At 33.4% G+C, this 51,378-nt stretch overlaps 3 protein-coding genes, 1 long non-coding RNA gene and 1 pseudogene across 4 annotated transcripts; 1 reads left to right on the top strand and 4 right to left on the bottom strand.

Moving 5' to 3' along the window:
* Positions 16,545-21,425, top strand: LOC102663018 (ATP-dependent DNA helicase pif1; annotated as a pseudogene).
* On the bottom strand, positions 25,963-28,522 carry LOC100789870 (CASP-like protein 4A2). The gene is made up of 3 exons (XM_003523027.5): positions 27,764-28,522; positions 27,388-27,523; positions 25,963-26,325 (listed from the first exon to the last, which is right to left on the bottom strand). The coding sequence occupies exons 1-3, from the start codon at positions 28,237-28,239 to the stop codon at positions 26,131-26,133; spliced, it is 807 nt and encodes a 268-aa protein (XP_003523075.1). The 5' UTR covers positions 28,240-28,522; the 3' UTR covers positions 25,963-26,130.
* A 2,129-nt stretch (positions 28,523-30,651) lies between these two features.
* On the bottom strand, positions 30,652-36,383 carry LOC100786321 (protein EXECUTER 2, chloroplastic). Its single transcript, XM_003522325.5, has 11 exons — positions 36,003-36,383; positions 35,277-35,393; positions 35,100-35,165; positions 34,098-34,204; positions 33,941-34,022; positions 32,879-33,565; positions 32,653-32,779; positions 32,394-32,563; positions 32,219-32,293; positions 31,304-31,396; positions 30,652-31,169 (listed from the first exon to the last, which is right to left on the bottom strand). Exons 1-11 carry the CDS (start codon positions 36,273-36,275, stop codon positions 31,068-31,070), a joined length of 1,899 nt encoding a protein of 632 aa, XP_003522373.1. The 5' UTR covers positions 36,276-36,383; the 3' UTR covers positions 30,652-31,067.
* Positions 36,384-38,816: 2,433 nt separating this feature from the next.
* On the bottom strand, positions 38,817-43,581 carry LOC100786854 (E3 ubiquitin-protein ligase SIS3). The gene is made up of 10 exons (XM_041014917.1): positions 43,182-43,581; positions 43,045-43,083; positions 42,816-42,882; positions 42,614-42,687; positions 41,787-41,925; positions 41,610-41,702; positions 41,335-41,400; positions 40,147-40,263; positions 39,707-39,820; positions 38,817-39,464 (listed from the first exon to the last, which is right to left on the bottom strand). The coding sequence occupies exons 1-10, from the start codon at positions 43,208-43,210 to the stop codon at positions 39,066-39,068; spliced, it is 1,137 nt and encodes a 378-aa protein (XP_040870851.1). The 5' UTR covers positions 43,211-43,581; the 3' UTR covers positions 38,817-39,065.
* Positions 43,582-44,263: 682 nt separating this feature from the next.
* Positions 44,264-47,275, bottom strand: LOC113001456 (uncharacterized). Its single transcript, XR_003266826.2, has 3 exons — positions 46,486-47,275; positions 44,857-46,349; positions 44,264-44,760 (listed from the first exon to the last, which is right to left on the bottom strand). It is a non-coding gene; the product is annotated as an uncharacterized lncRNA (long non-coding RNA).
* Between the last annotated feature and the right edge of the window lie 4,103 nt (positions 47,276-51,378).

Below are 51,378 nucleotides of genomic sequence, written 5' to 3' on the forward strand. Positions count from 1 at the left end.
TTATTTTCGCCACTTTCATTTCTTCGTGTGGTTCTTTTATTATTTCTTGTTGATAATTAATGTTGATATCAAACTTGTTTCATTTTTTTATTTATTTTCAAGTTTTTTTTTGTTTTTTTTTATAATAGTAATAATTAATAAAAAAATCTACCGTTGTAATAAAGGAACTAATTTAAGAGTGAAAATTTCTTAATCTTGTGTGAGTTGTAATAGTTTAATGATTCTAAATTTTGACATTACATATGTTTTAAAATAAAATAAAATTTTAAATAAAAAATAATTTAGACATGACATCCTATTGATCCTACATTTTAAGACACTTTTGGGACAGTTTGATGATCTATCAAATCAAAATTAAATTTTCATGTTTTTTCATTGCTAATATTTTTTAATTCTTATTCTATTATTCTTTTAAGGAATTAAATAAATACATTTAAACTTATTATAAATTTACATAGTTAGCTTCAGATGATCCTCTTTTTAAATGAATGTATAAAGTATTAATACATTGCTTACTCATAATAAAATTTTGAATTTAAATCTTTTTAGAGAACCATTTTTCTTAATATAAAGGTTTTTCTATAACATTTTAAAATTAAATAAAATTTTACGTTATTTGTAATTTTTACTTTTTTTAAAAAATATTCACCACCTTTTAGTCGTCATCTCAGTTGCGATTGTTGTCTAATATTGCATGTGGATTGGCCTACATATGAGGGGACAAAACCCCACAATTTTCCAGCTATATATAAACTGGCAAAGCAAGAACATCGTGTTTTTGTTAGATTGAGACATTAACACTCAACATCAAAGTTCGCCAAACATGTTCATTCTTAATGTCTGAGTTGATCATATAACTTCTGAATTTATGTAACAAAACTTAGAAGAGTAAAAAATAACCAAATTAAAACCATTTCTTCGTTTTTATTATTTTGTTTGAGGTAATTGCAACAATTATTGAATAACTTCAAAAAATAAAACAAAAACTAAATATTAAGGACATGTTTGGGATGCAGAATAAAAAGAAGAACGCAAAAGAATAAAGAAATGGTGATTCTGAAATGAAACAATTATATATTAAAGGCCCTTCATGGAACAACGAGTAGATGGAAACACTACGATCTTTTTGAAAGTAGGAGTAGAACACTTATCATCTGGGAGCGTCCAGATGCTAATGCTTTCCTCTATCATCAAAACATCAAGATGGTTGAAACAATATTTGGTTTTCGTTCTCTGTTACGGTTCAAAAATTGTTTCAAGATAATATTTTGAGTCACTCTAAATTATTGTTTATAATAATAGACCTTTTATTATGGATCAACCTGAATTCTCTTGCTCTCTGTTTTTCTTAGGTCTTTTCACTTCATGCTTTCGAAACTAATCAATAACTTGTTTTGTGTTTTACAAGAAAAATAATAGTTTCTTAAGTTGACGATATGTTTAGAATTTTTAAATATGATAAATAGATATTTAAAAAAAAAAAACTATTTTAGTAGTATTTTTGTTAAAAGTCAAGAGTAATTTCTAAGAAATTATATCATCACAATATTTTTTTTCAAATTTATTAAACACACCCTAAAATCCTAAATAAAGTTAGTAATACCGTTTAGCTCATAAAATAGGAAGAAAAAAAATCAGTATGTTTCCCACCATTGATCTCACCAAGTAACTTGAATATACTATCATAACAATAATGATCATAAACGGTTTCTCTTGTTTGATCGGCATGTTCCTCCTACATGGTGAATTAATATTGTTTACAGTTTGTTGTGTTTGGTTGAGAGAGTGAAAATAAAAAAGATAAAAAAAAAATAAGAGAAGAAAATATTTAAATTAAAATAAAGTGTAAAAAATGTGAAACCCATGAAACCCACACAATTTATTTTCTATTTCTCTTCCCCTCCCCTCAATCTAACACAGCATTCATTAGAGTTTCTTCTTTTAAAAATTTTATATCCAAAACCCTAAGAAAAATAATAAGTTAGAAAATTTGAGTTTCCCTATGTAATTCAATCCCAAGGTATTTGCCAAAAACAAAAATCTCAAGGCCCAAAAGAACATAATCAACGGGTGGAAGTTGCTATGTGCACTCAACAATATTGATGGGGCACCCAGCAAATAGTGAATGGGCGAAACTGCCCTTTCGTGAAGACTGTTTTCGGAAGAACCTTCTTCTGAAACCATTCCGAAAGACACTTTTTCTGTAAAATTTTCGGAAGAACCTTCTTCTGGAAATTCTGGAAAAAGATGGTGTGATTCCGGAATATGTTCCGGAAGAACGTGTTCCGAAAGAAGGGTCTTCTGAAAGATAATATTCTTCTTCCGGAAGAAGGTTCTTCTGGAAATTGGTTTTTTTTTTAAATGTTGTTTTCTCTAATTATTTAATTTTAATAAATAAATTACGTTATAAAATAAATAATATTATTATACTTAAATAATTAGTGAACATAATTATGACTAATATTTGTAATTCCTTTTTTACGCGCATGTAAATGTAAATAATAATTTGTGTCACAATTTAGTGTAATTTAAATCATAAAAATTAATTAATTTATATATTTTATAAAAAATATAAAATATTTATTATGATAACATTTAATTTGTATTACAAAAGTTAATATATAATAAAAAAATAATTATAATTTTATAACAACGTCAAGTAAAAATAAATTTCATTTTATAATAATAAGTAAAAATAAAATAATATTTAATGCATATATAATGACGATTTTGCCCCTGTGTAGTTTTCTTTAAATTTACTGCGCTTCCTTTTTTATTTACACCCTTCCATTCCTTCCATTTCACCTGCACCCTTTCTTTTTCATGTTCTTGCTGTTGCTATCCTTCCGTAAAAAGCTTTGAAGATTTGGTGGTCCCGTGAAGCAAGTGTTTCGTATTTGAAGTTTTGTTAGTTGTTGGTCTTCCTATTTCGTCGGAGGTACGCATTTATGAGTGTTTTTTGCGTTTTCTGGGTATTTTTTGAGAAGATAAATAGTAAAAAGCTATTTCCGGAAGAAATTTTAACTAGAGGAAGAAGTAGTTCCGGAATGAGAATGTTGGATTTCCGGAAGTACTTCTTCCAGAATGTTACATTATTAACAAATTTTTTTAATTCTGTTTTAAAATTTATATATATATATATATATATATATATATATATATATATATATATATATATATATATATATTCAATTGTGGATAATTGGTTTAATTAGGTATAATGATTTGGTATAATATTAAATGATTTAGGTAACATAATTGTATTTTGTTGTAGTAGAAAAATGTTTTATTAGTTGTTTATTATAGTGTTAAGTTTAGTTTAAGTAAATAATGTAGTTATAAATTTAGAATGTATTTGTATTAGTTGTTAATATGTTTGTTAGTTAATTTGTAGTGAATTTGTGGATGTGGTTACATGATAATTTGAATATAGTTCTGTATGATGTATATGTCCTGTTAATATGTTTGTTAGTTAATATGTACTAAATTTTTGGATGTGGTTATATGATAATTTGTATGTACTTATGTATGATGCATATGTTCTTAAGATGAACGAAGATCAATGAACGTATGATTGTGCGATGTCACAAGAAGTTGATATGGATTATGATTATGATAATGAAGAAGAATGTGGTGTGAATGAACCACATGTTGATTGTTCAAATGCTTTTAATACGTCTCAGGTAATGATGTTGATTAGTTTGAGTCATTTGGTTGAATTGATGTTTTGTATAAAAATTAATATGTTGGGGTTGCGCTGTAGGTATTTGGTACTCGAGATGATGTTTTGCAGTGGGCTCGAACAGTTGCCCATGAAAATGGATTTGTTGCAGTGATTATGAGGTCTGACACAGATACTGGTAGCAGAGGAAGAAGTTCATTTGTCTTAATTGGGTGTGAAAGGAGTGGTACGTATAAGTCTAGGAATAAAGAATTCGTTAGAAAAGACACTGGGAGTAGGAAATGTGGTTGTCCCTTCAGACTTCGTGGGAAACCAGTGCATGGAGGGGAAGGTTGGATGGTGAAGTTGATCTGTGGGATTCACAATCATGAATTGGCCAAGTCCTTAGTTGGACATCCATACGCTGGGCGATTGAGTAAGGATGAAAAGAAAATTATTGCTGATGTGACAAAGTTGATGGTAAAACCAAAAAACATCTTGCTAACGTTGAAAGAACACAATGCCAACAGTTGCACCACGATAAAGCAAATTTACAATGCAAGAAGTGCATATCGTTCTTCAATAAGAGGAGCTGACACCGAAATGCAACATCTAATGAAGTTTCTCGAACGTGATCAATACATTCATTAGCATAGATTGAAGGATGAAGTTGTGGTGCGTGATCTATTTTGGTGTCACCCAGATGCAGTAAAGTTATGCAATGCATGTCATCTGGTGTTTTTTATAGACAGTACCTACAAAACAAATAGGTAAAGACTCCCATTACTTGACTTTGTTGGGGTGACACCAATGGCGATGACATTCTCTGCTGGGTTTGCATATCTGGAGGCTGAGCGTGTTAATAATATTGTATGGGCTTTGGAACGATTTCGAGGCCTATTTTTAAGAAATGATCGTCTCCCTATTGTTATTGTCACTGACAGGGACCTAACACTTATGAATGCAGTTAAAAATGTGTTCCCGGAGTATACAAATTTGTTGTGCAGGTTTCATATCGATAAGAATGTGAAGGCGAAGTGCAAATCTTTAATTGGTGAAAAAAATGCCTAGGACTATGTAACGGACAACTGGGGTACTTTGGTTGATTGTCCGTCCGAACAGCAGTTCCATGAGTCACTTCAGAAGTTTCAAGTTGCTTGTTCATCTTGGCCGATGTTCATTGACTATGTTAACGACACATGGATTATCCCCCACAAGGAAAAATTTATTACAACATGGACGAATAAGGTCATGCACCTAGGCAACACAACAACAAACAGGTATTAAGAACTTATTTTATTTGTTAGGATGTGGATTATTAATAAATGGTATTTAATTGTTGTATATTTTTCATGTTTGTTGTGTATTTTAAATGTAGGGTTGAATCAGCTCATTGGGCTCTAAAAAGACTACTACAAAATAGCCTTGGAGACCTATGTAGTGTTTGGGATGCCATGAAAAACATGATCACACTGCAACACGTTGAAATTAAAGCATCCTTTGAAAGCAATACGCATGTGGTTGGCCATCTATTTAAAAAAACCTTATACAAGAGGCTTCTTGGGATGGTTTCAAGGGACGCTTTAAATCAGATTGCTTCTGAGGTTGACCGTCTACGTTATCTCGGCAACAATCCCTCTTCTCGTGGTTGTGTGATGAGAAGCACGCACGGTCTTCCTTGTGCATGTGAGTTTTCTAGGTATACTGCTGGCAGCATCCCAGTGGAGTCAATCCATATTTTCTGGAGGAGACTTTGCTTATCAGACCAAGGGTTATGTGAGGCTGAAGTCAGCATCAAAGAAGAGATTAAGACCATATCTAAAAGGTTTGACGAACTTGATGTGTCTGGCAAAGTAAACATGAAGAGTAAACTTCGAGAAATTGCATACCCTGATCACAACTCTATATGCCCTCCTCCGTCAAAGGTCAACACTAAAGGTGCACCGAAGAAACCGATGAAAAGAAGTCAAAGATCCACAAAGCGTGATCCGTCTTACTGGTAGTATGTTGATGCTTTTCATTCTGTTCAAAGCAGTAACTCTCCAGTCAAATGTAGTGCATCATGTTCTGAACCGCCTCAGCCAACAAGGATCATCCCGATGTTGGATCAATTTGTGTCATTCATTCAAGGTTTCATTCGTGACGTTGTGGATGTGAAAGCGGACGGTAACTGTGGATATCGGTCCATTGCCGCTTTATTAGGTATGGGGGAAGATTCGTGACTGTTAGTGCGTAATGAATTGATTAAAGAACTTGGCAGGTGGTCGCATGAGTACATGAACCTCTTCTGTGACACAGAGAGATTTGAACAATTAAAGTTGTCTCTGCTTGTTGATGGGTTTTCGAAGGTATGTTTTTAGGTTAATTTTTTCAATAACAAACTTTAATAAACTTACATGTGTATGTTTGGTTGATTCAGGTTAGTGTGGACAAGTGGATGGATATAACAGAGATGGGATATGTGATTGCATCACGGTATAACGTAATCCTTGTATCGTTGTCTCGACAACAAAGCATGACATTTTTTTCCTCTTAGAAGTCAACCACCACTTGATTCTTCTGGGCACCGCATGATATGTGTGAGTCACGTGTTTGGAAATCATTTTGTTCAGGTACATTGAATATAGTTAGTATAACAATTATGCAATGACTTCGCTGGTTCATTTGACTCGGTCACCGCATGATATAATCTTTGTTCATGTACAACAGATTTATTTGAAAGACCATTGTCCCTTACCGCCTCCAGCATTGTTGTGGTCAAACAATTGTTATTCTTTGACAAAACAGTGGGCAACTCCATATATTAGTAGAATGCAGCAATACACAAGCTTGATGTCATTCAAAAGACACTATGTCGACCTAAATGAAGACTGAACATGCATTGTTTTACGCCATTGTATTTGTTATGCGATATAATTTGTTGTAAGCCATTAATAACCAATTAATATTATTAAGTACTCGTTTCGTTAAGCAAAAAAATTGTTGGTCCAACAAAAATCATTTACGCGTGTAGCATACATCATTGTCATAATTGACAACACATAATGACATGCATGCGTATTAAAGTTTGAGCGCGACAACACATTGACTGACTTGACTACACATTCTGAAGGAACCATAAACACGAAACATGTTCACGCGTGTCTATTTTTTTGTAAACAAAGTGAAGCAATCGCTCGATCACAACCATCTATATATATAACAGACACGGCTAATAAAGGACACATTATCTTGCTTTCACATAGTCTCCCAATTGATACACAAAGTATGTCATTTTTAGGAGAAACTAGCAATCAGACGATTGTCAACTCAAGGTTGGCTTTCATTTTTCCAAATGGATCGATTATTCACAATGATACTGGCGTTTACTTCCAAACTTCAACTCCGGTGCCCATTCGAGTACCAAACAGCTGTGATTTTGCAAGCCTAAAAACCAGAATACACAATACCCTTCAGCTATCCGACAAACAATTTTTGGATGAAATTCACTACCGGAAGCCATTCACCGATACAGGTAACCAAATTCGCTTTCAGTGTATGAAATTGATAGATGATGACGATGTCAACACAGTGTTAATGTGTAATGATCAATTTTCTTGTGTTGGTCCGATTGAGTTATTATGCACCGTTGAAAGAACACCAGATGAAATAATAAACTTACTTCAACGCATTATGCCTCATACTCATGACGCGATCCTGTATTACAACGGGAAATGGAACATGCTACCGCAGAACAAATTTGTTGGATGCGCGTTCACAGGAAAAAATCCTAAGAAATTTCAAATTCCTTCAACATGTACCATCGATGAACTGAAGAATTTAATAAAACAAGTTGCATCTAAAGGGATTTCCCCTCTTGGAATTCACGAATCACAAACAGTAAGACGATTGTTTTTCCGCCAACCAGGTCGCTTTGAGTATTCAGATACGCTTATAAAATATGAAATAAATGAGCTGAAGACCAACGAAGAAAAACTGAAGGTGTTAGTATAATCAACTACTGGAAAAAAATATGGATCAATAGAAATTTTAGCTGTCTTTACTAAATATGTTGTGAAAATCGAAGACGAGGTGACTGCGACATCTCTAAACAACTGAATGCAATGTTTATTTTTTTGCTTTTTCGTTGATGTAACCTTTATCTATTTACGGCGTGTTTAAATCCCATAATAAAGTTCAATGTGTTGTTTCAATGGTCCAAAGATAATTTATTTTTATTGTTTGACCTTAAAACCTTACGTATACTTAGAAGGGTCAGATTCCTATTTTTTTGGATTTTCTGGCTCTGTTTTTAGGTGTTATTTGATGGAACCGGGGAACGAGAATAATTTTTTTGGGTTCTTTGACGTCCAAACATGATAAATAGTGGCCCTCCATTGTCTTACGCCACTCGCACACCCACGGAAAAAAACCTCAAACATGGGTACTTGAACATGAAAAAGGGTCTCATTTCTATTTTTTTGGATTTTCTGGCTTTGTTTTTAAGTGTTATTTGACGGAACCAGGGAACGAGAATAATTTTTTTGGGTTCTTTGACGTCCAAGCATGAGAAATAGCGGCCCTCCATTGTCTTACGCCACTCGCACACCCACGGAAAAAAACCCCAAACATGGGTACTTGAACATGAAAAAGGGTCTCATTCCTATTTTTTTGGATTTTTTGGCTCTGTTTTTAGGTGTTATTTGATGGAACCGGGAAACGGAAATAATGCGGATAGAAGTCCAGGATCGCCAGTAACAACTGAATAATCGATCAGTGGACTTAATCCTGTGGCACCAACCAGTCATTCAATCTCAGGCGCTGACCTCCCAATCAATGTCACCTTCCTCCCATGTGACACCAACTTCAAATCAGGACGTTCCTGATTTGAAGTACAAATTATACAATTATTAAAAAAATTAATGACAAACAAATCAAAAATGATAAATAATTAACAAATTAAAATACTTGTCCACTCCAAACAGCGTGTGCAACATGGTCCGCAAATGATGTCAGCACTGACGGGTCACGTGGCCCACCAGGGAATCCCTCAGCATCATCAACATTTGACCCCTCAGCACCGTCAGTACCCTGTACGTCCGTAGTCATCTCAGGTGCCTCCTCAGCCAGATCAGGGACATCCTCAATCATGTCAGCAACATCCTCAGCCATATCACGTGCATCCGCAGTCATCTGATGAACCCATTGCCTACGGGCTGAGGCAGTAGGCCTATGCCTCTAGGGAACATCAGTTGCATCATGGTCATCATGTCTATCTCTGCCTATAAGTCTACTTATAGCACGACCTAAACCTCGTGTTCTAGCCATGATCTGCAAATCATGTGGAACACGTATTTTTTTCGGTCAAAATATACACAAATTTCTTTATAAAAATAAAACAAGTTTATTTATAAACAAATAAGACTAATTTAAATCAAATTATTTGAAAACATACACAACATAATTTTTTTAAAAAAATAAACAACTTCATTTATAAAAAAAATACAACTAATGTACAAAAAATTAATTAGTAAACATCCACAACTTAATTTAAAAAAAGTTTAAAAAACTTAATTTATAAAAAAACACAACTAAACTAATTAGTAAACATCCACAACTTAATTTTAAAAAAAAATGAACAACTTCATTTATAAAAAAATACACCTAATATAAAAATAATTAATTACTAAACATCCACAACTTAATTTTAAAAAACAACTGCATTTATAAAAAACCACAACTAATGTAAAAATAATTAATTATTAATCATCCACAACTTAATTTAAAAAAAATAAAAAACTTCATTTATAAAAAAAAAACACAACTAATGTAAAAAAAATTAATTAGTAAACATCCACAACTTAATTTAAAAAAAATTAAAAAACTTCATTTATAAAAAAAACACAACTAAATTAATTAGTAACCATCCACAACTTAATTTAAAAAAAATAAACAACTTCATTTATAAAAAAAAAACACAACTAATATAAAAATAATTAATTACTAAACATCCACAACTTAATTTAAAAAAAATAAAAAACTTCATTTATAAAAAACCACAACTAATGTAAAAATAATTAATTATTAAACATCCACAACTTAATTTAAAAAAATAAACAACTTCATTTATAAAAAAAACACAACTAATGTAAAAATAATTAATTAGTAAACATCCACAAATTAATTTATAAAAAAATACTTCATTTATAATAAAATAAACAACTTTATTTATAAACAAAAAAAACACAACTAATTTCAAAAATATATAATTTGTAAACATACACAACTAAAATTATATATAAAAATAAAACAAAAATGGAAAAAAATTCAAAACATACACAACTTAATTTATATCATTTATAAAAAATAATTAGTATTTAAAAAAAATTCCAAATCACACACAACTTTATTTATAAAAATAAACAACTTCATTTATAAAAAAATACATAACTAATTTAAAATTAAATAATTAGTAAAATACTCAACTAAAATCATATAAAAAAATAAAGAAAACCAATTAACAAAAATAACCAACTTAATTTATACAAATAACCAACTTTATTTATAAATAAAATACACTATTTTTTTTTTAAAAAACAATATTTAAAAAAAAACAAACTTCCGGAAGAAGTGGTTCGTCCGGAAAGTGCTTCCGGAAGCACTGAAAGGTCATCCGGAAGAACACTTCTTCCGGAAACTTCCCGGAAGAACTACTTCCGGAAGACCAGTTCTTCCGGAAGAACCCTTCTTCCGGAAATCTTCCAGAAGTTCCGGAAGAATCCTAAATGGATCTTCCGGAAGGCGCCACCGTAACCACCCTTCCCCCATTTTTTTCGGCGTCTTCTACCCTAAGGTTCCACTAACCTACCCTAAATGCTACAACTATAGTGCATAATAAAAGCAAAGGAAGGTTAAGGACACCTACCTCGAAGGCAAATGGCGAAGACAAGCAGCTGGGCTCGCGGAGAAGAAGAGAAGCAGCAGCGTAGAAGAGAAGCTCGCGAAGAAAAAGAGAAGCAGCAGCGTGAATGGTTCCAGAAGAGGGAAAGAAAGATTTTTATAATTTTTAAATGAAGGGCAAAATGACCCATTCAATAAATTGCTGGGTGCACCTAGCATATCCCTCAACTGGTCCAAGCTCTTTTCAGTTTGACTAACATCCACTCAGCCCATTTCTCAAAGCAATAGAGTGAGTCCTATGCATTATGGTGTTTTCTTCCTGCACCCATCTTTTTCTTTTACACCCAACATATTTTTGACAATTCCAACATTGCCCTTATGTATGGGCCATACGGATTGTTAAAAATGTTTTACAAAATAATTTAAAATTAATTATTAAAAATATAAAACAAAATATATTATTAAATCAAAATTAATTGTTACAAAATTTATTATATAAAATTATATGTGTATTAAATATAAATTATAAATTGTAGTATTATATATAACAGCGTTAATTATTTTTTAACGCAATTGATCTATTAGTTCAGTTGATTAAAGTGTTGTGCTAATGTGAAAGTCCCAGATTCGATACTTATATGGATCATTAATTTTAAATTATTTTGTAAAATATTTTTTAACAATACGTATGGATATGACAATTTGTAAGGGTAATATTGAAATTGTCAAAAATATGTAAGAAAAAGGATGGTGCAGGAATAAAACCTCATGCGGGTCCTAGAAAAAACATGTGAACCAGCATAATCATTGAAAATGTTTTCTCAAGTTCTTTCAAGACCTTAGAAACAAAAAGTTCATCAAAATAAACTAATTCAATTATTCAAGCATGAACTAAATATAATCTTCTATATACTATCTATAAAAGAGAACCCTCTGGAAATTACTGAAATACCCCTGCTTAAGTTTGTGACAGCTGTCCATTTCCTTGGTTTTTTTGGTCTTTTAGCCCTTAATTTTCCACTCTTCTGATGCTTACAGGTGTTTAATTTTGTTGATTGTGGCATTTACACGTGTTTTGTTTTGCATGTTGTGCATATGCAGGCCTTTGCTTCTTTACGTGGTTTCTTGCATTTCATTCTTCATTCTTCAGTTTGTGTGTTTTTGGTTTTCATTTTCACAGATACAACCAGCTTAATTTGGGTTCTGTTTGATGCTGTTTTGATGTGTGTTTTGTTACATTCGATGTTAGCTTATGGTTTTCTGGCTTTTCTTTTCTTACATGCATATTACCTTTCGGGTTTTTGGCTTTTGTTTCTGTGTCGTTTTTATGTTTGTTTTGTTGCATGCATGCTATTTTTTCATTTTGCTGTGTTGGACGATGTTTGGTTTGCATGTTTGGTTTAGGGTTCGTGGTACTTCTGCTGTTCTGTTCTGGTGCTGTTTTCATGTGTGTTTTCTTACATGCATGTTAGCTTCTCATTTTTGTGTGTTGAACGAGGTTTTAGATTTTTGCTTAGCTTATCGTGTTTCTGTTTTGATGGTGGTTTTGTTGTTTTTTTTGTTGTATTATGGCACATTCTCCAGACAAGATAAAGAGCATCGATGGCTTAAAAGAAACTCTTAAACTCAGTGTGAGGATCAGTGATCTATGGTTTATTGACACGCTTAACAAATCTGAGCAAGCTGAAATGGTGTTTGTGGACTCCGATGTATGCTTCAATTCTGTGTTTTTTTTTGTAGGTTTATTACTTATTACTTATTGTTCAGTTCATTGTGTTGTAACCTTAATGCAATCCAGGGTGATGAGATCCACGCTGTTTGTAAACAAGATCAATTGAAGTAAAAAAAATGGACTTGAAAGAAAATTGTACTTATGTCATGCACAATTTTAAAGTGCTAAAAAACAATGGTCAGTACAGAGTGTGTGATCATCAATTTAAATTGGTGTTTATTGGGGTTACTGTTGTGAGGGAGTGTGTTCTAGGGGACATCCCTTTTAGAAAATACAGGTTTGCTGGATTTGCAGATGTTGTGGATGACCAGTTTGAACGTGGACTATTGGTTGGTATGTTAAGTTATATTTTTGCAATTGAGTTTATTTTGAAAGTTTTGTTGTTTTTGGAATTAAATAGCATTCCCTGATTTTCCTACTTGCTTTAGATGTTATTGGTGTTGTGGAGGAGGTTGTCTTTCGGCAAGTTTCAGGAAAAGGTAGAAGGGTAGTCTTCAAATTAAAGGACTTGAGGTAAAGTTCGATTCTTGGTGACAATTTATGTGATATGCTTTGTCAAATTGTGGCTATGATTATATTATTATTAATAACTATTTGTCTCATAACTATTTGTTTTTGATAGTCAGCAATTGCTATCTTGCACTTTGTGGGATGATTATTGCTTGCAGTTTTTGAAGTTCTTAGATGATTATGAAGGTGATGACCCAATTATAGTTCTATTAAGCCATTGTAGGATCAAGGAAGCGCAGGGTATATCCTCATCTTGAATTTATTGATTTCTCTGTTTATGTTATTGCATGTTATGGTTCTATTTTTTAAATGATTCAGGATCTTATCCTGCATCGATAAACAATTCTTTCAAGGCTTCAAAGTTAATTATTAACCAGCCCGTGATGGAGCTTCAAGAATTCAATGAACGCTATTTTTTGTATGTGTTATGTAATATATGTTGATTATTTTTTGTCTTATTTTTGTTGTTCATTGTATATTTGTAGGCTTGTAGAGTTGGGCATTGAGGCCCGGTCAGGTTTTAAATCCCATGGTGAAGGGAGTACACAACTTTCAGGTTCTATCCAATTATCATCAAAAGAATCATTCTTTGGCAAGACTGAGGCAAAGACTATTGCTGACATTAACACCATCTCTGAAGTAATGATCTTATATAGATTTCAATTCTTTGTTGTGCATTATCTGAAGTTTTTTTTATTTGATATGTATGTTGTTTCACGCAGGAAATTGTTTGTGTCACTGTTGGCACAATTACTAGGATTGTTCTGGACAATCATTCATGGTGTTATATAGCTTGCATTCAGTGCCATAAAAAAAGTGATGCAGAGATGGGGCCCTTTACATGTGCATGCGGCAAATACAATAAGGAAGCTGTGCTTAGGTGATTGTGATATTTTAAAATGTTGTGTATTTTTTATGCCTTCATCATTTTTTTACTATTGGTGCATATGGTGGCAGGTATAGGCTTGAGGTGATGATCAACCAGGGAAATGAAAGCACAAAATTCCTACTTTGGGACCGTGAATGCAGTGAATTAATTGGCCAATCAGCTGATGCAGTTAATAAGCTTAAAATTGAAGTGTGTTTTTGGATTCAACCTTAACTGTTTATGTTTGATATGTTATTTTTTGTTTGTGTAATACAATTATTCTCTTTGAACAAGGATGGTGATGTTGATTTGAATGCTTCACCCCAATCACTTGATAAGCTGCTGGGTCATGAACTTGCTTTCAAGATAAAGGTGCAACCCAAGTTCAGGAATTCTGCTGTTTTGAAGTGTTCAGCTGACTCGAGCTTGATAAATGTTGTGATGGATATGCTAGCTGATGCTGAGGTAATGTTCAATGCAAGTTATTTGACATTAACTATTGTGAAAAATATGTATTCTATTCATATTTATTTGTTTTCCATGGGTTGTGTTATCTTCAATGTATTTCTTATTCAGACATATTCAAAAATGGATATCCCGGTTTCTGATTCCAATCATTCTGCTCAACATGAATATGTGAGTTTTGATGACTGCTCTCATTTTTTAATATGATCTTTCTTGCAATTCTTGCATTTTGACACTTCATGACTTTCAACTTAGCATTCAACTTATTGATTGTCATTTGTTTTATCCAGCAATCCCTCTCTGTGACAGCAGATCATGATCCCCTGCTTGGACTCCCCTTGACGCCTACAAAGCGGAAGACATTTCAGGATTGTGATGATGAAGCAGGGACCTCTCAAATTTCACATGCGCAACTTTCATCCAACAAATTAAAAAAACATGTCGGAATTTAGTGCATTTGGTTGTTTCCAAGTTGTGTTGAACAATTTTTTCCCCTTGGTATTTGTATATTGTACATTGGCTCCCAGCTTATTTCTGTTGTGGTGGTGTTGCTTTTGAACTCTGATCAAAACTTTTATTTAAATTGTAATCTTATTTTGTATGCGAGTATCCTGGCATTTTAGTTCTGTGGCTTATCCGATGTCACCTTAACTATTGCACTATATTTCAAAATCCTTATTTGTTCAATTGTTAAAATTAATATCGACATACCATGCTTATATTAATGGTTATAAAGTCATCTTTGAAGAAATCGAGCTATGCAAATGTTATGAATTTAAATATATCCTGAGAGATAGAACAAGTAAGATTTGAAAATACAAATCAGAGATTTCCAGACAGAAAGTTCAGGAAACATGTTCTTCATAATCATGATAACTTAAAATTCAATTAAAGTTTTAACGGGCCATTGAAGCATCTGATTTTAAGGTGTGCATCTTTAATTGTCTGAGCAGAAAGTATTCACGGGAAACAAATTAAAATATTAGAAATAATGACCACGAAATATTGATCACTAGCACAACTAAATCAGCATTCATATCTGATTAATTCATCTGATTTTAAGTTGTGCATCCTTAATTGTCTGAGCACAAAGTATTCACGGGAAACAAATTAAAATATTAGAAATGATGATCAGGAAATATTGATCACTAGCATAACTAAATCAGCATTCATATCTGATTAATTTTCTAACAGCATTTGATAAATTTACTCCATCTTTCATCATATGTGTCAATATGATGTACAATTAATAAGACATGCAAAAAAACAATTTCTCTTTAGCTTGACATCCTAATTCTGCCATGCGTAACATTTTCGATATCATATTTCTTATCGATGGCGGCAAAGCATAGGTATAATAATGGTTATAAATGCAAGTCTAATCATTTTAGTGCATTTAATTAGTTGTCAGCATTCATAATTTTAGTGTTTTTCCTTATGCTTACTTTTGATTACTTACTTTTCAAGTTTTGATGTGGCCGTCAAAACCATCACTATAATCATGGCTATACAAGCATGTCTAATCATTTTTATTAAAGTATGATCCATTTAACCAGGTGTCAACATTGATAATTTTAGTCAACAAGTCAAGTTATGTCTTGGTCCGAGTGGAATGGCATTTCTTTTCTGCATGTCCATGGACTTTTGCAATTTTAATTTTGCATGTATTGTAATATATTAAAAAAAGAAGTCAGTAAAAATTTGATAACTCAGTCAAGATTAACAACAATCATCAAGAACATGGATAACCATGAGCATGCAAATCATCGTGATACAGCACAAGCCAGGATAAATAATAAAGGTATCAGGCAGCACAAAGTTAATGATCAGGCTCAGAATATTGATTGTAAGCAATTCAAAATATTATGTTCCAAATTACAGTTAATAATTTTAATTAGTTTGTTGATTTAGTAATACAATATCCATAATTTTTTTTCACACAAGGACAAGCAAACTGTAAGGTACATTCAATATTATGTGAATTCATTCCACATTAAATAAATTCCACTAAACTTAGATTCAATTCACTTTTTTAGTTAATATTCGTGATTCATCAGAGGATGAGAGTTCTGAATCAACACAAGGTACCAATTAAAATCGACTTTATCAAATTAATTTTCAACATTATAATGCTATAATCTAATCTAAATGCATTTTTCATGGGCTGTCTTTCAGTTTCTTCACCTGAAAACCAAAATTATATGTCCTCAGCTAATGACCCTACAATTAATAGAGAAGGTAATGATTAATATTCATAAACACTATGTTATTAGTTCACTGTCGAATATCTTTCACTGTACAAAACTGCTTTTGTTTATTGTGTTTCAATCTACATGTTTTCCTAAAACATTTTCAATGACCAACTTCACTTTGCCATATATCATTAAATTATTTCAGGATATTCTGATCTTTGTGATCAGCTCATGCAGTGTAGTCACTGTAATGCAAATATGTGGTATGATGAAAGAGTCTCAAAAGATAAAAGAACTACAAATCCAAGATTCAGTTTATGTTGTGGAAATGGCAAGGTTGAACTTTCATTGTTACATAATCCACCTAAATATCTCTACCAACTTTTGTATGATCATGGTACATCTGATAGTAAAAATTACCAGCAGAACATAAGGACATATAACATGATGTTTGTCTTTACTTCTGCTGGTATTAAGTTTGACAAATCAATTAATCATTCAAGAGGACCTCCTACAATAAGAATTCAAGGTCAACCATGTCATAGAATAGGTAGTATGTTACCGATGCCTGGGAAAGAACCAAAATTTGCACAATTGTATATCTTTGACACAGAAAATGAAGTGCAGAATAGGATTAATGCAATAAGGTAGTTATTTTTTCATTATTATTATTATAAATGCACAACATTGATCAACAATCTTACATTTAAACAGAATTCAATTGTTTATTCTCCATTACTAATCTTCCAATCATCGTATATATAATTGTTTATTTTGGTCAGCAGTCCACATAATCAAATTCAAGAACACATTGTTTCACAACTTAGTGAGATGCTAGATGAATACAACGTGCATGCAAAAACTTTCAGGATGGCCAAAGATAGATTGCAAGATGTTCAAGTGAATAATATCAAGTTGAAATTGATTGCTAATCGTGAGAAAGATGGTCGTACATATAATGTACCTACTGTTCCTGAAGTTGCAGCACTAATAGTAGGCGATTTTGATGCAAATTCAAAAAGAGATATTATTATTGAAACTCAGCATGGACAACTACAAATGATCCATGAATTACATTCTAGCTATCTAGCTCTACAATACCCTCTCTTATTTCCTTACGGGGAAGATGGATATAGACTTGATATTTTACATAGCAGTCGATCAGATGGTAAGAAAAGGAAAAGAAATTGTCTTACAATGAGGGAGTGGTTTTCTTATAGGCTACAATGCAGATCAAATGAATCTATAACTTTGTTGAATTCTAGGAGACTATTCCAACAATTTGTTGTTGACGACTATACTATGGTTGAGTCAGAAAGACTTTCTTACATCAGAAACAACCAAAAAAAACTTCGAGTTGACAAGTTTTGTAGCTTACAACAGTCATTGGATGATGGAAGTAGGAGATGCCTAAATAAAGGTAAAAGAGTCATTTTGCCTTCAACTTTTGTTGGCAGTCCGCGCTATATGGATCAACTTTATTTTGATGGTATGGTCATATGTAGTCATGTGGGCTTCCCAAATCTGTTTATTACTTTAACCTGCAATCCAAATTGGCCTGAAATCCATAGATTGCTGAATCCGTTGAATCTGAAAGTAGCAGATAGGCCAGACATAATCTCCAGAGTCTTCAAACTAAAGTATGAACAAATGCTTATGGACCTAACAAAGAATCACATGCTAGGCAAAGTTATTGCATGTAAGTTGATTCTAAGTTTGTTGAATTTATATTATCTGTGACATTGTTATTTTACACTGCCAATATTAATCACACAATCATATCTAATAACTTTAATTATTTTCTATTAACAGACTTACTAATAAATTGCAGATATGTATACAATAGAATTTCAAAAACGAGGGCTACCTCATGTCCATTTGTTGCTTTTTTTACATCCTGATAACAAATACCCATCCTCAGATGAAATTGATCAAATTATATCAGCATAGATACCTTCACAGCAAGATGATCCAGAACTGTATTCATTAGTAAAAAAACCATATGGTTCATGGTCCATGTGGAAGTCTGAATCCTGGATCTCCATGCATGAAAAAAAGGCAAATGTAGTCATTTCTATCCTAAAATGTTCCAGCCGCATACTATTTTAGATGTTGATGGTTTTCCCGTCTATCGTAGAAGAAACAACGGTAATGCAATTGAGAAAAATGGTGTTACAGTTGATAACATGTATATTGTACCTTACAATCCAAGATTGCTCAGAAAATACCAAGCGCATATCAATATTGAATGGTGTAACCAAAGCACTTCTATCAAATATTTATTTAAGTACATCAACAAGGGATATGATAGAGTGACTGTTATTTTGATTGATGAAGATAACGATCAAACTGAGAATGGTGGCACTCATAATGATGAGATCAAAGAATATCTAGATTGCAGGTATTGTTAAAACTTGATCTCTAATTTATCTGATCATCATTGTTATAACAACTAATTCTATCTTCCTAACAGATACATATGTCCCTGTGAATCTACTTGGAGAATCTTTGGATTTCCAATACATGGCAGAAAACCTGCTGTTGAAAGATTACACTTCCATCTTCCAGGCCAACATAGTGTTCTCTATGAAGACCATGATGATATTGATGATGTACTGTCTAAGCCAAGTATCTCTGATTCAAAGTTTATTTCATGGATGAACACCAACCAAAATTCTGTTGAAGGGAGAAATCTTACTTATGCAGAATTTGTTTCTAAGTTTGTATACAATCAGAAGAAAATATGTTGGCACCTTAGGAAGAAAGGCTATACCATTGGCAGATTACTATGGGTTCCACCAATTACAGGGGAATTATTTTATTTGAGAATGATGCTTACTGTTTGTAAAGGACCTACCTCATTTGAGGATTTAAGAACAGTTGATAATGTTCAGTATTCTACATATAAAGAAGCATGTTTTGCTATGAGATTTTTACAAGATGATAAAGAATTTGTTGAGGCAATCAAAGAAGCAAAAGACTAGGGTTCAACACATTATATAAGAAAGATATTTGTGTTGTTACTTTTAACTGCAACAATGAGCAAACCTGAACAAGTTTGGGACCAAACTTGGCATTGGATGGCTGATGACATTGTCTATAATCATAAAAAATCATCAACAAGTCCAGGTTAGTGCTAATTTACCATCCAGACAAATCAATATTGATACGGCACATAATTTGACTTTTTTCTCTTTTGTGTATTAGCATTGCAGCTTGATGATAGAACTTTTCAAAATTTGGTCTTGCTTCAAATTGAAGAACTGCTGCAAGCAAATCAAAGATCGCTAAGAGACTATCATTCAATGCCATATCTAGAGAATGTGAATTGTCCAGCTTATCTAGACAATAGCCTTATATTAGCTGAACTGAACTACAACAATGAAGAACTTAGATCAGAGTTTGAACATCTATTTTCTTACATGACAGGTACATTAAGCACACAGCAATTTACCCCTCTGAAAATTATTATGTGCATTTCCTTCTTAGTTTTTTTCATCTATAAATTAGTATTTTAACTTCATTCATTTATCTTTAAATCTAACACCACATATCGATGATTCCAGATGAACAAGCTTCAATTTACAACCAGATTGTTGAAGTTGTTAATAAAGATGAAGGTGGTATGTTTTTTCTCTATGGATATGGAGGTACAAGAAAAACATACATTTGGAAAACACTTGCAAGTTCACTGAGAGCTGACAATAAAATTATAATAATGGTATCCTCTAGCGGCATAGCTTCTTTGCTATTGCCTGGAGGTAGAACTACACATTCAAAATTTAAAATTCCAGTTCCAGTTTTTGAAGACTTAACTTGCAATATCCATCAAGGAACTCAATTAGCTGAACTATTAAATCAGACAAGTCTAATCATTTGGGATGAAGCACCCATGGCTCACAAATTCTTTTTTGAGGCACTTGATCACAGTCTTAGAGATATCATCAAACATAACTCAAAGGACAATAAAATCTTTGGAGGTAAAGTCATGGTCTTTGGTGGAGATTTTCGGCAGATCCTGCCAGTCATTCCAAGAGGCAGCCGCTCTGATATTGTTAACGCAACAATTAATTCCTCTTATCTATTGGATCACTGTCAGATCTTGAGACTGACAAAAAACATGCGTTTACAAAACAACATGCAAGCAATAGATCAAGAAGAAACTGCAGCTTTTGCACAATGGATTATAGATATTGGTGATGGTATTATTGGAGATGAAAATGATGGCTATGCTACTATTGAAATTCCACAGGAACTATTAATCACAGAATATAATGATCCTATTCATAGTATAATTAGCTCTACATTTCCAGATCTATCTCATCATCACAATGATCCTGAATACTTCCAAACCAGAGCAATATTAGCTTCCACAAATGAAACAGTGCAACAAGTTAATGATTATATGCTTACAATGATACCGAGTAATCATATAGTAAATTATCTTATTATGTTTTTCATCTTTTAATCAACTTTCCTGGATTTTACATTTTTGGTTGGTGAACTTGCTTTTTTATGTCTAAAATATTGATAGGTGAACAAATGGAATATCTAAGCTTTGATTCAATTGACAAATCCGAAACCATTGAAAGTTGTCGTTTCCGCTCACTGACAACTGAATTTCTGAATTCATTGACAACATCTGGCTTACCCAATCAATGTCTCAAACTCAAGATTGGAACACCAATAATGCTATTAAGGAACTTAGACCAAACTCAAAGGTTGTGTAATGGTACTAGGTTAATTATCACAAGACTAGCAAAACATGTTATTGCAGCTGACATAATTTCTGGGACAAATATCGGAGATCATGTTTATATCCCACGAATGTCTATGTCGCCTTCACAGTCACCATGGCCTTTTAAGCTATTGAGGAGACAATTTCCGATAATGCTTTCTTATGCTATGACAATTAATAAATCCCAAGGACAATCACTATCTTCAGTTGGACTTTACTTGCCTAAACCAGTTTTTTCACATGGCCAACTATATGTTGCATTATCAAGAGTCAAGTCAAAGAAAGGACTTCGAATTTTAATACATGATCAGAACAAAAAAAAAATGACTTCAACCACGAATGTGGTTTTCAAATAGGTCTTTACAAATATTAGAAGGTAAATCGAATTTATTTTTGATTAAAAATTTAATTATAACCACAACTGAATTTGCTTCTTACTCATATGATCTCTGATATACAGTTAAAACATTATCAAATGAGCCAATCTATAATTCATTAATTTTTAAAAACCAGTCTTCCTTTATGGAGTGCATTTTCTTATTTGCTGCATTTCAAATTTTCATCCCTTTTCATGAACTCCAAATTAACCATTTCTTTCATGAATTGCACGAAAGAAAATAAAATGTTTATCTCAATTTAAATGCTACCATTCAGCAAATGAATTCTATATGTTACTCTGCCTGTTTTCCTAACATGATACACTTATTATTATTCTTTTAGTAGAACCATTTATCTTTTCTTAGATAATCAATTGGCCTTGCAAAATATTATCTATGCCAAATCATTATCGACTTCAGCATTAGACAGGTCATTCATCTGATGATGCAAATTGTATTTATAACAATACAAAAAATTAACTTACTCTTTGTTATATTCAGCAATAAAAATACCTCTTCACCTGCCTCCACCACCACAGTCTTTCATACTTATCATTCTGCCAATTCACGTCCAATCTTTGAACGGAACATTCAATGCTCCACAGTTCCCAAATCACTTAACTTCCCGTCACTTACACCCCCGAAAAGCAATGACCCTTCCATCACCCACTACTTTACATTATCAGACCACGGTTCATTTCTCTGCCACCTTCATTTCAACTCTAACCAAATTATTCTCTCAAAGCGACTACCACCATGTCTCCCGCTTCATCCACTGCCTCAAGCAAGGTAAGGCTAAACCCAAACCTGACTGCATGTTCATTCATTTCCTGATTTTTCTCTTGCATTTGGTTACATTTTTCATCCATATCCCGAACCGACATTCAACATCTTACCATCTGTGTTTTCTTAAGTTTTCGAATTCCAATTTAGGATAGACATATTGAACAATTCTGCTTTTGAATCCATCATTGTCTCACTCAACTTTCTTTCCTGTGGCAAAGCCCTGATTCAATTTTCCCTGCTTCTGCTTCATTTATTTGTGGCCGTTGTGTTAGGTTTCTTGCATACTACGTTATCATCTATCTTACCCTTTAGATATTAGTAACCTTTAAATGTTATTTTTGTCCCTCACACTTTTTGCATTCATGTTGTGCTTTTATCGCAATCCATGTTCAAATTGGACATTTTGTTGATACTGATTCAAAAACCTGTTCTGTGATTCTAATGTTCTATTATTAAATACATAGTCAGAAATTTAAATATTAATTTACTTTTGTTCATTGGTAACGAATCCAGAAAATTATTCAATAATTTTGAATGATGCTACTATATTGTTACTGTCAATGAACCCTAGGTAGCATGTCATCCAAAATAACATTTGACTCATGCATGTAGGAAAAAATAGCCTATGCATATCCTGTGTGATTATACCCCATCCAAAACAAAACAGATGCAATATTAAGTTAAATCTTTTTAAATGCCTATTAAATTTCGTAGCATTCTATTACCATTATTTCCAACTATTGTATTAAGATTCTAAGTAGTTCAATTATCTGCACCATCTATTACATTGTTTTTATGATGCTGACTCTGCCCTTTCAAACTTTCTTGCTTTTGGTCCTTCATTACCATTATGAAGTGTATTTTCTTATTTGTTCAATCATATCATCTCTGATATACATCATCTATTATATTCTCTTTATAATCCTGATTCTGCTCTTTCAAGTTTCTTGCTTTAGGCCTTTAATTCAAATCATGAAATGCATTTTCTAATCTGTTCGATCATATGATATCTGATTGAGAACTTTTGTTGCTATTGTATTTGCTTTTGCTGCATTTTTTGATCTCTGCAATGTTCTATATTCCTTATTTTCATGCTTTGCATCTAATTTCCTGCGTCTTATATTATATGCATCTTCTCTTATTTTATTTTAATTATCCTAAATTAGAACTGTTAAATCCAATTACTACTACATTGCAGCAACACAACAATTTAGACCTGCAGACAATTGAATTAGTCAATATGCATGTTTTTTAAATGCTAAGTCCATTTTTTTTTTCTCATTGCACTGCAGTTGAGATTTCCTGCTATCAGACAATCATTGATATTGCAGTTTAAAGCTTCCTTCCATTGTGACAAGGTTAAATCAAAGCCTTCCTTTCCATATTTTATCCTTTGTGCTTCTGATATTGTTTTTCCTTTTTTAAACACTTTTTCCCCATTGCAGGACGCCATAGAAATACCAGGCTTCTATCAGCGCCAATGGCTACCAAATTATCCTGAAATTGTTGAATTTAAGTATGATGGGGAAACCTATGAAATTCAAGTCAGATAACACAAAGGAAAACTTTTCTTTGCTGATGGCCTAACAAGATTGAGGACAGAACTGCAGATTTATGAATCTGTCACGATAAATTTCCTGGCCTGCGACCACCCTTCAAAATTTGACCTCCACTTCACTCCACCATTAGACCAGCAGAAATGCAAAAGGCGCCGTGCAACAAGAAAACACATCTGGACATATGAAATCACCCAATCAATGCTAGGCGCACCATATCCACTGGTAAAATATTCATATCCATATATATCTTCCATACAAATATTAATTTCAATGCCTAACTCTTTTTTTTTCCTGCAACAACTTCCAGCCTCTATCACACAATGCCTAATCCATTGTGGTGATCATATGACAATTCTCAGAAGATTCGGACCTCCACTGCAATGGAATGTAGTTGTGCTTGACAAAGGCATCGGTGACAAGTATGTCACTCTCCCTTGGTACAAATTCCTTCAAGAAGGTGATTTTAGCCATGGAGACGAGCTCTCATTCTACTATAGGCGTGCTGAGAAGATCTGGGAGGTTGTCATCAGGCATGCAATTGATTGGGATGATAGTGATATAGATTAGGAAAATCTACCATGTTATTTTGCAAAACAATGTTTGTTTATGTTTATTTTCAACATCTTTATATTTATCTTTGAACAATTTGACATTACAACTAATTTATATGAATGTTATTCCTTTTAACTTTTTACAATGCCTTTTTTTTTATTCTTCAATCGAAAATCATTTAGACAAAAGACCCGTGCATGTGCACGGGTTAACGACTAGTTCTTTAATAAAGATCTAAGATGAAGTCTATATTTTCTAATATATTTTTTTCTTCATTTTTTATGAGAATTTCTATGGTTCCCCAATAATTTGAAAGATTTTGATACCGTTAATTTAACCATTCAAATTACATGTCATCTTTTTATTATTTTTTTTCAAATTAATCTTTAATTATTATTTTTTAAAATTTTTAAATTATGATTTTTTAAAATTAAAAAATATAATTAAAGATAACTTTCGAAGTATGATCCCTGAAATATTTTTAGTTACTTTCAATACTTTTTTTTATAAAACCTATGCTTAAGAAATAATAATAAGAAATTTTTAAATCCTAAACCCTAATTTTCATTTTTTTTATATAAAAAAATGTTAAAAGTAACTAAAAAGATTTTATGATTCAAATTTTTAAAGTTATCTTGAATCATATTTTCTAATTTAAAATGATTGTATTTTAAAAAATAATAATCAAGAATTAATTTTAAAAAACAAAAAAATAATTAATAAAAAAATGACATGTAATTTAATCGGTTAAAAAATTAGCCGTATCAATCCCAAATTATTGGGACCAACTAAGAAACTCACCTTTTTGTTTTTGTTTTTTTTTTTTTTTGTATATATACTTGATAGTGTCATATTCTTCTATGCTTGCAGTCTTGCCTTTCTAACCACTCCCTCCGTCCCCACAATACTGCCTCGGACCTCTATACAAATACTCACAGCGACCATGCCCGAAATTCCCACGGCCATTATTTTAGTTCCATATTTCTTTCAAGGACTAATTTGACCCAAATAAAAACTACTGTCTCATAAAATCTTTACATGATACTTAACATGCCACATGAACATCCTATAAATGTTATGCATGTTACTGTAGCGACCAATTTGACCTATGAACTAAACTTTCAATTACTTAACGAGACAATTTTCATTTTTCAAGCACCATCTAAGTCTACCCCATATTTCTAATGAACTAAAATCAACTCAAAATTTAAATCTCATCAATTATCGTCTGGTGGCTGTGCTGACGTTTTCCGGTACTATTGGGACCTTTACCTCAACGTGATCTAAGTTTTTCTTTAATAATGTACACTTTCTTTGTTTCTGGTTCCGTTAATAATGGGCAAACAGGTCAACAATCCCCAAAGAAATAAAATAGGGGAAACTAGAATGTAGTATTGTCACCGTTTTAAACCATTTAGTTATTAACAATTTTCCCATATCCCATTCATTTTCTTCTTCTTCTTTTTTTTTTTCTTTAGGAAGTATTAGATAACAAAAGCCTCCCGTTTCTGGATTTACAGTCCTATATATACTAGGACATAAGCAGTGACTTGTAACATGTTCTATACGGAAGAACGTAAGAATTAAGAAGGGAGTATTTTAACGGAAATCAAACAAGGAAAATCTGCTTCTCCACCCTCCCATTTGCAACACCAATAATATACTGAAACTGTATATATACATAAGTCCGTTAGTACAGTGAAAAGCCAGGGGCATCAACAGTTTCTTTAATCGATTCCGTCACAGATAAAGTGAAACAAGAGAAAAAACTCTATAGACAGACAAGTTGTAAGAGCTAGGAAGTTTGAGGTTCACATGGAGCTTCGGTTGCATAGGGTGTAACCAGAGATGAGTGAGCTGATAGCAAAGGCAACGAAAGCGAGGAAGGCCATTCCAATAGAAGCAGTGGCCATTTCTGTGAACTCATCTTTCCCCCAATTCGATATCCAATCGTCAACCCGTGTTGCTGCAGATGATGATGCCGATATCAGAAGATATGCCAGAACCTGCTCATCAATTCGTCACAAAAAGTTATGATTTTCAAAAACAAAAAAGGCTGAGTTTTGGTCAAGTGAAAAATCTCCACATGAACACACAACAATATGAGAGCAAAGCATTAAAATTCACTGTAAATCTGTAATGCAAACCACATACGAAGTGTTAAATGGGTAAAGACTGCCAGAGTATCGAACAGTCAAATGAATTTTGCCTAAATGAGTGACAGTGACGGAATAAATCTCATTAGGATATTATTACCTATAATAAATATTCGAATAAATAACAAATCAGTCCCTAAAATTACTGCACAAGTCATATTAGGCATTTGTCAAAAAGAAAGAAAGAAAAAGTCATATTAGGCAGTTTTTCTTTCTTTTGGGTACTGAGTAGTAGAATAAGAACAAGGAGGCACCCTCAATACTACCAAATAAGACATCAAATACATGGAGATATGTACTGAGTTGAATGATTGACGGAAAAGGAAAGAGGCTAAAGATGACGGGTTTAATCTTCTTTGATAATAAAACTAAGATTCTAACAAATTATCATTTGTAAATACCGATAAAAAAAAAAAAAGACATCAACAACTTATATGACACTTAATTTATGTAATTCTTCTAATATGAATAACCAATATATTATTTTAGTTATTTTCAAACTAATTTGATGATTTTTTTTTTACAATAATATATAATCTTTATAGGAGACGGTCTTATTTGAACGAGAAGAATCACCACAAATGACAAAATTTCGCTTCGGAGTAATAGGGTAAGTGTATATCTAAACTTGAACTCGAAACTAATGACTATGTTAATACAACTTCAAGTTACTTGATTCAAGGCACTTGTGTACTAAGTACGTGCATCCAATTGTATATCAGATTTTTCATGTAAAAAATTTGAAACAATGCAAAAGCTATACCTAGTTGCTTTTAAACTGAGGCGGATCCAATTTGAAGAGACAAGATTTCACACACGCCCTAAATACTAATTTGAGACTATTCCGTGGCAAATATTGGGAAGACACAAAATGCCCACTTTTCTAACGGAAAAGAACTAAAGTAGAATTACCTGATCCATGAAGAAATCAAAGTGGTTGCGAAGGTGGTGACTGATTAAGCGTTTCCCCGTGGCAATTTGACATGTCAGATCACATGCTTGTAATGCAGAGTATGCAAATCCAATAACATTCACAGATAAACAATACCTGCCACATCAATAACCATCATCATGTATAAATAAATTGCACATTTCTACGATCATCATTCATCCAAAATATGGATAGGACTTTCATACCCTCCTAACAAAAATTAATATTTTATTAAACTAACATTTATCGAAAAATTAAAAAAAAATCATTCATACAAATATTGATTTATCAATTTAACACAACCTAAGCTAATTTTAACAAAACTTCAGAAATTAATAATAATAATAATAATAATACCTATATTCTTTATAGCGATCAAATGAATCACCACTCCAACCTTGCGTCTTATCTGCGGCCATAACAGAAAACGAAATCAGACACACCACAACCTCGCTCAGCCGGAACCCTAGCGCCGCCTTGCTAACCGTCTCCTCCGTCGCCGCCGACCTCGATCTCCGTTCTCCTCCGATCACCGGAGCCGCCTTCGCCGCCGGCCTCTGAGCCTCCTCCGCCGACGAGGCGTTGAACACCATCACCGCCGTCGACGGCGGATTTTCCGGCGGCTTCCGGTGCTCTGCGCGCTTCTCCGGCGTGAACTGCTTGAGCTTGCCGGCGGTCACGATGGCCATGGAGTTGTCGCGCTTCTCCGGCCAGTTTTCCGGCGACCGGTACTCCGGCGACTCGGTACCGTCCCCGTGCATCGGGGAGTAGAAGCTGAGCGGCGAGTCGAACTGAGTCGAGGACTTGGAGTTCTTCGACTGCGATTTGTTCATGGCGTAGATGTGACTCTCGTGAGTTGCGATTCTGCGTTTTCCGTTTGCATTGATTTGTGCCGCGAGGATTTTAAAAGGAAGAAGAGTGAAAAAAATAATAATAAAGGCGAAGGGAAGACAAATGGAAAAGGAAAAAGAAAAAGGTTCCGTGGGAAAATGAAAGAAAGTGGGAAAAAAAAGGAAAAAGAAGAACGATGGGCTTAGTTTCGTTGGTGTTTCTTACTTAGTGTAAGACCGCGCCACGTTGATTGCTTCACGTAGTCACTGCTTTAGTGCTCGTGTTAGGATAAAGGGAAAAGCAATAATTGATAGTTATTTAACCTGGCAAATTTTAATAATTTGTAATTATATCATAGTCTTCATTTTTAATTGACGAATTTATGAAATTTTATTAAGGATCTTAAAGCTATCAGTTAAATTTTAACAAATACGTTTTTTTTCACAACAATAAATATATCTTTATTAAAATTCTTAGTTTTACTATCTTCGTTTTTTGTCATCAATAGTTTCTTAAAATTCTTCAGTTTTCTTTTTTACTTCACTCTCTTTCTTGCTGAGTTTTGTTACCTGTGAGAGTGACTTTGCTTGCAATGCAGGCGGGCTACTTCCTAATTTATTTTATTCACTTCATATAGCCATAAATAAACACATTAATTAACCATTAATTGAAAAAATAATCATGTGAGTATGTCACAGGTGAAAAATTGGGTTAGGTATCCACACAGCAATGGAGCGACACTTGTGACGATGATGCTCAATTTTTATTTTTTGATTGATGATGGATATTATATTGGGTACTATCTCTTATCTTATTTCAAAGAAACAAGTTGTAGCATAAAAATATACTGTAACTTATCTTTTATAAATAGGACTCAAGATAATATTTAACTAATATAAATTGAGTGTTATAAGATTATCATCTTTGATACTTTTTTACAAAGTTGCATTCTCAAGGATTCAGACATAAGACTTACTATTAAGTTAAAATAATTCTGTTCAGATCACTCATACAAAGAAAAACTGATATTTAAGGAGACATTTTTTTCATTAAGTAGAACTAAGGGACAAAATAGGAAGGCGGATGTTAACTAGTGTTTAAAGTACACTAATTAAGAAGTAAAAAAAATATAAAATATTTATTAAAATATTATACTCCACCGTGAGTTGCAATTTATTGCTAGTGTGATTTCTAATAACCTTTTTTTTTACTGTTTCTAATAAAAACTTTTTATTATTAATTCTTTTAACATATATATAAGTATTATTGAAAAACTTGTTTGTGTATCTTTTTCCCATTCTCATGTTTTATTCAAGTGGATAATACTTAAATGTAAAACTTTGCTTTCAATGTTACTCTTCAATTAAAGATAAGGCTTCATTTCGACATCCAATGCTATTATTTATGGCTTGGTTTTTTAGACAAATTACTAATAAGAAACTTTAATATCAGTTAGAGATGAAACTATTTTTCATTCAAGATGTAAATGCTAAACTATTTGGTTACAGGTAATGTTTATATATATATATATATATATAAAGTGGTTAATGTTATGCCACGGGATAAAAATCTCCGAAAATAAACTTGTTCGTAAAATTTACAAGTACGAATACATGCACCCATGATTCAACTTCAAATACATCCTAATCTTGGCCTTGTAAAATTTAAACATGGACACGTACTTTAACAAGCTCCCCTTAAACTTTTCTTGCTTATTTCAAGAACTTTCTAAGAATATTTAAATAAGATAAAAAAAAATGCGTGAATGATTTCATGACTTAACTAATAAGACTTACTTTCTTAGTGCTCTATTTAAGTCGTAGGGGCTCTAGTGAATAAACGAAGGAAATCCAAGCGGGTCCGATAAAAAATCTAAACAACCTTTTCCAATGGATAAAAGTAATCTGATTTTGTTCACTTTAGTGCAATAATAAAGATAATTCCATCAGACTCGAACCCAGCGTAGACTGGAAAGGTTCCCACTGCGCATTTTGATGCAATTTATTCATATACAAACATTTTTAGACCAAACAAATAACAATATAAAAACACCTATTGAAAGCAACATGTTACATAATGAAGCACTTGCTTTGTCACAAGACATCTTTTATCACTCCACACGTCACCGAAAGCACTATAAGGTTTATTTAGGAATCTAGCTTCGGGCATCTTTTGAGCTGCCGATACCTTGACTATAATTCTTCATGATAAGGGCATATGAAGCATAAAGCTTTTAATTATTTCCTTTCTTTCAAGAGACATGATGTAACAAAATAACAACATACCAAGTTATAAAATTAACTTGGTAATAAAGAGAGAAAGGAGCGACAGACAGGTCGTGACTTCGAATTTTCCTACTCACAGATAACATAACATTGACCGATAAATTTTTTTTGGATAAAATAACACAGGTCTGAAGTTCTTTATCATCAAATTTAATTAGTAAATGCTCCCTTTCATACATGCAGACTAGTGGGACTTCCACAAACGAGAAGTCCAAACAAGAAAGGAAGCACACAGCCATAAACCACAATATTCACAAAAAAGATCCCTTATGGTACTTTCAGAGTTCCTATCACACTATTTTGTTGGTCAGCCAAATTTATATACACAAGATGACAGATAGCAAAGAGATTGGTAAAAGGAACAACAAAAAATGAACTCATAGAAGGGCTAATAAAATATCAAGTGCCTGCCTGTTGGGTAAAACTACCACTCAAAAAAAAAAGGTAACAGTAATCTCAACACGCTAGTATCAGAATCCTTCATGTTCTTCCTCGCATCAGATGATAAGTAAATTAGACAGGATTAGGGTACCATCAACCATGGCTCACTCGGGTAGTTTCAACCGGTGGAACAAGACGAGAAAACTTTGCTCAGGCACGACATAAAGGAAACCAAGATCTGCACCTTTCATGTATGGTCCCATGCCCTTAAATATGACAACAGCAGAACAGAAAAAATGTCAACAGAAATTCTACCAAAAAAATGTCTATTGATTGAGACCAATAATCATGCTAGTACATTGAGAGAAAAAGAATGCAACACATCTGACTACTAATTTACCTTGCCATTAAGTTGGAGCAGTTCTCCCTCGACCCACTTTGGATTTCGATAACCATAGTCAGCTATTCTTCCCTGGCCTTTATAACTAGCAACCTGTTTAGAAACAAGTGCAGTATTTATGATTAGTTGCATGGTTAACAATCCAAAGTGATCCAAATCGCACAAAGTAAAAAGAGAAACTCAAGCAAAGAAATGATGCAAACCAATAAAAAAACATACGAGCCTCAAGGAAATTGTAGAAAAAAATTTAATTTTTCTGGGTGTACCCTAGAGGTATCCTTTAGCCAACAACCAAAGACTAATCCTTTTCAAGGTGTAGAGACAGCTAAGAGTAGCCTTTGCTTCTCCCAGCAAAGCCTATACAGTGACTAATATCTTCTATTTCTTTGGATACAGTTGACAGTGGTGTCAACCCACAGTTATCTATCTCAGATAACAATGAGTAGCGGCAAACCTCAAACACTAAAGCAGGTCACTAATCAGAAATTTAATATACAGATTAAAAATTTATACTATATGCATATAAATACTCATTTAAAAAAAAAATAGTAAAAATTCACGAATAACTAAATAAAAATACAAGTCAAGGAAACAAACAAAATTCAAAAGATATATTTGTGTTAATACAAGACAAACATTCAATAAAAAGTGAAGGTGGGTGTCACATTTGTTAGAATAATACTGAAGAAGTTAGGAGATTTGAGTAATTAATATTATTGTTATAGTGGGCACTGGATACTGCAATGGCAAAAAATAGGACCTGAACAGGAGGACACAAAGTTATGTGGGACAGCAGGTGAGAGGTTATAATATAAAAGGTCCAGCATGATGGGCTAAAGTGAATTTTGAAATTAAGTATGCTTCAACATGAATGAGCACCGACACACAGAGACATTCACTTATATAGTGCATTACCACTCCTAAATCATCAGGATACATCCCTCGGTTGGTGTTGCGATTGCCTCTTCCAATTTTAGCACGGAATGTCACCTACACACCAAAAAAAATTTCTTTTCCTGTCATGCTCCCATAAATTTGATAGAAGTTTACAAAATGATAACAAGGATCAAGAAATTAAAAATGCATAAACCTGGCCAGCTGGAACATTAAGATCCCCAGTTAACTTCACAGCCTCTACATATTCAAAGAATCCAACATCTGAAGTGTTGTTTTCATTGTTCACTTCATTCCAATGTCCAAATTTTCGCCTCAAATGCACTATTTCCATGCCATAAGGACCAAATGCACCAACATAGAGTCCTACATATTAACCAGCACAATCAATTCTTAGTTATTCTTTACCTAAATTCCATAAAACATCATTGACACAAAAGGATAAGCAACCTCACCATCAAAAGGATCAGAATCCCCTCTTGAACAGATAATCCGGCTAAAATTTGTATCCCCAGATAATCTTGTTCTTTTCTGTGCTTGACTCATAGCAACTCTGACAATATCACGCATGCTTTTGGAGACCTACATGAAGCATCAGTCAGAACTACAAATAACTACAAACAAATGCATGGTTAATTTTTTTTTTTAATAAAGCTTAAATATTACTTATCCCAATCTCACCTTAGAAGAGACTTTGTCAGAACTCCAAAATGCATTAGCAACATCAGGAGGCATAAGCTCGGAGATTCCTTGTGCTGCTAGGGCTGCTACTTTGATGTTGGGAATTTTATCTTCTTTGATACCATAATCTACATTTCCACTAGCAAAATGAAAGACAAAAGAATCCTTTTCAATATTTTTTATTTCAGCTGGAAGACGTATAAATTCATCCTTGACAGGAGTATCTTCATTATTGTGTACAACCCCACCAATAAAAAGCTTCATTTCAAAATCCTTTTCTTCTTCTGTGACATCTCCATCTCTTTCTAGAGTGACCGCATCAGGTTCATCTAGATTATTAACTTCCTCTTCGTGATTCTCACTGGAGCCAGATTCATTACTATCTTCCTCCATCAATTGCTTAATAGAATCATTGTTTTCTGCTGCTTCCTCTTCAACGTTAACATTCATAACTTTGACTTTCAATCCTGGAATTTTTTCTTTAAGAAAATTTATGACACTTTTAATGCCCTCCTCAGTTACTCCCTCGATATTACTGTTTTTCTCATCATTTCTCTCAATCTTCTCTTCAGGTTCTTGCACCTCAACTGAAGATGCATTCTCCACCTCAGGTTTGGATGGGCCTTTAGCAGGTATAGATTGAGGGTTTCTCCTTGACTTTCCTTTGGCTTGTCGTAAATACACTACCTATTGGGTTTTGCCAAATATGACATCATAAGCAATACACACATACTACTAAAGCAAACTACTCAGAATCAAGTAGATGGCCATTAGTGATAAGAGACTCAGTAAAGACAAGCCAACTGAAAGTCATAAACTGAAGCAAAACCTCAAAAATGATGTTCCCATTCTATAATTCATTTAACGTTCAGTTTCCTTAATATTTGCATTAGTAGCCCCAAAATTAAGCCTTTTACTGATAAATATGTGGGTCTTCTTTAAGAATGAAACAATAAAAAGCCATCCATGAATCAACATTTGAACTCAGATTTTTTTTTTCCTCTAGCATATTGGTAAGTCACAAATGAACAAGGATCATTAGTTGGAAAATTTGAATATTACCTGCATATGATACGTGTCATCAGCATTTTTTACCACATAAATTTCAAAAATTGGAGTCCCCGTAGATGCTCGCATCAACTGTCTGTATTAAACAGAAATAAGCAGTACTCCTCAAAAAAATAACCAAAGGGTAGAATATAAAATAGAACAACCATACCTAGGACTGTAACTCTTGCCAATGAATCTACCCATACCAGGACTTATATGTATAATTCTACCAAAGGGGTCATCTGAGGCTTTTGAGTACCCTACCCACCAACCCACCTGCACATAAAGGTAAAAATGGTCATCAAACAATATGAGAGTGAGATTCACAAAATCAAGCTGAGGCCATCAATCATTATCATAATCAATACTCAAAAATCACAACCACTATTTTGTGTTTTCCAGATAGGGTTATCTGTATCTTCCCAGACAACATCATAAGTTTATCAACACAAGCTTGTTTACCATCTGTTTTTAATTTTCTTAATCTTGAGTTTCTTTCCTATTGCAATATATAACCTTTATAAAAGCTTTTCTTAGTTATAAGTGTGTTGAATGATGAGTGATGACAGTTACCAAATATCTTCCAAACATCAATTATTTTATTTTCTCCTTCAAGAAGAAAAACTTTAAATCCACATCACTCCCAATTTCTTTTCCAAAACACACTTCTAACTCCCAATACTCTCCCACTCCCGACCATGAGTTATTAGTTGTAACTTAAATGTGGCATGAGTATCTGATAAACTTAATGTGAGAAATAAATATTGTAAATTGTTGTTTTGTGCAGTGGATGTTATACTTGTCTTCCTCTATGGATGAAGGCAAGTTGAACTATGTTTTTTTATTGGAGGATTTTCCCAACCAATTAACAGAAAAGAACAAAGCTACATCTTCTAACTTTTCTTTGCTTCTCATCTACATACAAGTAAAACTTCCTCCTACAATAACTCTATTTTTTGGGTTTTTGTTCATTAGGAAAACTACTTTCCTTTTCAATAACTTTTCCAAAAGTGTGTTTGGCTCAACTCCTCTTAAGGATAAAATGAGTCTAGAAAAAGCTGAGCCAAACACTACTTAAACGAAATGAACATCCAAATGTGATAATCAAAAACCATAAAAGTAACACTTTTGAACAACGGCTAGCACAAAGTAGAGCAACCAAGACAGATACCAGTCCACTTCCAGTGCATTTACACAATCTCGAAGCATCATGATACCGTTCATCATCTATAGCACTCTGCAACATAACGCAACCACGAGATTAACATCAAGTACCAACCAAACCATATGTACAAAATATGATAAAATCAAAAAACCAACTAATTCAGACAAATTGTGCTGCTCTTGCCTTCAACTGATCCATAATTTCAGCAACAGTGTCCTTGGACGTTGCTTCTGATAGAGCCCTGTTCAACTTAACCGCTTCTTCAAAGTCCTCCTTCTCAATAGCATCATCAAGTTGAAACTACACAAACACAAGTGAACATAAGCATCACCTATTTCTTAAATGAAAGAGCTTTTGTAAAACTAACTCTCATTCAATCTCTACCCCTGCATGATAATCTTTACATTTTAGTCAGTGTTTCCAATTATAATTGTTGTCCTAGATTGTTTTAAACAGACCAAGAAAAACCAATAAATAGATGAAAAAGAATACAATTTTACAAAACTAACTTATCATTATTAATTCTTTTTTTTTTTGTTTTAGTAGCCCAAATCATTAATTAATATTATAAGGGATATAAATTGAAAAAAGTAATTGATGTTACATGAGCTAAAATCACAATTATTTTGGAACAAATTTTTCTTCTTACGCGATTATTATGGGATGGAGGGAATAGTTCCTAAAAAGTGGATGTGAAGGGACTAAAACAAGCACTTTGAAGGGACTAAATCGTAAAAATTGTAAAATTATAGAAACCAAATGAGCAATTAAGTCATTAACTAATGCATAAGCTAATTTTAGCCTGAACATGAAGTTAAATTTATTTTATCTTTCTTATCTGAGTAATTATTAAGACTGAATACCAAAATTCGGGAGAGAGAGAGAGAGATTATTGTGTTATTGATGTACCTTGAGGACAGAGGCAAAGTTTTCGGCCTGTTCAATGTCGGAGAAGTGGCGGCACCATCGGTTCCAATCCCAGCTGAGAGAGGTGTCGTCGGAATTGAGGGTGCAGCGGCAACAGTGGGTGTTGCGGCTCCTTCTGGCGGAGATTGAGAGGTTGGGCTGGGGAGAGTGGGCCAGGCCCAAAAGGAAAGGTTTTTTGGAGTGGAAATCGATGCAAGAGGGGGTTCTGGTGGCGGTGGTGGAGGAGATGGCTTGGGACACACCCGCCACCGCCATGTTGGACTTGGTACGGATACGAGTTGCTGCAGCTGCTGAGGGGATGCAGATAAGTTTTCTTTTTTCGTTTTATACCATGTGGATTTCGAATGTTTTTTAAAATGACAAATGCTAGTCAGAAACGCTCGTTAAGGACTTTAGAGTTGCTAGCTAGGAGAAAAGATTCTGCTTTTCGGGGAATCATAATTTGGAAATTTTAATTTTTAATTTAATGTTTATTATGTATTTTTAAAAAATAATATTTTTTTGGAAAGAATGTTTGGTGGCAATGTTTTAATCAGTTTTTTCACGAAAATTTTCTTACAAAAGAGGTAAAAATCTTAATTTTTTGAGTTTAATATTTTTTACTACATAAAAAACATCATATCATTATTTATTAAATTATGTAATCAATTAAATAAATTTTATTTATTTTTAAAAAACATAATTATCAGAATTCATGAATCCTGACAATAAATTTCTCCCATATCAAACTACCCTTAAAGTACAAATGTTTGTTTTAGATGAAAAAATTATATTGTCATGATCTTTCTTTATATGCACTTATGTTTTATATATTAATATTTTATATTTTTAGTTCCTTAACCAATGACATTAAAAGTATGGGTTAATAAAATAATTTTAAAATATTTTATTACTATGTCAATAAAATTAATAGAGATTGAACTTGATTATTTTATTTCATATTGGAATAAATTTTGGAAAAAAATATTTAATTAGTTTAGTTTAATTTGTTGAATTCATTAAATTACCTAATTAATCAAATAATATAATTACTTTTTTGATGCCTCGAGTAGCATTGCATTCATCATTCATGCAACTTTTGTTTCTATTTTTTTTTAAATATTATTTGACAAATTCATTTTTAATAATAGTAACAATTATTTTTCTGCTCTTAATCAAATTAAAGCTATGGCAACTAGAGACCGACAACACTCCTTCAATCACACTTTGGGAGAAGGTAACCTGTGCACATTCTTGGATTTAGTGAGATTCTCGCCCTTATAATTGCCAACGCATTAAGTGTTTCTTATGTTCATAGTTAGTCTTGTTGTCTCTGTTATTTTCTTTCCGAATGATTAAAAAAAAAAAAAAACTAGTTTGTTTTAGTAAAAACAAATTAAAGTTTGGTATACCAAACATGTGTAAGTGCAATAAAAATTCAATCATGATTGAAGAGTGTTAACAAAACACTCCTCCTTATACGAATTAAAATTGATATATATATATATATATATATATATATATATATATATATATATATATATATAGATACGCTAAATAAGGAGGAAAAAAATACATACTTTTTAATTAGCTTCAACCAATAATAAAAAAAGTTTAAAATTTAAGAGGACAGTACTAGCATTTCTCATTATAATTTATTCACGATTCATATTTTTCACCTATCTTATCCTTCATTGATTTTTGTTTTATCATGTTTACTTCCTCTAACTCCCTTCCTTCACCCTCAAGTGTGTCAATAATTTCCAATAAGAATAAGAATTCTATCTGTATCCATCCGGTCCTCTTTACACATATTTAACTTTTTCGCACTAGACCGCTTAAGATGAAGAAACATTGTACCATTCAATTCTTATTGGATCAACTTATTCAAAGTTCATTGATTTAGATGTCAAACGATCCAACTCAAATCCAATGTTATTATATAAGTCATATTAGACTTAAAAGACAGAAATTTATCCTTTAACACTTAAATACTTTTGGGTTAGGTCTTCGAGTTACGATCTAGCGAAAGATACACTATTCATGTATACGTACTGACTAGTGACTACTGAATCTATTAACTTCGCAGTTGTTTATCTAATCTTACTCTCAATACTCAGTAGGTGTCCTTGCCCGTCACTGTCTGAAAATATTTAACCAGCCACTGCGCAGTGTTTTTCCGCCACGTAATCCAATGAGCACAAATCGAAGTTCCATGTGGAGTGTTTATAACCCTTAAAACCACAAGTGGAATAATAATTCCAAAAGTTGTAGACACCGAGTTGCCGGGGGGCTATGAAAGAGCCAGCCCAAATGTCAAAAGTAAAAAAAATAAATATATATTTAGAGTCACAATCACAAACTCGCGAAGTAGAAACTGATTGTGTTTTCTCGTAAATCTATGGGTGTCACCTTAGCTCCAAAGTCCCTAGCAATAAAACTTTATGGATGCCAGATTTGATTTAACTAAGAATCCCACAGCTCAGAAGGTAAAATTCCTTCCTACAGTCAGCACTAGGGCTTTTGGGAGGGTGGAAAGAGAGCTATCCGATCCCTGATGTGAAAACATCGTACAACAGAAGTTTTTAACAAGCATAAACATAAAGCAAAATATGACACTATAGTGCAGTACCAGAAGAGAAAAACAAATGTCTACTTTTATTTCGATATACTGAAACTTTGGGTTTTAACCGTGTCAAAATGGTGTCGTGTGATTCATGTAATCGACCTCGTCTAATGGGATGAAGCTTTGTTGTTGTATCAAGTTATCAAACCCACCTTTCAAGACATGAAAAACACCCCAAGTAAAAACAAGGGTAGGAAAAAATATTCAATATAATATTCTTAGCGAAGTAAAAAAAAGGTATATTTTCACCCTTCAAGTCTTTATTTCTACAAGATCCCTCAGAAAAAAAGGAAGCTGATCCATTTCTTTATGAATCAGTCCAGAAATTTTCATGTTAGAAAGTACATCATATATAAAGCTTCAGGCAATGGCTGGATACTGATATGTAACCTGCAACTTCTCACGAATGGGTTAGGAATATAACAGAGTTGAGAAGCAATCTAATTTTGGGAAGAGGAAAGACCAACAGGCATGTGTTCACCAGAAGTGGCCTGATCTCTAGTTGACATATTTTGAGTCACAACAGGTACAACACCATTTTCAGCATTTTCCAAAGCATTGTCTGTCTCACCAGCTGGCCCTGCAAAGTCAACACAAACTGGGTGGAGAGGCCCCTGTAATCTCAGAAGGTAACTCTGACTAGAAGTTTGTCCTGTCATATCTCTGCTTGTCACAGCAGTGGCAGAAGACTGTTCAGACTCAGAACGGATATTGGACAGAGCACTGAGATCAAGATTAGGAAATACTGAGCAACGGCACCGAGGACAATTCACATTAAGCCGAAGCCACTCATCAATGCATTCAACATGAAAATTGTGAGCACAGGGCAGGCCACGGACCTGCACCACATTAAGTTAAAAAACTAATTTTCAATTGCTCTTGATGGTATATATTGCATCACAATTTCATTAAGAATATAGAGCATGTGTAATTCGCTAGAGATAGCCAGAACTTAAAGATGAGAATCCTCAAAATTGATTAAAAGCAACGTGACGGATGGAATATATAGTATGTATATTAATATTTTTTTCCTATTGCTCAATAAAGCCACATAGGTACCCAAATGGAACAAAAAGTATACCTGATTTCCTACATGGAATTCTTCTAAGCAGATGAGGCATTCACTGCAATTAGTAGGAACAGCAGTTAACCTGAACGATGGGAGTTCCTGAATTAAAGCTTCAACTGCTTCTCTCTGCTCAGAAAGCAAACCTAGTTATCAGCAGTCAAACTGGTAATAAATATACAAAAAGTATATGTACCAGAAATATGTAGACATAAAAGGATATTCAAATAAGAGATATCATATAAACATATTGTCCAAATAATCCTACCAACACATTTTTCAAAAACAAAAGGTAATGGTATGAATAATTCATCAGACAAACCAAGCAACAGATTTCATTAACTACTGCATGAGATAATAAAGATCATTCAGCTTGGCACAGAATAGCATTAATTGCTGCTTTACATGATTTTCAACATGTGATCAAGACATCAAGAAATATAAGATCATATAACCTGGGCTGGAGTTAGGTAAAGTCCAGGATGATATGCAGCATCTTGGGCCATACTCCTTGTTTCTTGACCTGCAGCTTCAAATGCCCAATCAGGTACTCGGATCATTTCAACTAGAACCTAACAAAAAACAACAGCAATTGTTATCAATAGCAAACAATAGGGGGGGGGGGGGGGGGGGGGGGTGTTTGGCTTATTTTTATTTTCAGTTTGCTGTTTTCGCTAATCCCTTCTCAAAATTTTGACAATAGGAAAAAATATGAAAAAAGGTAACATTGTAGTAATTATAATGATAACATATCAAGTTATCAACTGAAAATAAAAACATGAAAAGAAAAAAAAAAAAAAAAACCTCTTAGATTGCTAAGGATAAACATGAACCCTGTATATGTAACATCTTTAAAATGAAGAAACACCATTAGAAAAATGGTATTCCCTCAAACCTCAAGAAAGAACATGGTAGCAGCACCATACAGTCTACATAGCTTGAAGGTAATCCCACAAAATTTGTAGAGGATATTGAGTTTACATGAGATAATGACATTTGTAATAAAAGTTTATGCACCTCGTTAGTTTATAACTTTGTTACAACATATCAAGTTGCTGTGCCTCAGCAACATAGAGTGCATTATAACAGATCTAAGGACAGCCAAGCATAAATCTGACAGCGAAAGAAAGCAGAATTCACTAGGCAATAGGCATCTAGAATCAATAAACAGCAACAAATTCTATTAAGTATATTATATGGAAAATAAACATAAAACAAATGAATCTAAAATGTTAGTAAGAAGTCTTCGAAGGGAAGGGACAGCTTCTGATATTCATCATTGCCAGAATAATTAAGTTCATAAGAACAAAGTTACTCCATGATTCCAAAATCAACAAAAGAAAAAACTAAATGGGATTAAAGCATCATAGACTCATCATAGCACCAGTTATTTTGAACATTAACAAATATTACAGAACTCAACTGCAGATTCAAGAAATACAAAACAATAAAATCCTTTATTGTCCTTTCCTTTTCATATGGACAAAAGAGGAAGGGAAATACTTTTCATGCCATTCAGGATATCACTTAGAAATACCCCTTGTATGATGCTAAACATGGGGAATGATGCCATGAAAAGATGGAGTTTTCATGTGTTATTAACTAACACTCCAACATAAAAACACAGTAACGATAGAACTTACCCCAAATGCGGATACAGGGATACCCTCTTGAGCACCTAACATGCGTGCTTGTCTTCGTTTTAACCACTGCAAATAATTAAACATACCAAAAAGAAAACAGAACAGAAGTAGAGATAAGAAACAATGAAGGAGAATATTTTTCTGCAGACATGTGCAGTTGATAGGTAATTCATAAACAAGAAAAGCACCACATGCAGAAAAGAAAAAGTTTGTGTAGTGGAAAATGAAAACAAGTCATAGAAACATCCAATGGATAACAACAGAGCACCACTAACCTTCCGCATTGCCAAGCAAGCAATACAGAGGAGTCCACAGTAGCTAAAAAGTAACCAGATAAGGAAGCCCCATTTCTGGCCCCCTCCAGGCAACTGTACATAATTTTTGGAATAAGCATCATAAACTTGTTTACAAAGTCAAAAGTACCATTGAGGATTGCAACAAGTAAAACATACGCAGATTTTAGTGTTGCTGAACCACAGGGTACCAATTATTGTCCAAGCCCAAAGAAATGGATAGAGAAGCAATGCAAGAATTGAAAGTACAACTACTCTTCCACAGAAGCGAGCATATCTCTGCGGCCACCCAAAATCTCTAGAAACATTGAAAAATAGTGGAAAATAAAAACAACTGAATCAGTAATGAGATTTGAAAAATAACTAAAGCACCAGAAGAAGCATTTCGTGAAGTTTTATTTAATGAAATCAAAGAAGTCAGTTGAGACATGAATGATCTTGAACTTGAGTGTTGACACTTGGCAGTCAAGTAAATTTAAGAGAAATGGACTTTGGAAACTACATCGTATTTCAGAATTTTACACATGAACAACAAGTATTCACAAAATCTCAGATGAGAGGACTATATTTTCAAGAAATTCTCCTGTCCTCTTCCACGGTACAGTTATAAGTTTTAACCTAAGCCATTCCATAAGTGCTGTGCTGCCCAATGTAATTCACGCAAATGACTATACTGCCTCTACAACCTTTCACTAGTGTAATAAGTGCTATACAATATCCATATTAAACACAGCTACAACAGTATCATGTAGATTTATCACACCAACAATTTATAAGCTGATGCCACATTATTATGGCGTGTATAAGAATCTTCTTAGTTACAACAAAAAAAATACTGAAACACGATGAGTCTTATATCATCGGTTCATCACATTCTAATTTCACCTGGGCTTCCTATATTAACTCTCCCATCTCAATTCAACTTAGAAGCATTCCAAGAAAACAATAACAACCTTAAAAGTTAGTAAAAGATTGGAAGGTCTTACAAACCCATTCCCGAAGCAAGCCCGTTATCAACAAACATCAAAAGCCGGAAAGTGAAAACAGCAGCGTAGTCAACCTGAACATAGAAATAAATAAATAAATAATAATAATAATAAGCAGAATTTGTGAGTCAAACTTTACATATCTTATCAAGAAAAGAAAAATGGCAACCTAAACAATAAAAAATAAAAATAAATTACCCACCACAGTCCATATGTGCAAAGGGTGAGTACAAGATTGATACCGCTTCCAATTAATTGCCACAATAGCTCTGTAAGTCAAAATGGTCAAAGAAAACACACTCACCAATGAGTAACAGAAATTTTATTTATTTAATTAATTATTTTTCTCGCGGAAATTGAGAATGTAAAAGAATCAATTAATCTAAGGAAAACTAGGAGAATCCAATGGAAGGTGAAATTTCGAATGATACATGCTGGTGGCGAGCATGGACAAGAAAAAGCCATCGAACCTGCGAGCAGCGTGATTTGCAAGTTGCATGTCAAATTGGGATAAAATTAGATGCTTGAAAAAACAATGAAGGAAGAAAGATTGGGATTTGACACAAACCATTTGAAATTGACGCCTCTGATGGCCATAGTGGTGGAGGGGAAACCCTAGAACGAAAGGGTGTCGTATCCAGCGATCGCGGTTATGTGACAGTGGCCAATGCATGAGTGATGCGATTGTGACAGGGCGAAATTGGAGTGGGGTGTTTCATGAAGCGAGTTGGTGTTATTGTAATTGAACATCGAAGAAGAAGCACAGAGAAGGTGTGCAACTGAACTGTGCTCACTGTTTTCTTGGTTGATTGTTCATGAGAGATGGGATTGGATTTCTACGATTTTATTGGGTAATGAAAGGAAAGAGGGAATAAGAGATTCCACGGGAGATGAATCAAAAGAAATTAGAATATACTATTTGAATAATGTAAGAGATAAAAGGAAATAGAAAAATTACGACGCCACCAAGCACGGGAGATTTTGTTAACCGGTTTTCCAGTAAAATATACCTATGATCTAGAAGAAAATAAATTACAACATAAAATAATTAATGTAATAAATAGAGATAAAAATTGTGAGAGTTTCACTGGTAAAGACACATTCAAATCAGCAGTGATAAGAGTTTATAAATAATTGATAATAATAAATGTCATTAAATTAAACATAATAATTTCATTAAACATAAGTGAAGATATATTTTTAGTTTAATTAATAAGTTGATTTGTTAGTTGTTCAAATTTAATAAGTGAATTTTTTATTTCCTAAAATTTATATTTTAATTCTTAAAAAGTGTTTGTGATAACTAAAATGTAAATGTCAGTATTAAAAAATTTACGTATTAATTTCATACATTAAAAAATTTATTTATTAACTATAAAGATTAAAAGGGATAAATTTAAAAATTATATGAACTAAATGAATAATTAGACCATATTTTTTTTCTTCACCCTTCAATTCATTAGGTAAAATAAATTTTGACTAATTTAAAATTCTAATGAACAATAAGATTTGATTAAGAATTATTTTTGCAGAAATTCAACTCGAATATTATCCCAACATTCAACTTTAAGTATAAATATTAATATGAAGTATGATAGGATATACTTTACAAAATAAGTATGACAAAGTATTCATTCACTCTATAATTTTTTTTATGTGTAAAAGGTGCAATCTTTATTAACTAGAGATGGCTCACAAGAGCGCTTACATCATATTGCACAAAGGCCAGAACCTGGTGAGAGACTTCCTCTAACCAATAGTTCTCATGAAAATCAAAAGCAAGTCTAGATAATTGATCAACAACAGAATTACATGATCTCTTGGTAAAAACTAAAGGTACATTTCTGCCTCTATGAGACATGCCTTCAACATCACAAAATATCCTATGGGTAGGATCTTTCACTATCCTTCTCCTCGTTCCATTTGGTTACCAGCAATTGACAATAAGATTATAAAACATGCTCTCTATAATTAGATGTTGATTGGTCTTAAAATATTTGAAGGGATTATCTTAAGCAATTACTGGTTCTAAATACTTAACCACTATTTATGTTCTTACCAATTTCACTTGTTAACCAATCCAATCTTCTCATTGGTTTGGGGTTGATGTGATCTCCGATCTCCTTCTTCTATATGTGGTGGGGTATCTGCAAAAAAGGATTTCAACGATCAAGTCAGTTAGGTCTGAGTTGTTTATCTTTTTTGGGATGAGTTGATACATACCTTTCTTCTTTGGTTCTTACCATATGTATTGAGCGAGAGAGAGGTTACCTCTTCCTCTCAACCGTTCCTTGCTAGATGATCTTTTCTCTCATTGTGGAGATCGTGACTAGATGTGTATGAACGTGGGACACCTATCTAGATGGAGGATGTTTGTCCGAATATATATTGAGCTCTTGTCTGACCTATGTTGTTCAGTATATACCGAGATTCCTGACCGTACAGTACACAAGTTTCTCAAGTTTCGAGTTTAATAGGAACGGGAGAGATTAGAACATTTTCTCCTGAGCTCGTGGTTGTATGGTACAACTTTTTTTAATTCATCATAATAAAGCTATGATCTTACATGATAAACACGTAGTGTATCCGCTGCAAGAGTATGGGGTAACTGAGTAGGACTTAATCCATAAAAAAAGGCATATCAGAAGCACCCAATTTAGCTAGAAGATTCTTGCAACCATTGCCTTCACAGAGCGAGTGCTAGAAACTAAGATTCCAATTATAGTTGGAAAAATGTTAATTGCGCTTGTTGATGGCAACATAAGGATGCTTGTTGTTGACTTTTAAAAGGATTCAGGCTATGGCTATGGTGGATCACCTTTTAAGTCGTCTATTATGAATCACTTTTAATAACTGTTACATTCATCACAGATTTTTGGTGTCCCCTTTTTTTCCCCTGCTTCTCCTTACTCATCTTTGTTGTCGTCGAGATCCACAACACGCAATGATTCTAGAGTTGGAAGTAAATCTACGAAATTATGAAATTAAAGGAAGAAATAGGAACCTTGATGATTCTGCGTAGGTAATAGAGTATGTGTTAGCCTTGTTATTGCTAGTGTTAGTCATGGCTTTTATAATCACAGTTGTAACCCAAGTGGCAAAGTTAGTTACTCTCACACTATGTATAAATACCAAGAATGTAACAGAATTGAACAATTGGAAAAACATTTATACCAGAATCAAATGAGTTTTCTCTCAATTCTCTGTTCTATTATGGCATCATTTGCTGAGTCGATCCTAGGGTTCTTTCCTTTCATTGCATTTCTGTAACTTCTCTGCGTTTTCCTTCATTCTCTGAAGCTTTGGCAATGGCGTCACTGTCGCTGAGCCAAATTGCGTCTTTGATTAACAATGATTCCAACGTTGATTTACATAATTCAGCGATTTTCACCAAAGTTTTGAAGCTTTCAATTAAGCTTGATGACAAAAATTCCTTCTGTGGAATCCACAGGTTAGCAGAATCGTTGCAATGCACAAATTGCATCGTGTATTTGTCAATCCCACAATTCCTTCAAAGTACGATTTAGATCTAGATCGTCAACTGGATCACATGTCTGCTACATATGAGAAGTGATTCATTCAAGATCAGTCTATCTTCACGTGGCTTCTGTCTACTCTTTCTGAGTCGGTGCTGTCGAGAGTGTTGAATTGTCACCATGCGCATGAGATTTGGGACAAAATCCACACCCATTACTATGCCACACTTAAGGCTAAGGTGCGGCAACTCAGATCCGAACTGAAAACCACAAAGAAAGGTAATCGTTCAATTGCTAAGTACACACTCTGAATTCATGCTTTAGCTGATTCCTTGATTGCTATAAGAGAGACAATATCTGATCAAGAATTGCTTGATGTTGTGATCGATGGATTACCTGAGGAGTACAATACCTTTGTGATGATGATGCATGCTAGGCCTGATAAGTTTTTATAAGTTATAGTAGCATGTGGTCGATGGTTGTTATAGTAGCATGTTTCTATAAGTTTTTATGTAGTGATCAGAGCCACTCTTGACTGCAATCTTCCAAGTTGTTTGTTAATATTCAATGGTTTCCATTAACCTCTCTAGAGAAAGGAAAGTTTGCAAGAACTATGCACAGAGATGAGGATTCCGGTGAAGTTGGGGAGAAAAGGAAGAAATTGATTTAAAAAAAAAAAAAAAAGCATCGCCGCCTTCGCCGCGCCAAAGATTGCCTACAACAACATACGAAAAAAAGGGACTGCACAGGGAGGTGAGAAGGGATCTAGTGTGTAAAATGCATGTATATATAAGCCTAAAATGAATCTAATGGTTATTATTAAACGTGATCCATGATAGATTGGGTGTTGCTAGGTGTACCAGTATTATTGCTTGTGCATCCAGCAATTTTTAATAATTCTAGAAATACCCCTCTATATTCTTCTTCATTTATTAAGTTTTGTTTACTGTTTCTGCCACTTACATTTCATGTGCTTGGCTTTCTTCTTTGGTTTCTCCTTTGGTGTTGGTTTTTCCCGTTGAGAGAGGTGTCGCTTCGGTCGAGGTGAAAGTGTTACGGGTCAGTAGTGATTGTTACGGTGGTTGGTTCGATTGCGACGTCATCAGATGTACACCAATTGTAATTTTGATTTTCGTTCCATATGGATTAAGTGATTCGTAAGTTTTAATTTAATTTACGGATTACATGATCCATATATTTTATACAGATTATGTAATCCGTAAGCTAAATTAAAACTTACAGATCACTTAATCCGTATGGTTTATACAAATCACATGATCTGTATAAACCATACAAATTAAGTGATCCGTATGGTCTATTCGGATTTTTAAATTTTTAAAACTTGTTCAAATTTTTAATTTGTTTAAATTATAAATATGTTAGTATTTAATTTTTTAAATAAAAATTATTTATTTATATGTGTATTTGAAATAATTTGTATGCTTTTATTTATATAGGGTTATTGGTTTTTTTATATATATGGTTATGAATTCTAGTGTTTATAAAATGGTATGCAATAAAAAAATTATATAGAGTTTTGTGTGATAATATATGTATGGTGCGATTAGGTGTTGTTTGTTTGTGATATGAAAAAATTTGAATCTGTTGTTAAGATGGACGAAGATTAATGGATGTATGACAGTATAATGTCTGAAGAAGTTGATATGAATGATGAAAATGAACACGAAACTGATGTGAATGAAGAACAACATGTTGATTGTTCGGATGCATTCAATATTTCTCAGGTAATAATGTAATTTATTGTTATTAAATTGATAAAATGAATGTCCATTTAAAGACTAAAATTGTGTGACTTGCGTTGTAGGTGTTTGTTACCCGAGATGATGTTTATGAGAGAAAAGACTTCATTTGTGTTAATTGGTTGTAAAAGGAGTAATCACTATAGGTGTAGGAAGAAAGACTTTGTTAGAAGAGATAGTGACTATAGTCTAATGGATCTAGTGTGTAAAATGCATGTATCAGTATAAGCCTGAAATAAATCTAATGGTTATTATTAAACGTGATCCATAATAGATTACCTAAAAAGTGATCCACAGTAGTCACAACCAAGGATTTAAGTTGACTACAACGAAATCAAACTCACAAATGACTTTTCCAAAGCCCAAATTCCAACACATTTTTTTAGCAATTATTTAGTGTCCCCAAATATTTAGGGAGGGTTTGCCTTATTAGTTTCAAAGGTTGTTTTAGGTCATTCCTTTCTAAAACAATTGTTATTTATTTATCAATTATTTTCTCAATTCTTCATGTGAATTTGAAGCTATTAACAACTGAAATTTGAAATTTCGAATGCAATAGGCTTGAGACCTAATCCATGGACGAAGGCAGTAATTAATATGTTTAGGCCGAAGATTATGAGCTGGAATGATCAACTGAGTTGAGCTCTTAGTTAAAGTAACTAGCAAAAAGTGCACCAGGTTACTAGGGTGTGCTAGTTAAGATGTGGGATCTTAGAGATCAATCGAAGGTAGAGAGAATTTTGGTGATATTCTCTTATTTTGATTAGCATTTTGGACAAACGGTTGATAAGTAAAGAAAGAGAAGATCATGCCCCCTATAAATTAATAAGCAACTAAGTTTGTTATCATCTATCATTATACAAACAAGGCCCGGAGTGGCCACGTTTCGCGATCTCATTCACCCATTTCCCGCTCAAAAATGTCACATCATGCTACAGTGAAGGTAAAAAATGTTGCGTTTTCCATTTGTCCTCTTTTTTTACATTTTTTTATTTTACAAACACACATTCTCTCTCCACCGTTTCCATTCTCATTCTCTTTCTTTTTTTTCCTACCCGTTCTTTATTCTCTCTCCACCTTTCCCATTCTCATTCTCTCTCTCATTTTCTTTCTTTTTTTTCCTATCCGTTCTTCATTCTCTCTTATTCCACTGTAATCCAAGATAATGCTTTGGTGCTGTTGTTCTCCAAATGCTGGACGGGAATGAGGGAATCCATCATTCTCCTATTGTTTTGGTCGGAAAATCAAAAGGTTGTTGCTTGGTTTGCCCGTTGGTTTCTCCCACTGAGGAAAACCCAAAGGCTCAAGGTTTTTTCCTGGGTTTGACAATTCTTTGGTTGGTTGGACCGAAAAATGATTTATGGGTTCTTTTGTCTCCTATCCTTCTGTGTTTTATTTTTTCATTTGGTTGTTTTGGCTGAAAAATCCAAAGGTTGATGCTTGGTTCTTTTCTCTCCCATGAGGAAAACCCAAAGGCTGAAGCTTTTTTGCTTGGTTTGGTAGTTGTTTACTATGGTTGGCCGAAAAATTGTTTTTTATGGGTTCTTTTCAAAACTATTCTTTTGCGTTTTCGTTTTCCGTTTGCTTGGTTTGGCCAAAAAACCCAAAAGGTCTTGCTTGGTTGTTTTCTCTTTTGAGAGGAAAACCCAAAGGCCGAAGCTTTTTGGCTTGGTTTGGCAGTTCTTTGCTTGGGTTGGCCGAAAAATGATTTTTGGGTTCTTTTCAAGACTATCCTTCTGCGTTTTGGTTTTTCATATGCTTGGTTCTTTCTCCATTGATTTCTGGGTTCTTTTCCAAACTATTCTTTTGCGTTTTTTTTTTTCATTTGCTTGGTTTGGCCGAAAAACCCAAAGGCTCTTGCTTGGTTGTTTTCTCTTCTGAGAGGAAAACCCAAAGGCCAAAGCTTTTTGGCTTGGTTTGGCAGTTCTTTGCTTGGGTTGACCGAAAAATGATTTATGGGTTCTTTTCTCTCCTATCCTTCTGCGTTTTCTTTTTTCATTTGGTTGTTTTGGCCGAAAAACCTAAAGGTTGTTGCTTGGTTTGCCCGTTGTTTTCTCTCACGTGATTTCTTGGTTTGACAATTATTTGACAGTCCAAAAATTTGTATTTTTATGTGTTCCTCGGGCTTATTTGACTGTGGCTGACTATTATTATTCTTCTGCAACACAAAAGCTTCAATTTTTTTGCATCTTCTGTCTTTCTTTTGTGTTATGATGACTTTTCGCAGGACAAAAGGTTAAATGTTTTTGTGTTCCTGAGCCTTCCCCGACGTAAAGTTGTCACCGAGAGCAACAAAGAAGACAACAAATAGTGTCCGGCATTTAGAGGATAGGTTTGTGATGTATTTCATTTCTCCTTTTGATTTATGGGTTCTATTGGTACAAAAGATTGAATTTTTTTTGTGTTCCTTAATCTTTTTGTGTTCCTCGGGCTTATTTTACCATGGCTGACTATTGTTCTTCCTTTGCAACACAAAAGCTTTAATTTTTTTGCATCTTCTGCCTTTGTTTTGTGTTATGATGATTTTTTACAGGATAAAAGGTTAAATTTTTTTGTGTTCCTGAGTCTTCCCCGACATAAAGTTGTCACTGCAAGCAACAAAGAAGACAACAAATAGTGTTCGGCATTTGGAGGACAAGTTTGTGATGTATTTCATTTCTCCTTTTGATTTTTGGGTTTTGTTGGTACAAAAGATTGAATTTTTTTTGTGTTCCTCAGTCTTTTTTGTGTTCCTCAAGCTTATTTGACCGTGGCTGACTATTGTTTTTCCTTTGCAACACAAAAGCTTCAATTTTTTTGCGTCTTCTGCCTTTGTTTTGGGTTATGATGACTTTTCGCAGGGATAAAGGATTAATTTTTTTGTGTTCCTGAGATTTCTCCAACGTAAAGTTCTCACCGAGAGCAACAAAAAAGACAACAAATAGTGTCCGACATTTGGAGGACAAGTTTGTGATGTATTTTATTTCTCCTTTTGATTTCTGGGTTCTGTCGGTACAAAAGATTGAATTTTTTTGTATTCCTCAGTCTTATTTAACAGTGGTTGAGTATTCTACTTCCTTTGCAAGACAAAAGCCATAGATCATAGTATGTTGGATAGATTACAGGTTCGTTTTTTCTCCTCGTCTTCTTCTGTGTTTTCTTTTTACCTCTTATTGCATTTGTATGCGTTTTTTAGTGGTTATGAAAATAGTGATAAATTTACATCTAAAGATGAACTGCGATCATGTATCTCTGTTGCTTGGATTTGTCACTACGATTTTTTATTTTTGGGTTTTGTATTTTTTTTTATTTGTTTGTTCTCGCAGTACTAAAGATGAAATTTTTTGTTGTTCCTCCTGCTTGGTCAGATTCAAATTTTTTGCCTAGATTTATTATATTATACTTCAATTGTTATTATTAATTTATTCATCATCTTTAACTTTTCTATATATTGACAACACTTTTGCTATTTTCTTTTTCTTTGTGTTGGATTGCAGTTGAATTTCTCAGAAACGGACGCCATTCATTGGTATCAAATGAACATAGTTGG

The sequence above is a fragment of the Glycine max genome, chromosome 4, assembly GCF_000004515.6.
Source record: "Glycine max cultivar Williams 82 chromosome 4, Glycine_max_v4.0, whole genome shotgun sequence".
Lineage (NCBI taxonomy): Eukaryota > Viridiplantae > Streptophyta > Magnoliopsida > Fabales > Fabaceae > Glycine > Glycine max.

Coding starts and splice junctions, on each gene's coding strand:
- LOC100789870 (XM_003523027.5), bottom strand. CDS start 28,239: ATGAACAAATCGCAGTCGAAGAACTCCAAGTCCTCGACTCAGTTCGAC. Junction 27,524..27,763: donor GATCGCTATAAAGAATATAG/GTATTATTATTA, acceptor TTGATGTGGCAG/GTATTGTTTATCTGTGAATG. Junction 26,326..27,387: donor TTGATTTCTTCATGGATCAG/GTAATTCTACTT, acceptor ATTGATGAGCAG/GTTCTGGCATATCTTCTGAT.
- LOC100786321 (XM_003522325.5), bottom strand. CDS start 36,275: ATGGCGGTGGCGGGTGTGTCCCAAGCCATCTCCTCCACCACCGCCACC. Junction 34,023..34,097: donor GGCAAGAGTTACAGTCCTAG/GTATGGTTGTTC, acceptor TGTTTAATACAG/ACAGTTGATGCGAGCATCTA. Junction 32,564..32,652: donor GGATTCTGATCCTTTTGATG/GTGAGGTTGCTT, acceptor GTTAATATGTAG/GACTCTATGTTGGTGCATTT.
- LOC100786854 (XM_041014917.1), bottom strand. CDS start 43,210: ATGGCCATCAGAGGCGTCAATTTCAAATG. Junction 41,926..42,613: donor CTTGCTTCGGGAATGGGTTT/GTAAGACCTTCC, acceptor CAATGTTTCTAG/AGATTTTGGGTGGCCGCAGA. Junction 41,401..41,609: donor CTTGCTTGGCAATGCGGAAG/GTTAGTGGTGCT, acceptor AATTATTTGCAG/TGGTTAAAACGAAGACAAGC.